The 72,089-nt window shown below is 43.4% G+C and overlaps 2 protein-coding genes across 2 annotated transcripts; both read left to right on the plus strand.

The window, feature by feature from the left end:
* Positions 1-25,757: 25,757 nt before the first annotated feature.
* LOC112234463 (claudin-10-like) lies at positions 25,758-32,412 on the plus strand. Its single transcript, XM_024402610.1, has 4 exons — positions 25,758-25,977; positions 31,877-32,038; positions 32,117-32,198; positions 32,304-32,412. Exons 1-4 carry the CDS (start codon positions 25,758-25,760, stop codon positions 32,410-32,412), a joined length of 573 nt encoding a protein of 190 aa, XP_024258378.1.
* A 10,595-nt stretch (positions 32,413-43,007) lies between these two features.
* On the plus strand, positions 43,008-44,711 carry LOC112234464 (claudin-10). Its single transcript, XM_024402612.2, has 5 exons — positions 43,008-43,346; positions 43,560-43,721; positions 43,813-43,894; positions 44,059-44,166; positions 44,280-44,711. Exons 1-5 carry the CDS (start codon positions 43,115-43,117, stop codon positions 44,479-44,481), a joined length of 786 nt encoding a protein of 261 aa, XP_024258380.1. The 5' UTR covers positions 43,008-43,114; the 3' UTR covers positions 44,482-44,711.
* The last annotated feature ends 27,378 nt before the right edge of the window (positions 44,712-72,089 follow it).

Here is a 72,089-nt window from a genome sequence, read left to right on the forward strand (position 1 = left end):
AAAAGTAAATAAAAACAATATGGGTATGACGGAGGCACACGTGAATGTAGCGCAAATAGAGGACCGAGGGAGAGGGGAAAAGGGGGGATTTGGGATTCAGCCAGTGACTGGCACAAGTATTTACACATTTCAACAAATGTGTATTTTATTTTATTTCAAACTGATATGAGACTATGGCTGTGTCCGAAATCTGGCTTCCCTAGTACTTATTTAAACGTGTGACTAATTGTACTGCATACTACAGTATTTAGAACCTACTGTTCTTTAAAAATTGAATGCAGTAAGCACAAATAGTTAGGCTCATCCTTCAGATACATTTGTTTTCAACCTTTATTTAACTAGTCAGTTAAGAACAAATTCTTATTTACAATGATGGCCTACCGGGGAACAGTGGGTTAACAGCCTCGTTCAGGGGCAGGACAACGGATTTTGACATTGTCAGCTCTGGGATTCAATCCAGCAACCTTTCGGTTACTGGCCCAACACCCTAACTAACCCCTAGGCTACCCTGCCACCCCAGAATGAGCCATCTAATGCACAAATGCGTTGATTCCGTCCATATAGCGTGTCTCTTCCTCTGATTATCATCTGTTGTCAGAAATACGTTGGTGTCAAAATACGATTCTCTTCCTCAATAGACGGGTTGGTTGTTCAGCAACAACACTGACTCCTGTGCAACTATGGTGCAAAACAGACAGGGTTGGTTTATATTTTTTGGAAAAAATATATAAATTTGCACAATGGGCACTTGTTGTCTCTCAAATACATTGTTACAGTTGTTGGTTAGCTAGCTAATTTGAGGCATAGCATTGTCAAATTGGCATCAGTCAAAACCCCTCAAAACAAGACATGGTATTAAGAACAAGATAAAACTAGCTGAAACGAGCCATCTACGATTTCCCAACATGGTAGTTTCTTGTCATTGTTGTTAGCTACAGTATGAGGCCATCCAGAAACACAGAAACTCACAGACTTCTGCCCCATTGCACACTTTTTACTGTGACGTTGCCAGCTACAGTGTGCAACGAATTCTGAAAAGGCGAAATATGTACGACATCGTAGCATTCAAAGCATACTAAAATGTTTACATTTTTACATACTTTAAAACTATAAAAAGACCCCAAATGCTTACTATTTAGAATGCAAGTATGGGTATTCGGACATGGCCATTATTTCAACTAACTTTTCTTTTGTGTTTCACCAGAGTGATAAGTCATGATGTACAGTAGCACGTAACACAGTCCTTTTCACATGTCTAGGATGGGACCAAACCGGCGTGGTTATGGTCTTGTGTAAAGAACATCTACTACTGGTCTACTGCTGCTGTTCCCAGTGGACACTACTGTCTAGTATGAATGTCTGACAGTAAGGTAATTTGAGGCAGAGGAAGGAGATATGAAGCAGGATCTATGAGAGAGATAGATAGAGAGATAGATAGAGAGAGAGAGAGAGAGAGAGAGAGAGAGAGAGAGAGAGAGAGAGAGAGAGAGAGACCCCTGCTTACTGCCTCTCCTTCTCCCCTGGGCAACACTGTTGCCAAGGCCCTAGCTGTTTGATCTCAGCCTGGTCTGCCTCTTATCACGTCATCATCAGAGAAATCTATGGCCCCCCCACCCAAACTACGCACAGATAAGCCTCGATAAGCACAGACCCACACCCTCCCCACCAAGCCCCTGTCCACATCCACATCACATAGCCACAAACCCATCCCCTTCCTCTGCCGGTCCGAGGCGAGCCATAGCCCGCTGCACATGAAAGTGGATAAAAGCTTTTGTATATAAACAGTTTAAATAAAGCATTACCTTTATTTGCTATTTAGCCAGTGAAAAAGCTACTGTAGGCATGCGATGCCATGCATCCCATTCAGGCCAACAGTCACACTGCTGGGCCCAAAGACCATTCACATCTATACTGACCACTCATTTCTTTATTTTGGAGGCGATACCATCAGGTCTTTGATGTCCAAATAAATGTCGAAAATTGAAGTTAATTGCTATATTTGTGCTGGGCACTGATAGTGACTGTTGCTCCACAGTGGAACATAAACACTTGCCGACAATTAAAAATCGCTCCAGACATGAGGATTACGCATGCTTCTTTAGAACACTTTTTCATCCTCCTGTAATTTAGGGACAGTGTGTAGGGTTTTTGAGAGAGAGAGAGAAGGCCGCTGGGGAAACAAACACAAACAAAAAGGGAAATAGAGGGAGAAAAATAGTTAACCACACCCTTTCCCTGACAGAGTAGGGTTAGTGTTTCCCTGACAGAGTAGGGTTAGGGTTTCCCTGACAGAGTAGGGTTAGGGTTTCCCTGACAGAGTAGGGTTAGGGTTTCCCTGACAGAGTAGGGTTAGGGTTTCCCTGACAGAGTAGGGTTAGGGTTTCCCTGACAGAGTAGTGTTTCCCTGACAGTGTAGGGTTAGTGTTTCCCTGACAGAGTAGGGTTAGGGTTTCCCTGACAGAGTAGTGTTTCCCTGACAGTGTAGGGTTAGTGTTTCCCTGACAGAGTAGGGTTAGTGTTTCCCTGACAGAGTAGGGTTAGTGTTTCCCTGACAGAGTAGGGTTTTCCTGACAGAGTAGGGTTAGGGTTTCCCTGACAGAGTAGTGTTTCCCTGACAGAATAGGGTTTCCCTGACAGAATAGGGTTTCCCTGACAGAGTAGTGTTTCCCTGACAGTGTAGGGTTAGTGTTTCCCTGACAGAGTAGGGTTAGTGTTTCCCTGACAGAGTAGGGTTAGTGTTTCCCTGACAGAGTAGGGTTTTCCTGACAGAGTAGGGTTAGGGTTTCCCTGACAGAGTAGTGTTTCCCTGACAGTGTAGGGTTAGTGTTTCCCTGACAGAGTAGGGTTAGTGTTTCCCTGACAGAGTAGGGTTAGTGTTTCCCTGACAGAGTAGGGTTTTCCTGACAGAGTAGGGTTAGGGTTTCCCTGACAGAGTAGTGTTTCCCTGACAGTGTAGGGTTAGTGTTTCCCTGACAGAGTAGGGTTAGTGTTTCCCTGACAGAGTAGGGTTAGTGTTTCCCTGACAGAGTAGGGTTAGTGTTTCCCTGACAGAGTAGGGTTAGTGTTTCCCTGACAGAGTAGGGTTAGTGTTTCCCTGACAGAGTAGGGTTAGTGTTTCCCTGACAGTGTAGGGTTAGTGTTTCCCTGACAGAGTAGGGTTAGTGTTTCCCTGACTGAGTAGGGTTAGTGTTTCCCTGACAGAGTAGTGTTTCCCTGACAGAGTAGGGTTTTCCTGACAGAGTAGGTTTAGGGTTTCCCTGACAGAGTAGTGTTTCCCTGACAGTGTAGGGTTAGTGTTTCCCTGACAGAATAGGGTTAGGGTTTCCCTGACAAAGTATGGATAGGGTTTCCCTGACAGAGTAGTGTATCCCTGACAGAATAGGGTTTCCCTGACAGAATAGGGTTTCCCTGACAGAATAGGGTTAGGGTTTCCCTGACAGAGTAGGGTTAAGGTTTCCCTGACAGAGTAGTATATCCCTGACAGAATAGAGTTTCCCTGACAGAATAGGGTTTCCCTGACAGAATAGGGTTAGGGTTTCCCTGACAGAATAGGGTTTCCCTGACAAAGTATGGTTAGGGTTTCCCTGACAGAATAGGGTTAGGGTTTCCCTGACAAAGTATGGTTAGGGTTTCCCTGACAGAATAGGGTTTCCCTGACATAATAGGGTTAGGGTTTCCCTGACAGTCTAGGGTTAAGGTTTCCCTGACAGAGTAGTGTATCCCTGACAGAATAGAGTTTCCCTGACAGAATAGGGTTTCCCTGACAGAATAGGGTTAGGGTTTCCCTGACAGAATAGGTTTTCCCTGACAGCGTAGGGTTAGGGTTTCCCTGACAGAGCAGGCACAATAACATGTAGGGGTCAGTGCTACTGAAACAAAGCAAGGCCGTTCCACTCGGGCACGTAGACAATAGGAGTGACCCAATTCATTCTGCCCTGCATTGGGCCTTTATTTTACCCCTAAAGGCCCAGATGCTGGGGCCTTTCTTTGGGAGGAATGACTGTGGACACCTCCTTTCTGGGCCATTTTCACTTCATAAAGCTGCAGTCAATGTGTTTTGTGTGTGGTGAAGGGGGCCTGACACATATTGTGGTGGTCTCGGTCACTGTCTACATTGGTGGCTCAAGTAGTCCCAGGATTAGGCCATTGTGTGCTGTGAAAAGTTAAGAGAAGTCACTTATTTGAGCTCAGTCAAGCTGCTGATTTCCACCCACATTTTGGAAATAAGAGAAAAGCTTTGAAGTGCTGTCTCTCTCTCTCTCGGTCTCTCTGTCTCTCTGTCTCTCTCTTCTATAAAACACTAGCATCCACCAAAAACCCATACACTCAGCCCCAAACTCTCTCTCTCTCTCTCTCTCTCTCTCTCTCCTACAAATCACCAGCATCCACCAAAAAGCTATACAATCACCCCTACTCTCTCTCTCCATCTCTCTCTCTCTCTCTCTCTCTCTCTCATCAATAAACCCATAAAATCCAACAGACAAGCATTTCCGTAGAAACAGGAAGCAAACCACAATGCAGGTCAATAACAAAATAGCAACTTCATAGTCAAAGCCATCATTTGTGTCATTCTCCTCCAGAGTTGTTGGAGCTGTCTCAGGGGAAAAGACTAGGGTGTGGGATCTGGGTTCTAAGGCTCATAGCAGTGGTTGGCTGAGGCAGGAGAGGTGCCAGACCGCAGTGCCATGGGCGCCCAGGCCACACAGACATTGTGGGATCTTTTCACAGGAAGCCAGTGCCTACCTGCCATCACATGACCACCAGTGGTACTGCTGGGTCGGATTTACAACCCCCCTACCCACGAGAGAGAGAGAGACACACATATATATATTTATATATATTTATGTTTATTTATTTTCCGTTTTGTACTTTAACTATTTGCATATCGCTACAAAATATGACATTTGAAATGTCTTTATTCTTTTGTAACTTCCCTGAGTGTAATGTTTACAATTCATTTGTATTGTTTATTTCACTTTTGTGTAATATCTATTTCACTTGCTTTGGCAATGTTAACATATGTTTCCCATGCGAATAAATCCCTTGAATTGAATTGAGATAGGGAGAGAGAGAGGGAGAGAGAGAGAGACATATAAACAATAAAAGTGGACTTTATGTAGTGCAACAACTAAATAAAAGACAAAAAAAGGTATCTCACTGAATGTTTTTGGCCTCATTCTTGTGTTTTTCCACCATGCGCAGCAAGACAATGGTCCTGTCAGATAACAATGTATATTTCCATAGTGGATCCTTCTCTAGTGTTTCTCTGCCTAACCTGGTGTGTGTTGTGCCTGGAACCATTCTTCCCCTCCTTTGTCATCCGGCTGGTAAAGGCACCAGCGAGAGCCGGTGAAATCCCATCCTACAGAGTACTCAAAGTTACGTCATATCCCACAAAGCCACAGAAGAGGCCCGGCACACAATGTGCCACAATATACAGTATCACACAGCGATCACCGGTCCACCCGCCAGTGTTTCAAAACAATGACCATCCACTGCCCTGTGTGTCTTCAGGGTGTTTGTGTTACACCCAGAAAGACTCTTCTCCTCCCTCCTCCAGACCAACGCTGCTGTAGTTTATGACATGGGGCTGCCTTGGTCTCTGTTTGTTACCCCACAGACGCTAGTGAGGCAAGGGTCAACCCCGCTCAAACTAATACTGGTGAGGCCAAGGTCAACCCCACTCAAACTAACACTGGTGAGGCCAAGGTCAAACCCACTCAAACTAACATTGGTGAGGCCAAGGTCAAACTCACTCAAACTAACACTGGTGAGGCCAAGGTCAACCCCACTCAAACTAACATTGGTGAGGCCAAGGTCAACCCCACTCAAACTAACACTGGTGAGGCCAAGGTCAACCCCACTCAAACTAACACTGGTGAGGCCAAGGTCAACCTCACTCAAACTAACACTGGTGAGGCCAAGGTCAACCCCACTCAAACTAACACTGGTGAGGCCAAGGTCAACCCCACTCAAACTAACACTGGTGAGGCCAAGGTCAACCCCACTCAAACTAACATTGGTGAGGCCAAGGTCAACCCCACTCAAACTAACATTGGTGAGGCCAAGGTCAACCCCACTCAAACTAACACTGGTGAGGCCAAGGTCAACCCCACTCAAACTAACACTGGTGAGGCCAGGGTAAAGCCAGGATGAGGCCAGGGTAAAGCCAGGATGAGGCCAGGGTAAAGCCAGGATGAGGCCAGGGTAAAGCCAGGATGCGACCAGGAACAGCCCCCCCCCAATTTAAAAAAAATAATAATAATTGGAAAATGTATTTGGACAAAATTCAAACATCGCAAAATTTAGGGATAGAATAACTACATACTAAATGCCCAATATCCCTCTGAAGTCACTTGAGGAATAGCCCTCCACCATGGTCCAAACAGACTTGGTCTCTTAGCAGGTTTCTGTTGACAAACTCAATTTTAACTGACGGCCAATGAATGTAGGGACCCTGCAATTAGTGGTAACTTGGTCAAGAGCCTTAACAAGGATGGGTCCATTCAGAGGCCCTGTATTGTCCTGGCCCTCACTCAAAGCACAGGCAACCCAGGGTTTGAAGGTCAAGTCCACACAAAAGCCAGCCGTCTCCACTGCCTGAGGTGTTTTAATTGACATTTCTGTCTTTGTCCCTCTAACATAAAGAGGGAAGAGAAAAGGGCACTTTTTTCACTATACTAAATTGAGCATAAATGAGACCTGTGAAAAAAATATAGCTTTGAGATGTAACTGGTTTCCCCAAGTTGAGGAGTCCCACTATTAGGGAGTGTATGGGGGAGTGTTGATGGTTGTGAAGTGCTCCGTCCACCATTAAGGACCCGGCTCTGATGCAAATCCCCACACAAAGGTGGCCTCTCCCGACAGAGGGAGATAAACCAGTTTGGTCATTGTTTATGGAGTTTACCTTTATGACCCCCTTACAACAATTTAAATAAATACATTTGATTTGAAACAACGACAGTGGGGAAATGTCCCTCTGAGAAGGAGCAACAATGGTGAGGATCAGCAGCTTATCGGTCCAGCTAATACCTTCATAAAAAAAGACTGAAAATCTTCTTTCCTGAAAGCATTAAAGAGTGAAACATAAAAGGCACCTGCAAACAAGGGCAGAAAGAGCTGGCAAACAAAAGCCCTTTGTCCAAATGATGCCATCTTTATCCCTCACACAATGAGTTTCCATTTTCTATCGCACCAAAAGACCACATTGTTTTTACATACAGCACCAGCACAGTATCTGCGCTGTGATCTTAGTTTTGACCAGCTAGTTCAAATCAACAAAAGCCTAGCTCTAACATGGGTTGCCTAGGCTACACAGATTTTCTCACAGCAAAAACAATGATGAACAAATTACAATAATTAAAAGATAATATATGTTATTTGCGTATTGTTAATTAAACTTCTGTTGTGTTTCTACAATAACAGATGGATAAACATTGAGATACAGCCTCTGTTCTGTCATGACCTAGACGAGCCTTCACCATTTTTTTATCAGTTGGTGCTAAAGGCTTTCCGCATAGTTCTTATTTTACTCTGCCCATTATCCACCTTGTTATTAAAATGGGGAAACTATGGTGGACAAAAAGCCTTTGTGCGTATGATCTTTTGTGCTTTCACCATTTAAGATGGCTTTTGTCTATTGTGAGATGGGAATCTGCCACAAACATCACTCGGGCATTGTGGAGGAGGGATTCGTTTTCAGTCCCGCTTTGTTGCCTTTCTTTGAACCAAGGAGCCACGTCTGTTGCCCAAAACTGGATTGTGTGGCGAACATTCCCTCCTTTGTGGTGCTAGGTGCATGAGCGGGCCCATCTTCACGGGCCTTTCTCTCCAGGGAGAGGATTGTTGCGCTGCTGTGTGATGGCGTTGGGTAACTTTACCTGGCTATGCATCAGGGTGGCTTGTGGTGGGTGGAGTAACTTTATTAGGCTATGCATCAGGGTGGCGTGTTGTGGGTTGTAGTAACTTTATTAGGCCATGCATCTGGGTGGCGTGTTGTGGGTTGTAGTAACTTTATTAGGCTATGCATCAGGGTGGCGTGTTGTGGGTTGTAGTATCTTTATTAGGCCATGCATTAGGGTGGACCTTGGCTACCAGGATTACAGGAGACTAGAAGGAGAAGGATGGTAGAGGATAGTCTCCTTTTTCTCTGTTTCAACTGATCTGTTCCAGTCCTCCTCTGCTGTTTCCTTCCAGCACCTCTGTCCATCCGTCCATCCAGCCACCCACCCACCCATCCATCCATCCATCCATCCATCCATCCATCCATCCATCCATCCATCCATCCATCCATCCGTCACATATTACATGGATGTTACTCACTCTCCCTCTGCCACTCCAGAGATCCTCCAACCTTCTCCTTCCTACCGCGTCAACATCTACCACATCTACCTGTTGCAGCCATTATTTCTTTCTTTCTTCCAATCACTCTGCTGGTGTTCTGACACGTTCCCTGGGCACATAGCAGTGAGAGGAAGGCAGTTCGAAGCCTCCCCATGCAGAGGCAGTGAGAGAAAAGCAGTAGGAACCTCCCCATGCAGTAGCAGTGAGAGGAAGGCAGTTCGAAGCCTCCCCATGCAGAGGCAGTGAGAGAAAAGCAGTAGGAACCTCCCCATGCAGTAGCAGTGAGAGGAAGGCAGTTGGAACCTCCCCATGCAGAGGCAGTGAGAGAAAAGCAGTAGGAACCTCCCCATGCAGTAGCAGTGAGAGGAAGGCAGTTTGAAGCCTCCCCATGCAGAGGCAGTGATAGAAAAGCAGTAGGAACCTCCCCATGCAGTAGCAGTGAGAGGAAGGCAGTTTGAAGCCTCCCCATGCAGAGGCAGTGATAGAAAAGCAGTAGGAACCTCCCCATGCAATAGCAGTGAGAGGAAGGCAGTAGGAACCTCCCCATGCGGTAGCAGTGAGAGGAAAGCAGTAGGAATTTCCCCATGCAGTAGCAGTGAGAGGAAGTCAGAAGTTAATTGATTGATTGAAGTCAGTAGGAAACTCCCCATACAGTAGTAGAGAGAGGAAAGCAGAAGTAGAGAGAGGAAGGCAGTAGGAACCTGGTGAGATGAGACTGAGCTGGATAAAGTTCACAAGGTGCAGGGCAGCAGAGTCCAGGTGACAGTTATCCTTAAAGTACCTATTGAGGATTCTTCCTATATCAAATCAAATCAAATTGTACTTGTCACATGCACCGAATACAAAAGGTGTAGACCTTACAGTGAAATGCTTACTTACAAACCCTAAACCAACAATGCAGTTTTAAGAAAAAATATATTTGGCTCGAAGGACTGCATAGCTGGGATTTCTTATAAGCGTCCGTGTTAGTCCCGCTCCTTGAAAGCAGTAGCTCTACCCTTTAGCTCAGTGCGGATGTTGCCTGTAATCCATGGCTTCTGGTTGGGGAATGTACGTAAGATTACGGTTACGGTGGGGGCGACGTCATCGATTCACTTATTGATGAAGCCAGCGACTGATGTGGTGTACTCCTCAATGCCATCAGAAGATGCCCAAAACATGTTTTAGTCTGTGCTAGCAAAACAGTCATTTAGCTTAGCATCTGGGTCCTCTGACCACTTCCTTATTGAGCGAGTCACTGGTATTTCCTGCTTTAGTTGAATGTTTCACAACAGGAGATGGAGCACGTAGGTTATAGATTAGGCATTCTGCACCATGTGTGTGCAGTAGTTTGTCGTTTCACTATGATATGTGAAGTTGTTTATTATTAGAGTTAAAAAACAAGAACGAAAATAAAATGGAAAAATGGTGTTTTGATTATTTGAGCATCCCGTCAGTTTAACATTATAAAGTTTGATTTGATCATGTCTAAAACTTTCAAGTCGGTATATTTACAGGGAGGAGTGCAAACACATGACTCATTTCGAACTTCTGTTGAAGCGCACCATTAGGTGAGCTTGTCGTACATTGGGAGGAACAAAACCGCATATCAAAAGAGCATAACATTTTTAATCCATGGGCTAATCTGTTCTCAGACTCTGCACACAATGTAAGACGTTACTCAAAAATGTTTTAGAATTTTTTTTCAACAGTCAGTTGCTGCTTTCATTTAAATTAATCTCTGCTAAAAAAGTGGTTGCTATAATGATAGCATGGTGTATTAAGAGGGAGATATCAGATGGACAAATAGAGAGGCCTATCTAAATCAAACAATGAATCATTATTTGGTCTGGGTTGCATAACGCCTGCCCTACTCTAGACTGAATACGTTGGGGACCCTTTTGTTTGGGAACAAAGGGTAACAGAACCTCTGTACCGGCCTTTCTGTCCGAACTGCCAGTGTCAATGACGTTGAGTAGAGTTGCGTCCAATCTGCTCAGGTGTTCATTATCCTGAAGTAGGAGGAAGACGGAGGGAGCAGGGCTCCCCAGCCTGATCCCCGAGCACATAAGATTACTCACACACCACACGCACGCACACACACACACCTTACTGCTGAGCCCAGTCATAGCCTATCCCAAAGCCACAGGCAGATAGGCTGGCTGGCTGGCTGGACAGACGGACATAGGCTGGCTGGCTGGCTGGACGGACGGACATAGGCTGGCTGGCTGGCTGGACGGACATAGGCTGGCTGGCTGGCAGCCAGCCAGCCAGCCAGCAAGCCAGCCAGCCAGCCAGCCAGCCAGCCAGCCCGCCTATGTCCGTCCGTCCAGCCAGCCAGACAGCCTTTCTCACCACCTCCTCTTTCTTCGTCTTTTTTATAATGCACACCATATGTCCATTGAAGTAATATTACAATTGTCATAATTATAATGCATGTATTATGTATTTATAACACTTGGATAATGAACTTCTTTCAATAAAGCATTTCACATTCTCCACTGGTTGAAATTGGTGAAATTGAAATTGAAATCTCCACTGGTATATGACTGGTATCTTATTGAAATATTACACCTATCCTGTGTCCTCAAATTAATGCAGATGAAGAGAGTTAGATATGCACAGGATGTTTAGTGTACTGTTTTTCTTCTATGTATATGAATTACAAATCAGCCTTTACTTAAATCATGTTTCTAGTTCATTGCATAGTTTCAATGTGTAATCATTGATGTCCCAGGAGCAGGAGTGGTAAACACTGTTGAAGTGTATAATTGTAATACATGTACGCTGAAACAGCATCATTCAAAGAATGGAGTTTGATATACCTGGTATTGGATATGACTTAAAAAGAATGTCTCACAGAGATTCATACCTGAACTGCACCTTTAAGGAAGAGTACATGATAAGCGAATATATTCAATGTACAGGCTACAATGTGGGGATCTCACACATGTTAATGCCTACAGTACATGTATATAAGACTTGCACCCTTGGCACAATAAAGTTATTCTATTCTACTCTATCCATAGGCTTCATTCACTTTTAAAGGAGGAAACACTGTAGGTGAGACTATAGGAAGGCAGGGAGGAAGCTAACTGAGATTATAGGACAGCAGAGAGAAAGATAGCTGAGACTATAGGAACTCAGGGAGGAAACTAGCGGATCCTACAGGAAGGTAGGGAGAAAGCTAGCTGAGACTATAGGAACTCAGGGAGGAAACTAGCGGATCCTACAGGAAGGTAGGGAGAAAGCTAGCTGAGACTATAGGAACTCAGGGAGGAAACTAGCGGATCCTACAGGAAGGTAGGGAGAAAGCTAGCTGAGACTATAGGAACTCAGGGAGGAAACTAGCGGATCCTACAGGAAGGTAGGGAGAAAGCTAGCTGAGACTATAGGAACTCAGGGAGAAAGCTAGCTGAGACTATAGGAACTCAGGGAGAAAGCTAGCTGAGACTATAGGAACTCAGGGAGGAAACTAGCGGATCCTACAGGAAGGCAGGGAGAAAGCTAGCTGACACTATAGGAAGGCAAGGAGGAAGCTATCTGAGACTATAGGAAGGCAGGGAGGAAGCTAGCTGAGAATGTATAAAGGCAGGGAGGAAGCTAGATGAGATTATAGGAAGGTAGGGAGGAAGTTAGCTGAGATTTAAGGAAGGCAGGAAAGAAGCTAGTTGAGACTACAGGAAGGAAGGGAGGAAGATAGCTGAGATTATAAGGTAGGGAGGAAGCTAGCTGAGATTATAAAAAGGTGGGGAGGAAGATAGCTGAGATTATAGGAAGGCAGGGAGGAAGCTAGCTGATACTATAGGAAGGTAGGGAGGAAGATAGCTGATACTATAGGAGGGTAGGAAGGATGGAGTGGAGGTTTGGCAGGATGTGGAGGTTGCTGACCTAAAAGTTGTCTCGGTGGCTCCCAGAGGGTCCCATGGTGGTGGGCCCTGTAATCACTTCTCTCCAAGGCCGTAAGCAGCTTACAGCTTCATCCAAAACCACCACTGCCAGTCCCTGCAATGTGCATGCAGGAGAGGGCTTTCCAAAGGAGTCATTGCATAAACTCAGCCGGAGCATTATTCCCCTTTACAAACCAGCAATGCTTCCAAATCAGCACTGATTCAAAGTCAAGTGGCGTAAACATGTTGTACACTGGGGCAGACTCATCTTATTCACAGTGTGAGTGTCCCATTAGAATGCAGCCTTCCTGAAGGGAGGCCTCTCCCCAAGAGGGGAATAACACCGGCTCACGGTTGCTATTTTCCTGTGTGGGTATAGTCTCTCAGGAGGGAGTGAGTTATTGTCAAACTGTGTTTGTGGAGGACCCTATAATTTGTCTTAACCATAGAGGACCTGTAATCCATGTGAATCAATACACAAAGCACACAGATAAAGGATACATTGCCCCAAGTTACATCACGCCGTGGATTCAAGGGGTTGGCACCAGAGAGCATCACAGAGGCATCAGCTGTTTAACTAGCAGCTCACATTACAGTTTCTACTGTAATCAGGGAAAATCCCTCCACAAACTATTAGGCAGGATCCATTACAGTAATGCGGTTACACAAAGACATTCAGGTCATGGAAATGTCTGTGAGTTAAGACAGGTCTGGGACAATGCCTTCAATCACCACTGGTTGCTGTCAACAATATTGCCTATTGTGTGGTAGAGGGGATAGACATTTCAAGAAATCAGTAGCATTAATAGAAAAACATTAATCATGGTGTTAGTCTCCGGGGGTGATTTGCTCCACTTTGTGGGAGCTGCCGAAATGTCAGGCCTTCCCAACCTGGTTGGAGGTGGCCCCTTGGGTGGTGACATTAGGTAGGCAGGGCTCTGCGATCAGACTTGAAGTAGAGGAACAGTGTGGTCTGGAGCTGGAGCAGGGGACTGTGACAAATCTCTGTTCCCTGTAAACATCTAGATAACATAGGCCCTGTTGCTGTTGGGCCAGCCTTTCACTGAGGCTGACTGCTGCTGTGGCTGGAGGATGCTGAGGTGGTGGGCTACTGGGCTACAGCTCACCTGCCCTCTCATAAAGACCCAGAGGCATGGGGCCAAGGCTGCCTCCCCACCCCACCACAGGCACCTTGCTGCCAATACTAATACATTCTAAATCCATTCTCTCCGTTCACACACCAGGGTCCTGCAATCTCCTGCACTTCCCTTTCATGCAATTAAATAGTGGAAGTGGTGAGCAAAGGGGAGCCCTATCAGCCCCACTGCACACACGGCACCATCTCCACATTCAATTTGCACACTCCGATATCTTGGTCCTCTCTGCGGTACTTTTACCACTTCTCTGCTACACTGATACTGAAGGTCCAAATATAGACATTAAAAAACATTCCCTCAATTAGATTGTTGTTACATATACATATATGTACATATACATATTGCCGTTTCTCTGAGTCAATAACAGACACTGACGCGGATGTGACCTACCTGGGCTGATATGTGAGGGCAGAGGTTAAAGATGGAGTGTGTGTGTGTGTGTGTGTGTGTGTGTGTGTGTGTGTGTGTGTGTGTGTGTGTGTGTGTGTGTGTGTGTGTGTGTGTGTGTGTGTGTGTGTGTGTGTGTGTCTGCCTGCACGTGTGCATTCATGTGTCTGTGTCTGTCTGTGTCTGCGTGTGTGTCTCTGTCTGTGTGTGTGTGCCTGCACATGTGTGTGATCACTGATACCCCACTATGCTACAGTGCTGATGAGCTGAGGCCCGGGCCTGCAGTCTCAGGGGGGATTAGCCCACTCAACGACACTAGCTAAATTACAGGGATCAACGTCAGCCGAACACATCCCCTGTTGTGTGTTGCTGCTCCCAATGGAACACAGTGATAAATCACAAAACATGTTGATAATTATCCTGTTGGTTGTTCCCATACAGTAGCATTTGTCCTATTTTACTCGTCATAACTGGACCAAACTCTATCTAAACTATAAATCTATGATTGTCAAACAAATTAATAACTCCTGCAGTACACAAAAAAAATCTCCCATCGAAGTCATTCAGCCAAACATACAGTATTACAGAGCTAGAGGACCTATCTACAAAATGATTAGTTCAATTGTTAGTAGAAACCTAGAGCATGACAGGGTGATATTTAACTCCCAGTACTACCGACCGTGTGGCAGCCAAGACCGTACCAAACACAGGGCCTGTTCAGCAGCAGCAGCCATATTCTCAAACAGCTCTCAAATATTTAAATAACAACGCATGCACATTTACAAGTGCATCACTCACACTTGTGTTGGCAACACAAGGGAATGTCACACAGAAATTTTGCTGAGAAAAAAAAAATGCCTCTGAGAAAGAAATAGAACAGAGATGCAGTACTAGCAGAGCTGGCAATGGCCCTAATGACAATACCTCTGTGTATCACCTGTTCTATTAAATCGAGGGGAGTACGCACTTCTTAGTTACAGCATGGGGAAAGAAAAGCATGATTCAGGAGACTACGTAACTACATAACATATGCTCCAGAGTGGTGCAGCGGTCTAAGGCACTGTGTCTCAGTGCAAGAGGCGTCACTATAGTACCTGGTTAGAATCCAGGCTGTACCACATCTGGCTGTGAATCCCATAGGGCGGCACACAATTGGCCAAGAGTTGTCGGGGTAGGCCGTCATTGTAAATAAGAATTTGTTCTTAACTGACTTGCCTAGTTATATAAAATGACAGAATGAGAAAAAAAACTTGGGAATCCCATTCAAAAGAGCATTAAGTTAGCCTAGTGGTTAGAGTGTTGGACTAGTAACCGGAAGGTTGCAAGATTGAATCCCTGAGCTGACAAGGTAAAAATCTGTCTGGCAGTTAACCCACTGTTCCTAGACCAACACTGAAAATAAGAATTTGTTCTTAACTGACTTGCTTAGTTAAATAAGGGTAAAATAAAAAATGCTTGTGAGTTTTGTGGTTTGGTTTGTTTGTAATGCCCTTTTTGAGGGGGGGGGGCAATACCACAGGTGAACCAAAGTTCTTAAACAACGTGACGTTGTTGTGTCTGAACTGAATCCAGTCAGCCATAGTGGAGTGTTTGGATTCTAGGGCCGAAGACGGAATTATTGGACCGTTATTACAATGGTTCCTGATACCAGCACAACAGCAATCAGATAGGGCGTCTGTTAAACCTCTCCTTTACTGCGCTATTAAACAGATGATTACATTATTCAAACTGTTTGTGCTCCTCCTATGTGTAGATTACCAGGGAGGTACGCGGCAAGATAAGCCGTAACGTAGACACACACAACCGAACGGCAGCAGTACAAACCAAACTCAAAGATTAAGACCCACATTGTTTGCTCCAAACACAACCTCCACGCTACACCCACTTCTAATGTCAGCAGAAACCACAAGCTACCGAAGAACACCCTCAAATCATACTTGTAGTTTTGTTACAAGTTTACTATGACTCATTATACTGATCCAAGTTTCCTTCATTGTGAACATTCCCAACCGTGCTGATTGTGCTGTACATGCATGTCACTACGGAGAGATTAGCCTGAGTAATTATGTACTGACAGGTGAACAAAGGCCTAGAAAAACACTAGTTATCAATGTGGCCCATTTGACATTTGACTTGGGTTATGAATGAAAAAGGACAATGACATCATATTAACTAAACATACATTTAGAAACAGATTTTACCACAGAAATGGCAACAATTGTTTTAAGAATTGTCCAATTTAATTGGGAAGAATTTATTTTCGTCTTCAAATTAAAAAAATAAATAAGTACATAGAAGTCAGTTGTTTAAATCACCTTAATATGGAGGTGTATTGTGAAGCAGCCTCGTAATAAAAACACAAGGGAAGTCTCCTTTAGAGCAGGTCATCTTTGTATTGTTTGTTCAGTTTTAAGGTCATGTCCATCTGCCCACTCCGCTCTGTTCAAAACAGATACAGTCTACAAAGCTAGTGAAATAATCAAAGATTTCTGATATAGTTCACAAGGCAAATCAACCTGTGTTTGGTCAGCTCTGTCGTTCAAATACCACACTACTCCAAGATCTAGAGCAAACGATATTCATTCAATACCATTGTTTGCTTTTTTTTGTTCAGCCTCACGGTTCAGAGATAACCCTCTTCTCACTCATTTCTAAAAGATGTTACACCTAAATATACAGTAGATTCATTTCACATGTTATTGACTTGGAGCTCTGACACTCACCGACGCTTGATGTTTATATGTTCATAAACATATTTTATTTCAGTTTATATGAAGCTTCTTTTCAACTAAATGGACTCTGCGATGTAGTGCTGTACCAAAAACCCCAAACAATACCCATCAAACTAGTAGCACATAACTCTATGACCTTTTCTGAACTGGGCTAAATCAAGGTCGCACAGAGTGTTTCTTGGTAGTCTTAAACACATCTACGTTGAAACAAAAGTATGCAGCTCACACACATGGTTATGGGCTTAAAAAAAGAAGACACCTGCTAGAATGACAGGAATATGTACCATGTCAGATATGGAGTTAAAATGTGTTATGTTTTGAGTTTGCATCCCAGGATTATACTTTATACATCACAGAAGAATGAAATATAACAAAACCGATTGAAATTGAAACACCGGATTTCTTGCAGGTTTGTTGAAATAACTAATGTTTATTAATTCTGAAATTATATTTAAAAAAAATCTGAATAACATTCCAGCCATGATGCCACTAGGTCATTTGATTGCAGGAGAGGGCTACAGTCCTAAATGAGCATTGAATATTCCTGTCATTCTAGCAGGTGTATTACTAGGTGAATGATTTATTTACACAAATAGGTAACAAATATTACTAAGACTAGTGCATGTATATTATATATTATAGAGAAATTATTGGAGTTTTAACAGATGCAAAACCATTGTCTAAAGGTGTATTTTGTTTACCTTGTTTACCTCAGCAGAGTGTAATTGTAAAGTGGGGACAGACATAAGTATGTATCTGGTCTACTGGATTGTTAATTCAACACTTATTTTCCCAGTAAATTGACTGAGAACACATTTTTTTTACAGGAGAGAAGAGGGGGAGATAAATGAGCCAATTGGAAGCTGGGGATGATTAGGTTGCCATGATGGTATGCGGGCCAGATTGGTAATATAGGATTGGTAATAATAGGCCAGATTGGTAATATAGGATTGGTAATAATAGGCCAGATTGGTAATAATAGGACACCGGGGTTAACAATACGTGCCATGGGATCTTTAGTGACCACAGAGAGTCAGGACCCCTGTTTAAATTGCCATCTGAAAGACAGCACCAAAATAAGGGCAATGTCCCCAATCATTACCCTGGGGCATTGGGTCCGCTTAGACCAAAAGAAAGAGAGCCTCCTACTGGCCCCCAAAACCACTTCCAGCAGCATCTGGTCTCCCATACAGGACCAACCCTGCTAGGCTTCAGAGGCAAGCCAGCAGTTGACTGCAGGGTGGTATGCTGCTGCCAAGGCAGAAGCTGGCATTTCCCAGGAATAGTCTGCACTCTAGTGGACAGAATGGTAATTTAAGATGAGGACTCCAAAATGTAAGCACACGTAAATGTTAAACTAAAAAAGTAATGATGCTATCTGGCCTTGAAACATTAACATTTTCTGATTATAGCAGATGTGGTTTGTGGTCATAACAGATCTGGTTTGTGGTTATAACAGATGTGGTTTGTGGTTACAACAGATGTGGTTTGTGGTTACAACAGATGTGGTTTGTGGTTACAACAGATGTGGTTTGTGGTCATAACAGATGTGGTTTGTATTTATAACAGATGTGGTTTGTGGTCATAACAGATGTGGTTTGTGGTTATAACAGATGTGGTTTGTGGTTACAACAGATGTGGCCTGGCCCCTTACCAATTGGATTGAAGTCAAAAAAGCGAACAGGGGTGTAGAGGATCGCGGTCAACATGCAGTTGTGGAGGCTGGACTGAGCTCACCAGGTTCTTGAAGAACACATAACTATGCAGGAAGGCAAATATGATGGTGGCACCTGTCAAGCCTACATACCAACAAAAAAGGTGAAATAAACACACCAGGAGAGTGCAGTAATACTTTTCCATCTTCCTGCTCCAGTTAGGTCAGCTGTAGACTTCACTGTACCATTGTTGGGCCTGAAAACTTAAAATGTGGCTAGATTCCACATCAATCTCTCCCTCAGTGATTCACTTTTTATTCTCAAAGGCTGAGCTGCCAATAGTTGACTATGGACTGTGAACACAGGTTGAGTGGGAAACTGAAGAGGTGAGTAGTCATGGGAAGACAATCACATCAGACCTGAGAGCAATCCAACACTAGAAGACAAGAAAAGCACTCCTATCTTTTCTAGCAGCTGAGGCCCTGTAAACACAGAGTATAGACACTGGGCCTTGAAGGCCTTGGGCTCCAGCCCAAAGCCCGGGGATGTGCTCAGTGAATGGCTGGGTTGTGCGGAGTCTCAATGGCAGACAAAGGAAGCTGCGTTCACTGTGACTCACCTGCGTAAACACCCAAGGAAAGGTCAAGGTCCAGCTGCAGAGTGGCACTGCTGTCATTGAGGATGGGCTCTGTCACATTGAGGCGCTCTTGTTCAGAGGCTCTGTCCGGCACAAAGGAATCAAACCCACAAGGACAAATAAACACCAATTCCATCAATAGAAAGCAGGAAGCTGGAGGTAGAGTACAAAGCAATATGTTCCTGATCCGGGATACAGGGTCAACCTGAATGACAACACATCATCAACGTAAAGAAATAACATTGATCTGTTGTATTTAAGAAAACAAATCATGACTTCTCACAAGGTTCCGACTTCAGACCAATTATTTCATTAATTTGTAAGCAAACATGTTATAATGTTCAGAAAGTCAATATTATTTTGTTCAGCAACTGAACATAGGTTTTCACTGATTCAAAACATTTCTCACCAGTAAGCCAGCCACCAGCCCTTGAGAATATATATTTGATATATATTTTATCTAGAAAATACACATGAAAATCACTTTCGCATTATAGTAGTTATAATAATTATTCTCTTACTTTAGACCATTTTTGAAAATGCTAAATATATAGCTACCCCAACTTAAAAAAATAACATTAAAATAGCCTGAATATGTTCTAGTGTCACATGTAATTGCAGAGCCATTGACAGGAGATTGAGGGGCCAGGAGAACCAGGATGTTAGCCCCTGCTAACGGGCTAAAATACACCCAATTGTCATGCAAATCATAGAGTTACTCTTTATATGTAGGCTGAGTGTGAATGTAGACAAACTGAGAATATATACTGCCCTCCAGTGGGAGCAAAAAGGAAGCAGCAGACAAAAGTTTTTACCTTGTAAAGAACACCGTGTTCAACTAACTTAACAGCTCTCATTAGTTTGATTACAGACCGTCTCTGTTCCAAATGGCACCATTTTCACCATTTAGTGCACTAATTTTGACCAGAGGTATTTCATATTTAGTGCACTACTTTTGACCAGATGTATTTCCTATTTAGTGCACTACTTTTGACCAGAGGAATTTCCTATTTAGTGCACTACTTTTGACCAGAGGTATTTCCTATTTAGTGCACTACTTTTGACCAGAGGTATTTCCTATTTAGTGCACTACTTTTGACCAGAGGTATTTCCTATTTAGTGCAATACTTTTGACCAGAGGTATTTCCTATTTAGTGCACTACTTTTGACCAGAGGTATTTCCTATTTAGTGCAATACTTTTGACCAGAGGTATTTCCTATTTAGTGCACTACTTTTGACCAGAGGTATTTCCTATTTAGTGCACTACTTTTGACCAGAGGTATTTCCTATTTAGTGCACTACTTTTGACCAGAGGTATTTCCTATTTAGTGCACTAATTTTGACCAGAGGTATTTCATATTTAGTGCACTACTTTTGACCAGATGTATTTCCTATTTAGTGCACTACTTTTGACCAGAGGAATTTCCTATTTAGTGCACTACTTTTGACCAGAGGTATTTTCTATTTAGTGCATTACTTTTGACCAGAGGTATTTCCTATTTAGTGCACTACTTTTGACCAGAGGTATTTCCTATTTAGTGCACTACTTTTGACCAGAGGTATTTCCTATTTAGTGCATACTTTTGACCAGAGGTATTTCCTATTTAGTGCACTACTTTTGACCAGAGGTATTTCCTATTTAGTGCAATACTTTTGACCAGAGGTATTTCCTATTTAGTGCACTACTTTTGACCAGAGGTATTTCCTATTTAGTGCACTACTTTTGACCAGAGGTATTTCCTATTTAGTGCACTACTTTTGACCAGAGGTATTTCCTATTTAGTGCAATACTTTTGACCAGAGCTCTATGGGCCTTGATCAGAAGTAAAGAAATAAAGGGAAAGGGTGCCATTTCAGGAAGCTACCGCTGAGATATAATCCTCTTTAATTATTCTGACAAACAAGACAGAACAGGAAGCTGTGTGCTCTCCCAGGGGATCAGACCGGACATGTGTGGGGGATGGTGTCTACAGTACACTGTCACCCACCTCTGGGTGGTCCACAAGTTTTCACACCCCTTGACTTTTTACACATTTTGTTACGCTACAGCTTGAATTCAAAATGGCCGACACATAATACCCCATAATGTCATAGTGGAATTTTTGACAAGTTTTTAAAAACTCTTTATTATGGCAATCCTAAAAAAAAAATCAGGAGTAAAAGTCACATAATAAGTTGCATGGACTCTCTGTGTGCAATAATAGTGTTTAACATGATTTTAATAGTGTTATAATAGTGTTTAACATCTCTGTACCCCACATACAATTAGGTCCCTCAGTCAAGCAATGAATTTGAAACACAGATTCAACCTCAAAGAGCAGGGAAGTTTTCCAATGACTGGTAGAAAAACTATTTGTGTAAAAAACAACAACATTGAATATCCCTTGGTGAAGTTATTAATTACACTTTGGATGTGTATCAATACACCCTGTCACTACAAAGATACCGGTAGGTGTCCTTCGTAACTTAGTTGCCGGAGAGGAAGGAAACCGCTCAGGGATTTCACCAGGCCAATGGTGACTTAAACAGTTATAGAGTTGAATGGTTGTGAGAAGAAAAAACTGAGGATGGATCAACAACATTGTAATTGACAGAGGGAAAAGAAGGAAGCCTGTACAGAATACAAATATTCCAAAACATGCATCCTGTTTGAAACAAGGCACTAAAGTAAAACTGCCAAAAATTTAGCAAAGAAATTTACTTTATGTCCTGAATACAAAGCATTATGTTTGGGCAAATCCAAAACAACACATAACTGAGTACCACTCTTCATAATTTCAAGCATGGTGGTGGATACATCATGCTATGGGTATGCTTGTCATCGGTAAGGACCAGGGAGATCTTTAGGATAAAAATAAACGGAATAGAGCTAAGCACAGGCAAAATCGTAGAGGTAAACCTGGTTCAGTTTGCTTTTCAACAGACACTAGGAGACAAATTCACCAAGGCCAAATATATGCCGGAGTTGCTTACCAAGATAACATTGAATGTTCCTGCGTGGCCTAGTTACAATTTTGAATTAAATCAGCTTGAAACGCGATGGCAAGACTTGAACATGGCTGTGATCAACCACTAACTTGACAGAGCTTGAAGAATTAAAAAAAGAGTACTGTGCAAATATTGTACAATCCAGGTGTGTAAAGCTCTTAGAGACTTAACCAGAAAGACACACAGCTGTAATCACTGGCAAATGTAATTCTAACATGTATTGTCTCAGGGGTGTGAATACTTATTTAAATTAGATAAATGTATTTCATTTTAAATGCATTTGCAAAAATGTCTAAATATGTGTTTTCACTTTGTCATTATAGGTTATTGTGTGTAGATGGGTGAAACATATTGAATCCATTTTGAATTCAGGCTGTAACACAACAAAACGTGGAATAAGTCAAGGTGTTAAGGTATGAACGCAGCTTTATTTTCCACAGGCTTGAACTTAACAATTAACAGGTGGATTAGCAGATCTCCTAACCCTGTCCCCCGCTCTAACCAGCTTCCCCTCCTAGCTAGTTGTAGCTTCAATACTGTACACATAGTGGCAAATAAAGAATCAATCAATCACATTTATTTATAAAGCCCTTTTTGCATGAGCCAATGTCACAAACTGCTATATAGAAGTTCAACCTAAAAGCCCAAACTGCAAACAATGCAGTTTTAGAAGCCCGGTGGCTAGGAAAAACTCCCTAGAAAGGCAGGAACCTAGGAAGAAACCTAGAGAGGAACCAGGCTCTGAGGGGTGGCCAGTCATCTTCTGTCTGTGCCAGGTGGAGATTATAACAGAACATGGCCAAGATTTTCAAACGTTCACAGATGACCAGCAGGGTCAAATAAAGTATCACTGCAGACATTCTCACTGCATTCGATAGTATTGCGGTGAAGCATTCAAGGTAAGATGAGTATAGGTTAAAGTTCAAATACATTGAGATACGGTCGAGTTCAGATGTCAGTACACAAAAAGGGAGATTACTCTTTGGGACAACTGCTGCGGTACGTGTCTACAGCTTCCTGTTTCCTGTTCCAGAACACATTTTTTGGGGGGGGATCTTTGTGTCACACATGTACATTGTACAATATTGAGTTTATAGCACATCCAAAGTTTCTCTAAGGTAAAATTTATTTGAATTTTTATCGTAAGTTGGCCAACTCTGTAAACAGGAATAGTTGAACTAGTAACTGAACTTTGTCACATTGCTGATTGTCTTATGGCTTACTGATTAGTCCTTTATTTCTTTAATGTTAATGTGACACTAGACCAAATCTGGTGAGCATAAAAGATACAAAAAAGGAAAACCTCTTCAAATGCTGCCTGAATAACTAACTGTCAGTTGACTTCATTTACTCTTTCACTCTGTCCATCCCTCTGCTCAGTAAATGGTGCGAGACTAGATGTCCTCAGTGTAAATCATCTCTGATGAACACATGTCCCTTGTGTAATTTGCTCGCCTGGGCATTTCATTTCTTCTCATTTTTTAATCTGCTGAAAGACTTTGAAAAAAAACTTTAAATTCACCCTTTTCCAAAATGTCAGGCATCCAGATCTTGGCTTTCCTGGGAGGCCTGGTTGGGCTTGGTGCCACCTTCTGCGCCACGTTGTCCAACGAATGGAGGACCACCAGCAGAGCCTCCTCTGTCATCACGGCCACATGGGTCCTCCAGGGACTGTGGAATAACTGTGCTGGAAACGCCATTGGAGCCCTGCACTGCAGACCACACCACACTATCTTCAAACTGGAAGGTAGGGTGAGGAGGGTCCCTCAATCCACATCACACAGAGATCATGTAAGGTGACAACCAACAAGGGACCGACCTGTGGCATTATTTTATGCAGGTTGACTAAATGAAAAACATCCTGGTTCACTAAATGAAAAACATCCTGGTTCACAGAATGAAAAAGATCCTGGTTCACGAGTATTCTTTGTTTCATGCTCTTGTCTTATCCGTATGATCATACTGTGCAAAAGTTGTTAAGTACATTAAATTGAATTTACTGACAATCATATGATACGTGCATACTATACATTTTATTCATTATTAAACTGCGCCTACAGGTGATGCGCTCTACAAAAAGAAGAAACTAAAATGAAACAGCAACATTTTGTAACACAAAACTGCAACATTCGTATATCCAATAGTCCTTGTCCATTTGTAGATATTTTCTTAAATATCATTTATTCACGCGTATGTTTTAATGCCACTGATTTTGTGAATGCAAATTGTCAGATAAAAATGCATTATCTTGTGGAAAATATTTTGGAGGGTATCAAATCATTCCATTTGGAGCATGTTGTTCTTCGTTGACAGAAAGTGTTTTGACAGTTGTTACAGTTTGTTATATTTGTTAAATATAGTTTACCACTAGTGGATTTGATCACATTGTGGAATTTTAAATATAATCTATAAGAACAATTCATGTTCTTACATATTCCTGTTCCAGGTGATGACACAGCATTTTGCCATGGCCAATGTGTAATCCTCAGGAAAGACTGAGAGAGCAGGCGGTATACGTACTGAATCACAGTGGCTCCTGTATGAGGCACGTGCCAGTGTACAGGACAACATGTAAAAATAGAGACATAGCTCTGCCAAATGCAGTGGCCATTATAGGCTTGGTTGAGAAGAACTAGTAATTGTAGTTATAACATTGCTGAGATATATTATTCAGCTGCGTTCAATCTCTTCTGAGGACATTGAAAAAGGAATTGACACCATGATATCTCTCTGTTGTCCCAAAGTACAGAGGCTATAAAGGATACATTCCCAGTGACACAGGCAATCATCATATGCCATGTTTCTGGATCATTACTTTGGAAACGTTGACTTAAGAAATGTAGCGCTTTTTGATACTGCCTTTTTTGGGCTGCATTCTGTGTATGTCAAGTGCACGTTGATCTCTCAAAACTCCCTCATGTGGTGGTGTTTGAAACTGTACGCATGTACAATAGTTTACCACTAGATGGGCCACTGACGTAACTGTAAAAAATAGTTAGGAAGAAAGTATTCCTTCTGTATCCCTATGTACTATAGGATCTATGACTATGTATAGCCATTTGTTTGCTTGTTTTGTTAACTAGTTCCTTCCTGTTATGTGAACTAGTTATTTCCTGTTTTGGTAACTAGTTCCTTCCTGTTATGTGAACTAGTTACTTCCTGTTATGTTAACTAGTCCTTCCTGTTTTGTTAACTAGTTCCTTCATGTTATTTTAAATAGTTCTTTCCTGTTATGTTAACTAGTTCCTTCCTGTTTTGTTAACTAGTACATTACTGTTATGTGTAACTAGTTCCTTCCTGTTTTGTTAACTAGTTCCTTCCCATTGTTTGTCAAATCAGATGTGATGATACTTCATTTTTAACTACCATGTCATTGAATGACATCTCTCTCTATGTCTCTTTCTCTCTCTCTCTGAAGCATCAGTCCATGGTGCAGGTTAATGAGTGATCAGTATTATTCTACTTTTAACCTTCGGTCACATTTTCTTGTTATTTAATACTTAATAACTCCCCTATGAGCAGGTTGTTACGACAACAGAGTCGAAAGTGTCTGTATCATGTCCCCCATGCTAAATGTGATGATCCCCTTTGAGATGTGCAGGCTGGTTGTGCTACGTCATCTAAGTTCTAGGCCTAGAAGTTCAAAATCTTCTGAAACACGTATATTTATCCTCTTGTTATGTGAGGCATCATATATGAAGTCATCATGACACATTTTGACACATCATGACAGTGCATCCTCCACCTTTGACCTTTCTGTACAGTTAACCCCCATCAACTCTATCACAGTGAGTGATGTGTGTGAAGTGAGGGGGTGGAGGAAGCTAGATACCATTGGTCAGTCATTGACAATTAGGGCTAAACCCCTCCTTGATGAATAGGAAACATTCCAGAACATATTAACCATCATTCCCACCATGGCCATTTAACCTGAGTTACTGCTCATTTCTCACCAACTTCAGTAGTAAGCGCTGGTGTACTGTACACGATGAGTGACATGGTGACAGAGATTTTGGCCTTTATTCTGAGCACATCTGGCTGGGTCCTGATCTCCTCTACCATACCCACGGATTACTGGAAGGTGTCCTCTCTGGACGGCACGGTCATCACCACAGCTACCTACTGGTCCAACCTGTGGAAGGCCTGTGTCACTGATTCAACAGGAGTCTCCAACTGCAAGGACTTTCCATCTATGTTGGCACTGGACGGTCTGCTCAAAGTACCTTTTTTGTCATTGTGTGTTATAGTTTCTGTTTAGCAACATTGGCCTACTGGTTTACTTGTCTAATGTCCTACTGGCCTACTGGTCTATTGGCAGTGGTGTAGAGTACTTAAGTAAAAATACTTTAGTATTACTTAAGTTGTTTTTTGGGTATCTGTACTTTACTATTCATATTTTTGACAACTTTCTACTTCACTACATTCCTAAAGTACTACATTCCTAAAGTACATTATGTACTTTTTACTGTAATATATTCTCCATGACACCCTAAAGTACTCGTTCATTTTAATGCTAATGCTAATGCTAATGCTAAGCTGGACAGGAAAATGTTCTAATTCACACACTTATCAAGAGAACATCCCTGGTCATCCCTAATGTATTTAACCCTCCTGTTGTGTTCCTTCATGTTAATTTATTCTGTGTTCCCAGTCCAAAATGACCGCCCCATTATAGCTGATTGTAAATCCATAATAATATATATATTATCACCTAATGTTGTCTTAGATATTTTTTAAATCAATTTAGGTTCTTGTGAACATTACAAGTTTTGAACTTCTATTTGCTATTTATGGCCTGTAGGCCTCATTGAACTGAGCTCATACAACTTGTTTTTGAGTAAAAAAAAGCATAATATATTATTTTGACTATAACAAATACTCAGATGAAACATATTGTGCTATTTATCACAGACTACTTTGTGTCAAAGTTTAACAAGGACATTTGTTTTGAAACCATTTAATATGTTTAAATAGTGGCACAAAATAACATCTGTTGTGTTCCTGGTCAAAACAGACCTGTACGATTTTATTTGTAAAGAAACGACATAGGCACAAAACTACACATGAAAACTTTACCATATTACAAAATTAATGTCTGAACACATTAAAGAACAACAGTAGAAATAACAGTATTATTAACAATAACAAAAACAATAAAATCTTCACAATCTGTCAATCAACGATGGTTACATTTTATGTGTTCTCATGCACATGTTGTGCAATACGTGGTGGTTGTTGAATGTGCCTTGCAAATATATGTACTACATTTATGGAACATAATGCTAGTTTTGACATCTCTTGGTGCACACAGATCTCACCCCTTCCTTCTGTATCTTCTGTTTCTGGCGGCCGTAGATCTTGCTTCTGGCCCTTGTATATCGCTTCAGCTGAAGATGCTGTTGGAGGAAGGTGTTGGCATCTTTGAATGAGGGGTGCCACCATGGCTTTCTCCAACTCTTCTAGGGATAGTCTCCTCTTGAAGAATCCCTGCTTCCAGGTGGATTCACCTCCATCCACACCACAAACGCCTTGTAGGCCGACACATCTAGGATGTTGAAGAACATCACCATGGGCCAACGTGTCATCATTCTCTTACAAGAGTACGTGCCAGTAACCTGCAAAAGCGCAACTATCACTTAATAAAATAATGAGTACGTACAAGTAATACTTCATGTCTTGCATAGTAACTTGAAAAATTACATCAACGTGCTGTTTTACTTTATCACATCTAAAACATATTTACATATTCAAATGAATAGAACTGACTCCATATTGTTCACAAATTCAATGAGCATTTCACCAAACAACAACATGTCTTATTTTTATGGTGCAGATAAAACTAATCTGGTAATAGAACAAAAAGTACATGAGATAAAAAGTAACAATCACGGTTGTCAACTCCCCTTTTGTACCTGTTGTAATCCAGGACAGCGTTGGGCTTCCCGTCCTCCCTGGTACTCACAGCGGCATCCCTGTGCAGAGTTGTCATCAGGAGCACATTCGGGCACTAGGACACAAGAGTGTGTGTATCGGTGAAGGCAATGAGGAAAAACTATCCCTGTCCTTGGTAGTGAGTAAGGCAGGAGGCCACACAGGCTTGTTCCTTCTGACCGTCCCCACTATGATATTTTTTTTGGAGCAGCTCCTGACAAAGACCATATGAGGTGAAGAAATTGTCACGTCATGTTGTTCCCCTGGAGACCTGCAGTCATTTCCAGGACCACCCGCTTCCCCTGGTTCCCTTCGGGAACACCGTCAGCAGGTTTCCTGGTGTAAACCTGCATATTTCAGGCGTAACGTGTCCTGGAATAACATGCTTCCCATATCTTTATTCCATATTTAGAAGGTTTGCTTGGCATGTACTGTTAGAATGGGCAGCCTCCACTAAAAGAGACCAGACAGTCATCCACTGTGATGTCTGGGCTTGGGTTATAGATGAGTGGCAAGTGCTCCACCAACTGGGCCAAACCTCTCTGATTGCTGCCAGCTTGTCTTGTTGTCAGCGGGACAACACGTGAAATGTCTGGAGTGACACAGTGGCACGAAAAAATGCCCGACCAGACTATGTATCCCATAAACTGGTGGCAGATTCGTTTCTGGATCTGTACACACATGACCTTGGGCGGCTGGGTAGCCTTGTGGTTAGAGCGTTGGACTAGTAACTGGAATGTTGCAAGTTCAAACCCCAGAGGTGACAAGGTACAAATCTGTCGTTCTGCCCCTGAACAGGCAGTTAACCCACTGTTCCTAGGCTGTCATTGAAAATAAGAAAATGTTCTTAACTGACTTGCCTAGTTAAATAAAAGTAAAATAAATAAAACACACCAGTCAAAATCAAGAAACCCACATATGCTTGGACGTGTGTCTGGTCTACCTCCTTCCAGTTGTCTTTGTGACTGTGTCTCCCCTCCAAGTTGGTCATGTTTATCACTATAATTTTGATTGACTCTGTTAGCACAGAGCACAGTTCGAAGCAGGATGTTATGTCATCAACCCGGGATATGGCGTATCTCGTTGCCCTGGGGACACCCTGATAACATTTTCAGCCGACAGCCGACCTCTCCTCTCAGATGGGGATGAAGACCACGACAAATTCCCGTTCTTTGACCAGAATGTAACAACAATCTCAGCAGGGTGCTCTTCCTCATCAATGGATGGTTCCACATCGGTTGTCTCTTGGTCTGGATCATATTCTGTGTTGTCTTCAACTTCTGACACTTCCTCCTCTAATGCATCTTCACTGTCAGTTTCCTGACCTCTCTCCTCCTCACCAGTGTCATGATCAAAGATATGATCAAGAGCCTCACATACAGTATATCATTTGGTCATTGTGCTGCCACAGAATGAATTGTGAGCAAGGCCTCAAAAAAGCTTTATATACCAGAGCTGAGAGAAGAGTTCTATATATTATTGAAACATTGTTGCGATTGTTTGTGAGAATGCCAACAGGTGTGGTTCCCATGGGTGAAAGAGTCCCGTGGGGGTTGCCATGGAAGCCAAGAAGAGGAGGCAGGTGTGTGTGTGTGCTCAAACACACATGCATGTGGGGGTCTGGGAGAGGAAGTGTGTCCATCTGATGAATGGGCATGTGCCTGAACTCAATTTGATACACTAATTGTAGTCTCATCCATTCATTTCTAATGACCTGTAATTTTTGACCGGGAACACCACAGGTGTACAAAAGTGAAATAAAACAACCCAAATTTAATGAAGATCATCAAAATGTATTTTGTGTGTTCAGATGCCCTGTGTGGACAAAGTCATGGAACCTTATGACAATCAGATTAAATTAACTACATTTTTCAGAGAGAAACCTTGTAAATTGGTCCAATTCGATCGGAACACAAGAGGAGGGTTAAGAGACAACAAGTGCTCTTTCACGGATCCCTCCGGGACTTTCATTACACACGCCTGTCTCCCGAATCATTGATACCAGCTTGACAGATTAATGGACCATTAAGGGAGACAACGGGAATGGTCCGTCCGACACCACTACTACTAGTCCGTCCGACACTGCCACAACTTCGGCGGGTGGTTGGTACTGTCACTGATCCCTCAGGAACTTTCATTATGCACGCTTGTCTCCCGAATCATTGAAACCAGCGTGACATGCTCATTGTGCAAATTTACTTATGCTTTCAATAAACATTGGAGAATAAATATAGCTTACACGCTGTCAACATTCTAAGCCAACCCGATTCAGTTTTGCCTTAACCAAACAGAAAATGATTGTGATTCTAACGCCCTCATTGTGTAAATATATACTTTTTGATCCAGTAGATCAAGCAATGACATCTCAATGCATTCAGTAGGCATGGGACTAGCTGTACACATGTGTTACATGGATTGTATTAGATTTCATAGACATTAACAAAAGTATCTGCAGACTAGCAGTGTTTCATCGTCGGTCTCAGATGAGGGTCAGTGGATCTGCCACCTCACTGTAACTGCGGCACCAATTTCTCATTACTTGGAAAGATATAGTGCTCGGAGCTTGACAGTGCTAATAGATTTGTGGGGAAGTCACATTGCAAGTGTTCTCCCAGGGATAACTCATCTACCTTCAGAGATGTCAATGTTTAGCCTAACATCATGGGAGGCTATAAATTAGATTTACTGGGAGCCTGGGGCTGATTTTCCATGGTTGGCTAGTTTCAGGGGTTAACCACCAAGCTAATATGTGCCTGTAAATCACGTCTCAAAGGCAGCTCCAATGCCAAGACTTTGAGAACCTTAGCATAACAAATGATTGTTTTCTCATACTGAACCAATTAGTTGCTTGCACAGTTAGCCAAGCCAATTAAGGTCTTGTGATCCTGTATGGTTTGTGAGTGGAACGAGATGTGGAGGGCATTGGAGGAAATGGCTGGGAGACATTTAGCTAATGCTTAGAACCATAGACTTTGCTGACTATAGGTCGACATAAAATCAAGAAGCATTGCCTAAAGGCAGCGCAGGTCCTGGCCATTCTGCCACCCTAGGCGAGACCAACAATTGCCTCCTCTACTAGAATATTCCAGTAAGCAAAATTAACTTGAAAAGATGTCTAAAATACTTATTTTTCCAGACTTTGAAAATACACATTTTCCGACGTTCTGAATGAAAGTTGAAAACACATTTTATAGACATGTATGTTTGGGCCAAATCAAGGCTGGTCCAGACCGGACAAAATCTGAACTAAACACAGACATCTGCACAAAAAAAAGATGGACGGTTTGGACAGGACCAAAATGAATCGTATAAAAGAAGTCAGCGTCTGTCCATGCTTACTGGGGTGTAGCCTACCATGTCGGCTCGCAATGGAATTTTAGAAATGCCCATCCATGTGGTAGGCCCATCGTTTGTAAAACAGTTTGTTGCATTGGCTTTATTGGTCCTAATTCCTGTGCTATTGAAGCTCTGAATATCAGCCACCCAACTTAATCAGGAGGAGTTATCCTGAACCCATTTGCAATGTGTTCACACAGTTGGAAATGCAGAAGTATTGTAGCCTGATTGTCCATTCCGTATTGTCAATTTTAATCTGACCTGTCCTGTTATTAGGATATGTTTGTTTTAACACGTGAGCACATGTTTTATTTGATTGGGTACCATTTAGATCAGGCTATTTGATCGGAGAAACCCGGACGATGTAAAAACGTTTCTGTCTCATTACAATGTTATACATTTTATCTCCAGCCTGTAGGCTACAGAAAAGGCCATATACTATTTCTACCATATGCTATATCTGCTACAGTACATGATTTATGTTAGATCATTTTTTGGGATGGAATGTTGGTGGAGCGCTGCAGCGATGCGTCTCTTCAACAGCACCCTGGAGAGGCGTTCTGCCTTCAACAAGTTGGGCACTGCTTATCACAGGGCGGAATCAGCGCTGACTTAAAAAGCTCATATGCCACTGGTTGAGAGAGACATTGTAATTGTTTGGTGCAGAATTATGTGAGGTTTAATGTGTTGTTGCAGGTGCTTCTTGGTCAGTTTAGATCAGAAAATGCAGCCCTCTTCAATCTGCCGCCATAGGCGGATGCCTAGCTGCCTAATGAGCGGGCCGGCCCTGTCTAAAGGTGTGTAACATATATCTCACATGGTATGTGCTCTTTATTCCAGGTTATATTCAGGCCTGCAGGGGTCTGATGATCGCTGCTGTCTGCCTGGGCTTCTTTGGTGCCGTCTTTGCCCTGGTCGGAATGAAGTGCACCAAGATTGGGGGATCAGACCAAAGCAAAGCCAGAATGGCTTGCTTCGCCGGGGTCAATTTCATACTCAGCGGTAACTTGACATGTCACAGCCGTTGATGTACAATAATGGCATAGTATGCAGAACTGAACGTTATTTTCCTCTCTGCAGGTCTCTGCTCGTTGTCCGCATGCTCCCTGTACGCACACAGAATAACATCTGAGTTTTTTGACCCCATGTTTGTTGCTCAGAAGTGAGTAACCCATTTGACGTATAGGACCAGACATACATTGGAGTGACTCACATGATCCTGGATGAAGTAATGTTGCTGTTCATTAACCAGTCTCCTGTTTTCCAGGTATGAACTGGGAGTTGCCTTGTTCATTGGTTGGGCAGGATCTATCCTGTGTGTTCTGGGAGGGGGGATATTCTGCTTCTCCGTAGTAGATACTTCCACTAGAAGGTGAGTCACACATCAATGATGATGTGCATACATGTAATTGACATTTGGTAAATTACATGATCAGTTTACTTCACTAAGTCCCTCTCTCTTTCTCTCTCACAGCTCCAGTCGCACAGGCTATGCCTACGGAGGACCTGCCTCCACCTCCCATGTCTCTTCCCACCCTAGAGGGCATGCACAGCCCATGAGCCAGCGGCCTCCACCCAAATACAGCAGCTCCTCCAGAGCACAGCACTTTGATAAGAATGCCTATGTGTAAGGGATGATAGGGAAAATGCAGATCTTGAACAGAGGAAGACTCATCGCCACTCCAGTTAAAAGGGGGGAAAGAATGTGCTACGTGACTGGCTGGCCCATTGTGTCACAAATCACGATTGCCCAGAGAGAAATCACTGGATATTGGAGTGGATCCTGCTGTCCACCTATTTATAAGGGAATTAATTTCCATTCAGAGTCTAATGGAAATCATAGCCTTTTGTTAGTTCACAAGAGATAAGCTGATATTTTTTCTCGTGACAGAAGTTAAAGGAGCAATCTGCAGTTGCTCCATCCATTTTTGGACTTATAAATGAATGATACGTCTTGAAGAAAATAACTTCTGAGTGCCTCATGTGCTTAGTTCAGCTGTCATTACCCCATCAGAACCCAGCCTCAAAACATGGTAAAAAACTATCATCTTGTTATCATTAAAGATCAGTCATCCATAGCTCTGTCTATGAATTTGGGAGTGGTTACATTTCTCCAACCCTTAGCTTTTTTTCATGCAAGAAATGAAATATATTATTAATTTGACAAATACAACATGTGAGAGCACACATTACAATAGAGCATCAACATGAAGCACTTTGTATACACTTGAATATATTTTGTTTTTGACATTAAAGTGTATATGAGTTGCTATTTCTCTTGAACGTCTCTTTAATTTTAAGACACTCCTTAAAATGCTGTTAATCAATAATGACAAAACATTTAAACGATTTCTGGACACGTCATGTTTTTGACCTACCATAACCTTTAAACTACAGTACAGTACAGTATGTACAGTACAGTATGTGTAAAAGTGCTATCCATTTACAGTAACTCATATATTTTGTTAACACATTATTTACAGTCCTATGACAGTCTTAAAATAAATCATTTAAAAAATCAACTGGTGCCTATTTCAGAGAATCATTTAGTTTTTTATTTAGCCTATTACAAAATCATGTGTTTTTTTGCTTGTTTGAATGAATCCTCTCCCCGTAAAAAGAAAAGGTAACAATAATAATAATCATTATTATTATTATTGTTATTACTATTATTATTATTGTTATTATTATTATTATAATTATTGTTATTGTTATTATTATTAATATTGTTATTATTATTATTATTGTTATTATTGTTATTGTTATTATTATTATTATTGTTATTATTAATAATATTGTTATCGTTATTATTATTGTTATTATTAATATTGTTATTATTATTATTATTATTGTTATTGTTTGGTGATGAAAGAGAGTCGGACCAAACTGCAGCGTGTCGATTGCGATCCATGTTTAATATAACAAAGAACCACGAACTTACAAAAAAACAATAAACGAAACCGAAACAGCCTATCTGGTGCAAACTAACAACGAGTACACATAGGACACTAAGGACAATCACCCACGACACCCTCAAAGAATATGGCTGCCTAAATATGGTTCCCAATCAGAGACAACGATAAGCATCTGCCTCTGATTGAGAACCACTCCAGACAGCCATAGACTTTGCTAGACAACCCACTAAGCTACAATCCCAATACCACCACCAAAACCCCAAGACAAACACACCACAATTACAAAAACCCCATGCCACACCCTGGCCTGACCAAATACATAAAGATGAACACAAAATACTTTGACCAGGGCGTGACAGAACCCCCCCCCTAAGGTGCGGACTCCCGAACGCACCTCAAAACAATAGGGAGGGTCCGGGTGGGCGTCTGTCCATGGTGGCGGCTCGGGCGCGGGACATGGACCCCACTCATTTAATGTCTTAGTCCCCTCTCCCTTCGTCCCTGGATAGTCCACCCTCGCCGCCGACCATGGCCTAGTAGTCCTCACCCAGAACCCCACTGGACTGAGGAGCAGATCGGGACTGAAGGACAGCTCGGGACTGAGGCAGCTCGGGACTGAGGGGAAGCTCGGGAGTGAGAGAAAGCTCAGGAGTGAGAGGAAGCTCAGGAGTGAGAGGAAGCTCAGGAGTGAGAGGAAGCTCAGGAGTGAGAGGAAGCTCAGGAGTGAGGGAGTGAAGCTCAGGCAGGTTGATGGATCTACCAGATCCTGGCTGGCTGGTGGTTCCGGCAGATCCTGGCTGACTGGCACTTCTGGCGGATCCTGGCTGACTGGTGGGTCCTGGGAGACTGGCGGATCCTGGCTGACTGGCGGATCCTGGCTGACTGGCGGATCCTGGCAGACTGGCGGATCCTGGCAGACTGGCGGATCCTGGCAGACTGGCGGATCCTGGCAGACTGGCGGATCCTGGCAGACTGGCGGATCTAACTGATCCTGGCAGACTGGCGGATCCTGGCCGACTGGCAGATCCTGGCCTGGCAGATCTGGCAGATCCTGGCCGACTGGCAGATCCTGGCCGACTGGCAGATCCTGGCCGACTGGCAGATCCTGGCTGACTGGCAGATCCTGGCCGACTGGCAGATCCTGGCCGACTGGCAGTTCTGGCGGATCCTGGCAGACTGGCGGATCCTGGCAGACTGGCGGATCCTGGCAGACTAGCGGATCCTGGCTGACTGGCGGATCCTGGTTGACTGGCACTTCTGGCGGATCCTGAAAGACTGGCGGATCCTGGCTGACTGGCGGATCATGGACTGGCGGATCCTGGCTGACTGGCGGATCCTGGCTGACTGGCGGATCCTGGCTGACTGGCGGATCCTGGCAGACTGGCGGATCCTGGCTGAATGGCGGATCTAACTGATCCTGGCAGACTGGCGGATCCTGGCCGACTGGCAGATCCTGGCCGACTGGCCGACTGGCAGATCCTGGCTGACTGGCAGATCCTGGCCGACTGGCAGATCCTGGCCGACTGGCAGTTCTGGCGGATCCTGGCAGACTGGCGGATCCTGGCAGACTGGCAGTTCTGGCGGATCCTGGCAGACTGGCGGATCCTGGCAGACTGGCGGATCCTGGCAGACTAGCGGATCCTGGCTGACTGGCAGATCCTGGCCGACTGGCAGATCCTGGCCGACTGGCAGTTCTGGCGGATCCTGGCAGACTGGCGGATCCTGGCAGACTGGCAGTTCTGGCGGATCCTGGCAGACTGGCGGATCCTGGCAGACTGGCGGATCCTGGCAGACTAGCGGATCCTGGCTGACTGGCGGATCCTGGTTGACTGGCACTTCTGGCGGATCCTGAAAGACTGGCGGATCCTGGCTGACTGGCGGATCATGGACTGGCGGATCCTGGCTGACTGGCGGATCCTGGCTGACTGGCGGATCCTGGCCGACTGGCAGTTCTGGCAGATCCCGGCTGACTGGCGGATCTGGAAGAGTCTGGTTGACTGGCAGATCTGGAAGAGTCTGGTTGACTGGCAGATCTGGAAGAGTCTGGTTGACTGGCAGATCTGGAAGGGTCTGGTTGACTGGCAGATCTGGAAGAGTCTGGCTGACTGGCAGATCTGGAAGAGTCTGGCTGACTGGCAGATCTGGAAGAGACTGGCTGACTGGCAGATCTGGAAGAGTCTGGCTGACTGGCAGATCTGGAAGAGTCTGGTTGACTGGCAGATCTGGAAGAGTCTGGTTGACTGGCAGATCTGGAAGAGTCTGGCTGACTGGCAGATCTGGAAGAGACTGGCTGACTGGCAGATCTGGAAGAGTCTGGCTGACTGGCAGATCTGGCGGCGCTGGGCAGCCTGGCGGCGCTGGGCAGACTGGCGACGCTGGGCAGACTGGCAGTGCTGGGCAGCCTGGCGATGCTGGGCAGACTGGCGATGCTGGGCAGACTGGTGGCGCTGGGCAGACTGGCGACGCTGGGCAGTGGCGATGCTGGGCAGACTGGCGGCGCTGGGCAGACTGGTGATGCTGGGCAGACTGGCGGTGCTGGGCAGACTGGCGATGCTGGGCAGACTGGCGATGCTGGGCAGACTGGCGATGCTGGGCAGACTGGCGATGCTGGGCAGACTGATGGCGCTGGGCAGACTGGCGATGCTGGGCAGACGGGGGCACTGGCGGCGCTGGGCAGACTGGCGGCACTAGCTGCTCCATATAGGCTGACAGCTCTGGCGGCTTCTTACAGACTGACCGCTCTGGCGGCTCCGTGCTGACTGGCAGCTCCTTGCAGACTGGCAGCTCCTTGCAGACTGGCAGCTCCTTACAGACTGACAGCTCCGTGCAGACTGACAGCTCCGTGCAGACTGACAGCTCCGTGCAGACTGGCTGCTCCATGCAGACTGGCTGCTCCATGCAGACTGACAGCTCTGGCTGCTTCATGCAGACTGACAGCTCTGGCTGCTGGCTGCTTCATGCAGACTGGCAGCTCTGGCTGCTCCATGTAGACTGGCTGCTTCATGCAGACTGGCAGCTCGGGCTGCTTCATGTAGACTGACAGCTCTGGCTGCTCCATGCGGACTGACAGCTCTGGCTGCTCCATGTAGACTGACTGCTTCATGCAGACTGGCAGCTCGGGCTGCTTCATGTAGACTGACAGCTCTGGCTCCTCCATGCAGACTGACAGCTCTGACTGCTCCATGCAGACTGACAGCTCTGGCTGCTTCATGCAGACTGGCAGCTCTGGCTGCTCTATGTAGACTGGCTGCTTCATGCAGACTGGCAGCTCGGGCTGCTTCATGTAGACTGACAGCTCTGGCTGCTCCATGCGGACTGACAGCTCTGGCTGCTCCATGCAGACTGACAGCTCTGGCTGCTCCATGCGACTGACAGCTCTGGCTGCTCCATGCGGACTGACAGCTCTGGCTGCTCCATGTAGACTGGCTGCTTCATGCAGACTGGCGGCTCGGGCTGCTTCATGTAGACTGACAGCTCTGGCTGCTCCATGTAGACTGGCTGCTTCATGCAGACTGGCAGCTCGGGCTGCTTCATGTAGACTGACAGCTCTGGCTGCTCCATGCAGACTGACAGCTCTGACTGCTCCATGCAGACTGACAGCTCTGACTGCTCCATGCAGACTGACAGCTCTGACTGCTCCATGCAGACTGACAGCTCTGGCTGCTTCATGCAGACTGGCAGCTCTGGCTGCGCTGAACAGGCGGGAGACTCCTGCAGCGCTGTGTCGGAGGAAGGCTCTGGCTGCGCTAAACAGGCGGAAGACTCCGGCAGCGCTGTAGAGGAGGAAGGCTCTGGCTGCGCTGAACAGGCGGGAGGCTCCGGCAGCGCTGTAGAGGAGAAAGGCTCTGGCTGCGCTGAACAGGCGGGAGGCTCCGGCAGCGCTGTAGAGGAGGAAAGCTCTGGCTGCGTTAAACAGGCGGGAGACTCCAGCAGCGCAGGAGAGGAGAAAAGCGCTGGCTGCGCTGAACAGGCGAGGCACACTGTAGGCCTGATGCGTGGTGCTGGCACTGGTATGCCGTGCATGCTATGCCAAGCCCACCTTTCTCTCTACTCTGTCCAATACATCCTCCACACTCTCAGACTCAGCACTCTGCTTCGCCGACAGCTCCAATTCCATCCATGGCTCTGCCCAGGGTCCTTGTCCGTCAAGGATCTCCTCCCAAGTCCATTTATCCAAAGAGTGCAGCCTCTCCCAATGCTGCTGCTGCCTCTGTTGCTTCTCCTGCTGCTGCCTCTGCTCCTGCTGCTGCCTTTGCTGCTGCTGCTGTTGCTCCTGCTGCACCTGTCGCTTCTCCTGCTGCTGCTGTTGCTGCTGCCTCTGTTTACCACGCCGCTTGGTCCTTGGTTGGTGGGTGATTCTGTAACGGTTTTCTAGTGGTGATGAAAGAGAGTCGGACCAAACTGCAGCGTGTCGATTGCGATCCATGTTTAATATAACAAAGAACCACGAACTTACAAAAAAACAATAAACGAAACCGAAACAGCCTATCTGGTGCAAACTAACAACGAGTACACATAGGACACTAAGGACAATCATCCACGACACCCTCAAAGAATATGGCTGCCTAAATATGGTTCCCAATCAGAGACAACGATAAGCATCTGCCTCTGATTGAGAACCACTCCAGACAGCCATAGACTTTGCTAGACAACCCACTAAGCTACAATCCCAATACCACCACCAAAACCCCAAGACAAACACACCACAATTACAAAAACCCCATGCCACACCCTGGCCTGACCAAATACATAAAGATGAACACAAAATACTTATAGTTGTTTCGGAATGTTATATAATTAAATAAACTGATTAAACAGGCACGACTCAAAGATGTCAGTGTTGTTGGAGCCATGCTCATTACAGTTTACAGTAAACAGATTCCACCATGGTTTCAACACAGAGCCCATATTGACACTCTCCTCTATACACATCATGTCATCCAGTCCAGGGAGACCTGATATCACAACAAGCATAGACATCCTGCAGCAGTGTCCTGAGCTCATATAGGAGCAGTGTGGTGGGTTAGCACACTAGTGGTGCGTGGGTGATCTGTTTGTTCACCCGAACCCGCCTGCAATTATTAATAACTCAGCTGCAACCTCCCCAGATATATATGAAAGGCCCGCACCCGACCCTATACCGCAAACATAGAAAATGTGCTGCAGGTTACAGTCAGAGATGGCCAAATCATTTTTTGAAGAGGGTTCAGGGTTTTTAGTTTTTTGCCTAATTTAGATGTTTCTACTGAGAATTTCCTACATTTTGGTAGTCTATTTGTTTGTCAACTTGTCTGTAATTAGATACATGCAGCTTCTCTTCAGTCATTATATGTTGCCCTAGAGGACTAAATAAACCCTTGCTCGGCAGAATAATTGAATGAATCGCTAGAATGAAATAAATGCTTCAATCTATATGACATCGCTAAAGTTCCTTGTCATCTCTGCTTCTTTCGCAGAGCAAAGACTTTTGGGGACCAGGGAATTTGTACTTATTTTTTTAACACTTCTTCAAGCTAGGGCCTATTTTTCTACACTTCCTGTCTGACTGACATGCCCAAAGTAAACTGCCTGTTACTCAGGCCCAGAAGCCAGGATATGCATATAATTGGTACAGTTGGATAGAAAACACTTTGAAGTTTGTAGAAATTTTAAAATAATGTATGAGACTATAACACAATTGATATGGTAGGAGAAAATCCAAAGAAAAACTAACCGGAATTGGGTTTTTTTGAGAGCCCATGCTCTTTCAATGGAAAGCTATGGGTCCTATGCAATTCCAGCTCCAGATTGCAATTCCTATGGCTTCCATTAGATGTCAACAGTCTATGTTCGAGGTTTCAGGCAGGTTTCTTCCCAAATGAGGAAGGATTTTGAGTTTTGGTACTGGGAGTCAGAGTTGGAAAACAACTACCCATAACCCATAGTGGGAAAACAGGCTGCCTATGTATGGTTCTCAATCAGAGACAATGATCGACAGCTGCCTCTGATTGGGAACCATACCAGGCCAAACACAGAAATACAAAACCTAGAATACACAACATAGAATGCCCACCCCAATTCACGCCCCTGACCAAACTAAAACAGAGACACAAAAAAGGAACTAAGGTCAGGACGTGACACGAAGAGGACGCCCACTTGCTAATTTTACTTTTCCATTTAACATACTTCTTTCTGTATGATATATTATAGTTGAATTACATTTTAGAGTACCTGAGGATTAAATAGAAACGTATTTAGACTTGTTTTAACAAAGTTTAGCGGTAGCTTTTCGGATTCCTTTCTCTGCATATTGAACGAGTGGATTACTCAAATCGATGGCACCAACAAAACTGACTTTTTGGGATATAAAGAAGGATTTTATCTAAAAAAACGACCATGCATGTTGTAGCTGGGACCCTTGGGATTGCAAATCAGAGGAAGATTTTCAAAAAGTAAGTGAATATTTAATTGCTATTTGTCATTTTACGAAGCCTGTGCTGGTTGAAAAATATTTTGATGTGGGGTGCCGTCCTCAAACAATCGCATGGCATGCTTTCGCTGTAAAGCCTATTGTAAAACGGACAATGCAGTTAGATTAACAATAATTTAAGCTTTTAACCGATATAAGACACTTCTATATACCTAGATGTTTGATATCCATAATTTCTATGATTATTTATTTGAATTCCGCGCCCTCCAATTTCACCGGAAGTTGTCGACAGGTGTCCCACTGGCGCCTATCCCAGAGTTAAAGAAAGATTTTCTCTTCAAAATATCCAAATGACATGAGTTTAACCGGTTTTAAGGAAATAGAAAATGACCCAAAATGTTTCTGATAAGATAACAGTGTGGCTTGGATGCATATTTTATGCGGTTGAAATACTATCAGATTGTATGATGCTGATAAAGATAACACCTCTACAGACGGTCCTTATCTGCAACAAATACATTTGGTGTATCATTTTACTGCAAGAAATGCTTAATTCAGCAGGAGTTAATATTAAGGATATGTGAGAGGTTATAGACCTACATTCAGATTCCAGATTGCAGTTTCCATTCAACCCATCTGAACAGTAGGCTACAGTTGCCTTGAAGTGTCATAGTCCTATTTGATATGCCAGTCCTGAATTTGTATAGAGCCTCACACTTCACAATCATCACACATAGTATTCACTGCTATCATCCTCTTTTACCACTTCAATAAATCTTTCTTAAACACTGTTTTCCTGGCCATTCCTTATCTTTATTTTCAACTCTGCATTTCACAGCTTTTCTCTTATTGAATTAAACTTAAACATTGTCCTTAATTTTTCCTCCCATTCGCAAAAGCATTTGGTGACTGGCGTGGAAGCTATTTTCCGTGCATTGAGATAGACACTAAAGCTTAGGGTTACACAGTAATACCAGTGTAAACATTTTTACCAGCATGTCCCATGTGCAACCAGAGGAAAAAAAACTCTAGACCAGCTTTACTCCACACACAGAGATGCATAAAAAGCTCTCCCTCGCCCTCCATTTGGCAAATCTGACCATAATTCTATACTCCTGATTCCAGCTTACAAGCAAAACTAAAGCAGGGAGGACCAGTGACTCACTCAATACGGAAGTGGTCAGATGATGCGGATGCTATGCTACAGGACTGTTTCGCTAGCACAAATATGTTCCGGGGTTCATCCAATGGCATTGAGGAGAATATCACCTTATTTTTTGAGCAGTGTAGAATGTGACTGAAAACCGTTGATAGATGTAGCTGGTAAATTTGCTCTGGCTATCTACTCCAATTTCAGAGCACTCTCGTCTGAGTGTGACAGAGCGCAGAATAACTGACACATTTACGAACGCTCAACACCCATTGAACATGGCTGGTGTCAGTAAACGTTGGCAAAAAACATAAATTGTTGCCAGAAGCACAGTTGCAGTCACCAACGCTCTGGATAACAGCTTAACCAGCCCCACTAGGGCGAGTAAAATGGTCAGTGAGCTGTGTTTGGAAATAGCTAGCAGTTAGCTGGGGTGCTTGACTGCTGTTGTTAGTACAGAACGCTCGGATCAACCCTTAAAGAGATGGGTGGGGCTAAAGCTTAAGAAAGTGTGAACGATGCTGAATGGGTGAAGACAAAGAAGGGCTCTCCAGTAGGTAGCACAACATTCAAAGGCCATTTTCCATGTTTATCAACTTTCAAAGCAGAATTAATTTCCCATTATTCCTCAAATGTAGTGTATGACATACCATTTTGTAGCTCTATGTCTCTGCTTTTATCCAATGTACAAAAACATAATTTCAAATTTAGCTAATAAGACCAAATAAAGGCAGTCGTTCACATACATACCATTGGAGTGAAGTCTATTATGGAAAATTATGAACATAGTTTTTTTTCCAGGTACATACTTTGATATTGTCTTTTCAGTTCAATGTATATTGCTTTGACGTCTGAGTTTTCCTTTACAAACTTCCCACATACTGTTTTCTGTCTGTATGGTTGATGCACCCAGAAAATAATGAGTTTCTATGCATGCAAGACATAAGAAGGGGATCCCGAGTGGCGCAGCTGTCCAAGGCACTGTATTTCAGTGCTAGATGTTTCACTACAGACCCTGGTTCGATCCCAGGCTGTATCACACCCAACGTGAATGGGAGTCCCATAGGGCAGCATTGTAAATAAGAATTTGTTCGTAACTGACTTGATTAGTTAAGGTTGAAAAAACGGTGATCTTTGTATGTAGTGTTTGAAATTGTATATGTTTTTGATAAATTCATGTAAATAAACCTTTCCATATGCAATAGCAAGAATGGAGTCATTATTGCAGAGATTGCGGTCACCTTACTATTTTGTAAAACATACAGTACAGGCTCTTGAAACCTCTATGGAAAATCATGACGATAACATGAACACAACCTGTGTTTTGAGGCATAAACGAAACTAACTTTATGGTGGTAGGATCCTGGATATTATACCAATAACAAACAAGGCATGGGTCAGCAAACACCATCTTCTTCCATCAGTGTGGAGCAAGTAGGTGTGATGATATACACAAAGACAGAAGGGGCGGGGGTTGGTGGAGGTAGAATGTGTCTTTCTCCACACTAGCTCACATTCCTCCCTCGTTTGGGTTCTGACAGGAGCAGCTCTACTGCCGTCGTTCCTCCCTCCTGTCTGTTGTCTTTGCACACACAGAGGCAGCCATGAATTACAGGACAGTAGTAATGTACATGGAGATTGGCTGCTTTGTGGTCTGTGTGAGTGGATGGATCCTGGTCTGCTCTACAATGCCCACTGAGATATGGACCTGGTCTGAGGTGGAAAGCATCGTTCTGACCAGTTCAAACTACTTCTCCAACCTCTGGAAGGATTGCGTTTCTGATTCAACTGGAGTATCCGATTGCAAGGGTATCCCATCGATGTTCGGACTCAACTGTAAGTGAAGAATTCAAGTGGGTGAAGGAGTCTTTTAAAAATTTATAACAGCATGTCAAAATAATAAAAAACCTGCAGTAGGTTCTTCGAGAGACAAGAGGAAACGGTACCGAGGTACCATAAGGCTGTGGAACAATGGATGAGGTATTGTGCAGAAGTGAATTTAAACTATCATGACCAAACCATGACCTCCTTCCTCCTCCTCCTGGACAGGGGATATCCATATGTGCCGGGCTCTGATCATCATCTCTATTATTTTGGGATTCTTCGGGGCCATTCTGGTCCTAGTCGGAATGAAGTGCACTAAGATAGGAGGATCTGAGGTTGCAAACGCAAGAGTGACTTTTGCTGGAGGGATGAACTATCTTGTGTCTGGTAAACATTTGTCTTTTTCTTGATGTTCATGTGGTTATTCTGATTGTTGGATTCCTGGGTGAAGTCTAACAGTTGAGTTGTCTTGTTCCAGGGTTGTGTTCCATGATTGCATTCTCTTATTATGGAAACAAAATAAGAGCGGAATTTCAGGATCCCAATTTCAGGGCACAAAAGTGAGTAACATTTATCAATTCTAATGTAGATAAAATGCTTAAAAAGGGGTTTAGATTTTGTATTCAGTAATATATGAAAATATTTCACAATTATTATGGTATAAGGGGTGGTAAGGTGTTTACAGTGAAAATGCATGGGACAACTTCATGTCTCATTTTGACAGATTTGAAATCGGAGTAGCTGTGTACATTGGCTGGGGAGGCTCCACCCTACTGGTCATTGGAGGGCTCATTTGCAGTGTCTTTGCTGGGAAGGAAGCATGTCAATCAAGGTGTGTTTTTTTCTATGCATTTCATATAAGAAATCACATGCTCTAGATTTCAATTAATGTACATAATAAATGGAATCTAATGATGATTCGATCTCCAATCCAACCTTTCACAGCTCAAAGAATAAACAGATGCCTGTCTACAAGCTCCCTGATGCCGACGTGGCACCTCCAGCTAAACAGACGTACAGACCGGTGTCAACAGCACTCACAGAGGGGGGAGAGAGCAGGGAGTCCAAGACCAGCAGAGTCAGCAGTGAGACTAGGAGAAGTGGGAGCAGTAGCAAGACACTCTCCAGTTTGAACGTGTATGTGTGACCTGCTCAAGTAGCCTACAGTTTGACATAATAAGCTATTCTGTATTCACTCCATATTGCTGTGTAAAGCCTTAAACTGTGAGGGACTGTGAATGAATGGTTAGTGAAGTTGCAATTTAATAATAGCTCCATAGCTTATAAGTTTGACAATTGTGTACTTACATTTTTTTTATCCATTGTTTGCTTTGTATTGTCCTGCATTTTATTTGTGAATAAAAGATCACAAACAAATGATCATGTTTTTAGTCATGAAACCCTACCTAACCTAAATACTACCTAACCTCATACTTGATTTCCATTGCACCCCCATATCAATCGATTAACTTTAATCAATCATCATCAGTTTAGGGTACAGCAGAGGCAAATATTGAATTTGTGATATAGACTTTAATTCACAATGAAATAGAACTGTGACTGAGCTACAGTTGTGCACTTTGCACAGCCTCTGGCCCTCATTGAATGACACGCAGCTGCTGCTTACTTTTTCTGCTGCCATGACTCGACTCTTGGGGGGGGATTCAACAAATGGTCCAATCAGAGTGACCCACAACTGGTGTGCCAAATATATATATATTTTTTAAACTATTTGTGGATTGGTCAATGACGTGAATGGGCAAAAGCTGTGAAGGAGGATCGTCCTTCTCAAATTGAACAGTAATCTGTGCCGCTTGGTCATATAGTCAACAAGGAAGCATGGTGCATCGTCCATAAAATATACAGTACCAGTCATAAGTTGGGCCACACCTACTCATTCAAGGGCTTTTTCTTTAATAGTGAAGAATAATAGAAAGGATCAAATCCAAACTATGAAATAACACATATGGAATCATGTAGCAACCAAAAATGTGTGAAACAAATCAAAATATATCTTAAATTTGAGATTCTTCAAAGTAGCCACATTTTGCCTTGATGACAGCTTTGCACACTCTTGGCATTCTCTCAACAGACTTAATGAGGTAGTCACCTGGAAGGCTTTTCCAACAGTCTTGAAGGATTTCCCACATATGCTTAGCACTTGCTGGCTGCTTTTCCTTCACACTGTGGTACAACTTATCCCAAACCATCTCAATTGGGTTGAGGTCAGGTGATTGTGGAGGCCAGGTAATCTGATGCAACACTCAATCATTCTCATTCTTGGTCAAATAGCCCTTACACAACCTGGAGGTGTGTTTGGGGTCATTGTCCTGTTGAGAAATAAATTATAGTCCCCCTAAGCACAAACCAGATGGGATGGTGTATTGCTGCAGAATGCTGTTGAAGCCATGCTGGTCAAGTGTGCCTTGAATTCTAAATACATTACAGACAGTGTCACCAGCAAAGCACTGCCACACCATCACACCTCCTCCTCCATGCTTCATGGTGGGAACCACACATGCGGAGATCCATTCACCTACTCTGCATCTCACAAAGACCAAAGGACAGATTTCCACCGGTCTAATGTCCATTGCTCGTGTTTCTTGGCCCAAGCAAGTATCTCCTTCTTATTGGTGTCCTTTAGTAGTTGTTTCTTTGCGGCAATTCGACCATGAATGCCTAATTCACGTAGTTTCCCCTGAACAGGAAGTAACCCAGGAAGTACTCGTGCTAAGGTCTATTCAACGACCAATTGGAATCCGTGCTTCAAGATTGTTTTGTTTTTACCTCAGTAAGGCAATCAAACAGGTAAAACGTCAGTACAGAGACTAAGTGGAGTCGCAATTCAATGGCTCAGACACGAGATGTATGTGGCAGGGTATATAGACAATCACGGATTACAAAGGGAAAACCAGTCACGTCGCGGACACCAACGTCTTGCTCCCGGACAAGCTAAACAACTTCTTTGCCCGCCTTGAGGATACCACAGTGCCATCGATGCAGCCAACTACCAAGGAATGTGGGCTCTCGTTCTCCGTGGCCAAAGTGAGTAATACAAGGTTTCGGGCCCAGAGGAGCGTCCTCAGAGCATGCACAGACCAGCTGGCTGGAATGTTTACAGACATATTAAATCTCTCCCTATCCCAGTCTGCTATCCCCACTTGCTTCAAAATGTCCACCATTGTTCCTGTTCCCAAGAAAGCAAAGGTAACTGAACTAAATGACTATCGCCCCATAGCACTCACTTCTGTCATCATGAAGTGCTTTGAGAGGCTAGTTAAGGATCATATCAACTCAACTCTACCTTACCTGACACCCTCGAACCACTTCAATTTGCTTACAGCCCGAATAGATCCACAGACGATACAATTGTCATCACACTGCACATTGCCCTATCCCATCTGGACAAGAGGAATACCTATGTAAGAATGCTGTTCATTGTCTATAGCTCAGCATTCAACACCATATTACCATCCAAGCTCCTCATCAAGCTTGGGGCCCTGGGTCTGAACCCCGCCCTGTCCAACTGGGTCCTGGACTTCCTGATGGGCAGCCCCCAGGCGGTGAAGGTAGAAAACAACACCTCTACTTCAGAGATCCTCAACACAAGGGCCACACAATGTGTGTTCTCAGCCCTCTCCTGTACTCCCTGTTCACCCATGACCGAGTGACCATGCACACCTCCAATACAATCATCAAGTTTGAGGATGACACTACAATGGTAGGCTTGATTATCAACAATGACGAGATAGCCTACAGGAAGGAGGTGAGGAACCTGGTGGAGTGGTGAAAAACAGCTTCTATCTCAAAGCCATCAGACTGTTAAACAGCCATCACTTGCCGGCTACCAACCCGTAACTCAACTCTGCACATTAGAGCCTGCTGCCCTATATACAGTTGAAGTCGGAAGTTTTTCACAATTCCTGACATTTAATGCTATTAAACATTCCCTGTCTTAGGATCACCACTTTATTTTAAGAATGTGAAATGCCAGCATAATAGTAGAGAGAATGATTTATTTCAGATTTTATTTATTTCATCACATTCCCAATGGGTCAGAAGTTTACATACACTCAATTAGTATTTGGTAGCATTGCCTTTAAATTGTTTAACTTGGGTCAAACATTTCGGGTAGCCTTCCACAAGCTTCCCACAATACGTTGGGTGAATTTTGGCCCAATTGTTCTGACAGAGCTGATGTAACTGAATCAGGTTTTTAGGCCTTCATGCTCGCACACGCTTTTTCAGTTCTGCCCACACATGTTCTATAAGATTGAGGTCAGGGCATTGTGATGGCCACTCCAATACTTTGATTTTGCCACAACTTTGGAAGTATGCTTGGGGTCATTGTCCATTTGGAAGACCCAAGATGTCAGATGTCTTGAGACGTTGCTTCAATATATCCACATAATCCTCCTCCCTCATGATACCATCTATTTTGTGAAGTGCACCAGTCTCTCCTGCAGCAAAGCACCCCCACAACATGATGCTGCCACCCCCATGCTTCATGGTTGGGATGGTGTTCTTCGTCTTGCAAGCCTCCCCCTTTTTCCTCCAAACATAACGATGGTCATTATGGCCAAAGTTCTATTATTGTTTCATCAGACCAGAGTACATTTCTCTAAAAAGTACGATCTTTGTCCCCATGTGCAGTTGCAAACCGTAGTCTGGCAATTTTATGGCGGTTTTGGAGCAGTGTCTTCTTCCTTGCTGATTGGCCTTTCAGGTTATGTCGATATAGGACTCGTTTTCCTGTGGATATAGATACTTTTGTACCTGTTTCCAACAGCATCTTCACAAGGTCCTTTGCTGTTGTTCTGGGATTGATTTGCGCTTTTCTCACCAAAGTACATTAATCTCTAGGAGACAGAACACGTCTCCTTCCTGAGTGGTATGACTGCTGCGTGGTCCCATGGTGTTTATACTTGCGTTCTATTGTTTGTACAGACGAATGTGGTACCTTCAGGCGTTTGGAAATTGCTCCCAAGGATGAACCAGACTAGTGGAGGTCTACAATTTTTTGGCTGATTTCTTTTGATTTTCCCATGATGTCAAGCAAAGAGGCACTGAGTTTGAAGGTCGGCCTTGAAATACATCCACAGGTACCCCCACAGGTACCCCTCCAATTGACTCAAATTATGTCAGAAGCTTCTAAAGCCATGACATCATTTTCTGGAATTTTCCAAGCTGTTTTTAAAGGCACAGTCAACTTAGTGTATGTCAACTTCTGACCCACTGGAATTGTGATGCAGTAAATTATAAGTGAAATACTCTGTCTGCAAATAATTTTTGGAAAAGTTACTTGAGTCATGCACAAAGTAGATGTCCTAACCTACTTGCCAAAACTATAGTTTGTTAACATGAAATTTGTGGAGTGGTTGAAAATCAAGTTTTAATGACTCCAACCTAAGTGTTTGTAAACTGCCAACTTCAACTTTACATGGACATGGAATCACCAGTCACTTTAATAATGGAACACTAGTCACTTTAATAATGGAACACTGGTCACTTTAATAATGGAACACTAGTCACTTTAATAATGGAACACTAGTCACTTTAATAATGGAACACTAGTCACTTTAATAATGGAACACTAGTCACTTTAATAATGGAACACTAGTCACTTTAATAATGGAACACTAGTCACTTTAATAATGGAACACTAGTCACTTTAATAATGGAACACTAGTCACTTTAATAATGTTTACATACTACTTTACAAATTTCATATGTATATACTGTATTCTATTCTACTGTATTTTAGTCAACACCGACATTGCTCGTCCTAATATTTTATATTTCTTTATTCCATTATTATACTTTTAGATTTGTGTGTGTTGCACTGTTGGAGCTAGGAACACAAATATGTTGCTACACCCGCAATAACATCAGCTAAGTATGTGTATGGACCAATCACATCAGCTAAATATGTGTATGGACCAATCACATCAGCTAAATATGTGTATGGACCAATCACATCAGCTAAATATGTGTATGTGACCAATGACATCTGACTTGATTTGATTTGATGTTGAGATTTGTCTGTTGAACTCTGTGAAGCATTTTTTTGGGCTGCAATCTGAGGTGCAGTTTATTGATGATTTCTGAGACTGGTAACTCTAATGAACGTATCCTCTGCAGCAGAGGTAACTCTGGATCTTCTTTTCTTGTGGCGGTCCTCATGAGGAACAATTTCATCATAGCGCTTGATGAATTTTGCAACTGCACTTGAAGAAACTTTCAAAGTTCTTGAAATGTTCCGCATTGACTGACCTTCATGTCTTAAAGTAATGATGGAATGTCATTTCTCTTTGCTTATTTGAGATGTTCTTACCATAATACGGACTCGGTCTTCTTCTGTATACCAACCCTACCTTGTCACAACAAGTCTGATTGGCTCAAATGCATTATTAAGAAGGAAAGAAATTCCACAAATGTACTTTTAACAAGGCACACCTGTTAATTGTAATGCATTCCAGATGACTACCTCATGAGCTGGTTGAGATAATGCCAAGATGTGAGCAAGACAAAGGAGCTGATCTTGGACTACAGGAAAAGGCTGGGCCGAACTGGCCCCATTAACATTGACGGGGCTGTAGTGGAGCGGGTCGAGAGTTTTAAGTTCAAACTATCATGGTCCAAACACACCAAGACAGTGCTGAATAGGGCATGCCACACATTTTCCCCCTCGGGAGACTGAAAAGATTTGGCATGGGTCCCAAGATCCTCAAAAAGTTAATTGAGAGCATCCTGACCAGTTGCATCACAGCCTGGTATGGCAACTGCTTGGCATCTGACCTGACCTGTACGGCGCTACAGAGGGCAGTGCGTACAGCTCAGTGCATCACTGGGGCCAAGCTTCCTGCCATCCAGGGCCTATATAATAGGCGTTGTCAGAGGAAAGCCCCCAAAAATTGTCAGTCACCCAAGTCATAGAGTATTTTCTCTGCTACCGCATGGCAAGCGCCAGGTCTAGGACCAAAAGGCTCCTTAACAGCTTTCACCCCCAAGCCATAAGACTGCTGAACAATTCATTAAATGGCCACCCAACTATTTACATTGACCCCCCCCCGCTTCATTTGTTTTGTACACTGCTGCTACTCGCTATTTATTATGTATGTCATTTCACCCCTACCTACATGCACAAATAACCTCGACTAACCTGTACCCCCGCACATTGACTCGGTACCGGTACCCCCTGTATATAGCCTCGTTATTGTTACTTAATTGTGTTACTTTTTATTACTTTTTAATATTTTCTTAACTCTTCTTGAACTGTTGGTTAAAGGCTTGTAAAGAAGATTTTCACAGTAAGGTCTACACTTGTTGTATTAGGCGCATGTGACAAATAAAGTTTGATTTGATTTGATTTGAGTGTGCAAAGCTGTCCTCAATGCAAAGAGTGGCTACTTCGAAGAATCACTTCATTTCTCAGAACAAGAATAGACTAATGAGTTTCAGACAGAAGTTCTTTGTTTCTGGCCATTTTGAGCCTGTAATGGAACCCACAAATGTTGATGCTCCAGATACTCAACTAGTCTAAAGAAGGACAGTTTTATTGCTTCTTAAATCAGAACGAAAAGCTGTGCTAACATAATTGCAAAAGGGTTTTCTAATGATCAATTAGCCTTTTAAAATGATAAACTTGGATTAGTTAACTTGCCATTGGAACACAAGAGTGATGGTTGCTGATAATGGGCCTGTGTACACCTATGTAGATATTCCATAAAAAATCTGCAGTTTCCAGCTACAATAGTAATTTACAACAATTAACAATGTCTACACGGTATTTCTGATCGATATGATGTTATTTTAAAGGACAAAAAATGAGCTTTTCTTTCAAAAACAAGGAGATTTCTAAGTGACCCCAAACTCTTTAACGGTACTGTACATCTAGCTGGTTTTTCTATGCATCGGCAAGACAGAACCGCAGCGTCAGGTAGCTCAAGGGGGAGGTTTGTGTCTCTTTGTTAACAGCAGCTGGTGCACAATCTCTAATATTAAGGTGGTCTTGAGGTTCTGCTTGCATCAGTTAGAATACCTCATGATAAGCTTTAGACAATACTATTTACCAAGAGTTTTCATCTATATTTTTTCGTAGCTGTCTATTTACCAACACAAAATTATGCTGGCACTAAGACCACACTCAATGAGCTGTACAGGGCCATAAATAAACAAGCAAACGCTCACCCAGAGGCGACACTCCTAGTGGACAGTGATTTTAATGCAGGGAAAGTGAAATCCATCTTCAGTCATTTCTACCAGCTTGTCACCTGTGCAAGTCACCTGAGGGGAAAAAACGTTACATCACCCTTACTCCACACACAGAAACAGATACAGAGTTATCTTTCAACATCCATTTGCCAAATCTAAGTGTAACTCTATCCTCCTGATTCATGCTTATAAGCAGAAACTCAAACATGAAGTACCAGTGACATGCTCAATACAGAAGTGGTCCAACGAAGTGGTCAGATGGCGTGGTTATGAGGCTGGTTGGGCGTACTATCAAATTCTCTAAAACGATGTTGGAGTCAGTTTATGGTAGAGAAATTAACATTAAATTCTCTGGCAATATCTCTGGTGGACATTCCTGCAGTCAGAAAGCCAATTACAAACTCCCTCAAAACTTGAGACATCTATGGCATTGTGTTGTGTGACAAAACTGCACATTTTAGATTGGCCTTTTATTGTCCCCACTACAAGGTGCACCTGTGTAATGATGTTTAATGTGTAATGATCAGCTTCTTATATGCCACACCTGTTAGGTGGATGGATTATCTTGGTAAATGAGAAATGCTCACTAACAGGGATGCAAACACATTTGTGCACCATATATGAGAGATATAAGCTTTTTGTGCATATGGAACATTTCTGGGATCTTTTATTTCAGCTCATGAAACATGGGACCAACACTATACATGCATTTAAATGCATTTTTATACATGCAACACTATACATGCATTTATATTTTTGTTCAGCATATTTCTTGTTTTGTTTTGCCATTGCTTGTGTTAGATCATCCTCAGATGGAGACCCAAAGAACTACATGGCCTGAGCAATGTCATTGAACTCAAACTTCACTTCATATCGGTGAGTCCATCGTAAAGTAATTCAGACTCCGGTGAGTGCACCACATACTTATAGAAACAACAAACTACTGTTCAAAAATGACTGTTAATAATTACATGTTATATTTATTTAACCTTTATTTAACTAGGCAAGTCAGTTAAGAACAAATTATTATTTATAATGACCGCCTACCCTGGCCAAAACCTAACCTGGACGATGCTGGGCCAATTGTGCGCTGCCCTAAACTAGAGTTAATAAACAACTGTTAATGAAATACTGTTAATAAATTAATGTCTGTGTAGAGTAGAAAAAAAACACTTATCTCACCTCTCAGTCATCTCACTCTTCCAACAAGTCAGACTTCGGAAAGGGAATGTACTCCTGAAGCAGGGGAGAATAGATGAAGCAGAGAGCGGTTTTATTAAAGTGGTCAGTAATGTCAATATAAATTAACACTCTCTGGAAGTGACTTGTTCAATAGAAAAATGAAGGAGCAGCAGCAGCCAGGAGATGTCAGTATTGTCCAGTGGACACGGCTCAGTCTATAGTACAGTACATCCCATGGGAAATTATTGGAGCACATGGACCTAATGCATTTGCACTGCCATGGCTACAGTAGAAGCAGAGATCTCAGTGACAAAAGAGCAAAGGGGGTTTAAAGGGTGTGTGTGTGTGTGTGTGTGTGTGTGTGTGTGTGTGTGTGTGTGTGTGTGTGTGTGTGTGTGTGTGTGTGTGTGTGTGTGTGTGTGTGTGTGTGTGTGTGTGTGTGTGAAGTGAAGTGAAATCCCCCAAAACCTTGTTTCAAAAAATGTGAATTAATAAAAAACAGAAAAGTGGTGCAGGCCTATCTATTCACCCCCTATGCGATGAAGCCCCTAAATAATATCTGGTGCAACCAATTACCTTCAGAAGTCACATAATTAGTTAAAAAAGTCCACCTGTGTGCAATCTAAGTGTCACATGATATGTCACATCTCAGTATATATATATACACCAGTTCTGAAAGGTCCCAGAGTCTGCAACACCACTAAGCAAGGGGCACCACCAAGCAAGCGGCACCATGAAGACCAAGGAGCTCTCAAAACAGGTCAGGGACAAAGTTGTGGAGAAGTACAGATCAGGGTTGGGTTATACAAAATATATGAAACATTGAACATCCCATGAAGCACCATTAAATCCATTATTAAAAAATGGAAAGAATATGGCACCACAACAAACCTACCAAGAGAGGGCCGCCCACCAAAACTCACGGACCAGGCAAGGAGGGCATTAATCAGAGAGGCAACAAAGAGACCAAAGATAACCCTGAAGAAGCTGCCAAGTTCCACAGCAGAGATTGGATGGAGTATCTGTCCATAGGACCACTTTAATCCGTACACTCCACAGAGCTGGGCTTTACGGAAGAATGGCCAGAAAAAAGCCAAATAAGCAAACACATTTGGTGTTTGCCAAAAGGCATGTGGGAGACTCCCCAAACATATGGAAGATTGTACATTGGTCAGATGAGACTAAAATTGAGCTTTTTGGCCATCAAGGAAAATGCTATGTCTGGCGCAACCGAGCACCTCTCATCACACCAGGAATACTGTGTTTTACATCGGCAGGGACTGGGAAACTGGTCAGAATTGAAGGAGTGATGGATGGCTCTAAATACATGGAAATTCTTGAGGGAAACCTGTTTCAGTCTTCCAGAGATTTGAGACTGGGACGAAGGATCACCTTCCAGCAGGACAATGACCCTAAGCATGCTGCTAGAGCAACACTCGAGTGGTTTAAGGGGACACACTTAAAAGTCTTGGAATGGCCTAAACCTCAATCCAATTGAGAATCTATGGTATGACTTAAATATTGTTGTACACCAGCAGAACCCGTCCAACTTGAAGGAGCTGGAGCAGTTTTGCCTTGAAGAATGGGAAAAAATCCCAGTGGCTAGATGTGCCAAGCTTATAGAGACATACCCCAAATACTTGCAGCTGTAATTGCTGCGAAAGGTGGCTCAACAAATTATTGACTTTGGGGGGGGGGTGAATAGTTATGCACGCTCAAGTTTTCTGTTTTTTTGTCTTATTTCTGGTTTGTTTCACAATAATATTTTGTATCTTCAAAGTGGTAGGCATGTTGTGTAAATCAAATTATACGAACCCCTATAAAATCTATTTTAATTCCAGGTTGTAAGGCAACAAAATGGGAAAAATGCCAATTGGGGTGAATACTTTCGCAAGCCACTGTAGATGTTTCCTTTATTTTGGCAGTTACATGTACAACCCAAGCTAAATTAGATGGCTAGTTAGCTCACCTTCTGCCCAGCAGGGACAGTTTTCAGGTGCCCATTAAGGATAAAGAGTGAAAATCACTGACAGATTTTCCATTAGTATTACCATTCTGCCCGAAGCCTCATAACATTGCCAGAAGAGATAAATGCAATTGCAGTTCTACATTTATTTATTTGAATCCAGGCTGAGTATTCTCAGGTAGTAGGTCTGCATCGGTGGCTTGTAGGCTATGTGTGGTAGCCCGTAAATGCTAAACATGTTTATTTTAATTAATGGTCAATTACGGTGACAGCAGCAGTTATTTGCTTGCCAATCACCGGCTAACAAAATGTCATGACTGCCACAGCCCTAGCTACATTATTTATATTGCATGCACTACTCTGGGAATAGCGTATACCCAAGGCAGAAAACATTTATATAGTCATTTCTCTTACAGTAAAGTTTGACTGTCAGTTGTGTCAGCTCAGGTACTGCAGCCCCCTTGGTCATGTTTAGCAGGGTTTCTCATGGGCCATGTTTATCAGGTTCGGTCCTGGGCCTTGTTTAACAGGGTCTCTCTTGGCCTGTGCCATGTCAAGCAGGGTCTCTCCTGGCCATGTTTAGCAGGGTCTCTCCTGGCCTGGGCCATGTTAAGCAGGTTCTTTCCTGGCCTAGGCCATGTTTAGCAGGGTCTCTCCTGGCCATGTTTAGCAGGGTCTCAACTGGCCTGGGCAATGTTTAGTAGAGTTTTTTCTAGGCATGTTTAGCAGGGTCTCTCCTGGATTGGGCCATGTTTAGCAGGTTCTTTCCTGGCCTGGGCCATGTTTAGCAGGGTGTCTCCATTTACACATTCCTCTTCAGATACATCCAGGGGAAGCAATAAGTAGCACTAGGCAAAATCATGTCCTTTATTAGAATAGAAATGATGGAGATAGTCAGTGATTTTTTATGTCTGGCTTTAAATAGAATATTCAGAGAGACTTTCCAGGTGGCTAAGCAGGTACAAATGGGGGACTACTGTAATGCCTCTGTAATGCTGTGGTACTACTGCTGTAGTGCTGCTTTTTAAAATACTAGTAAATAGTAGTTAAACAGACTGTTTAAGGTGTTGAAAGTTTCATAATTTAAGTCAATGTTCATGTTTCAACTGTTGGGGGGCACTGGGCCATAGTCCCAGTTAGAGCTGGGCCATAGTCCCAGTTAGAGCTGGGCCATAGTCACAGTTAGAGCTGGGCCATAGTCACAGTTAGAGCTGGGCCATAGTCACAGTTAGAGCTGGGCCATAGTCACAGTCAGAGCTGGGCTCCCAGGGCCATAGTCACAGTCAGAGCTGGGCCATAGTCCCAGATAGAGCTGGGCCATAGTCCCAGTTAGAGCTGGGCCATAGTCACAGTTAGAGCTGGGCCATAGTCCCAGTGGGCCATAGATAGCTGGGCCATAGTCACAGATAGAGCTGGGCCATAGTCCCAGTTAGAGCTGAACTGGGCCTGGGCCATAGTCACAGTTAGAGCTGGGCCATAGAGCTGGGCCATAGTCCCAGTTAGAGCTGGGCCATAGTCACAGATAGAGCTGGGCCATAGTCCCAGTTAGAGCTGGGCCATAGTCACAGTTAGAGCTGGGCCATAGTCACAGTTAGAGCTGGGCCATAGTCCCAGTTAGAGCAGGGCCATAGTCACAGTCAGAGCCGGGAAATATGCATTTAGACCGGTACAGTTTTATTTGTACCATATTTTTGCCAGTATGATGTCGACGGCTCTGGCTAGAGGTGCATGCTGTCCTGCAGGCTCAGCAGTCTATTACACAGGCATGGTTTATTGCATCACTGTGATTAATCACTCACCTCCCAGGGCTGAGCTAGCAGGAAATCCTAATAGGATAGCCAACTCTATTTGTAAAGTATGTCACATGAACTAAGATTGCTATCATGGAGATGTTGACCATTAGGATGGAGATAATCATTGGGAAAGGGTTCAGGGATCAAAACTGAGTAAGGAGAGGAATCATAGGTAAAGCTTTTAAGAGTTAAAGTTATTGGAAGTGTATTTGCAATAGAGCGTTCATCCTTTGAAGGAATGTGTTACTGTCTTTCAAGTACATAGGTTGTATACTAAACAAAAATATATACACATCATGCAACAATTTCAACGATTTTACCGAGTTACAGTTTCATATAAGGAAATCATTCAATTACAATATATTAATTAGGCCCTAATCAATGGATTTCACATGATTGGGCAGAGGCGCAGCCATGGGTGGGCTTGGGAGGGCATAGGCCTACCCACAGGAGCCAGCCCCTGCCAATCAGAATGAGATTTTCCACACAAAAGGGCTTTATTACAGACAGAAATACTCTTCAGTTTCATCAGCTGTCCGGGTGGCTGGTCCCGCAGGTGAAGAAGCCAGATGTTGAGGTCCTGGGCTGGCGTGGTTACACGTTGTCTGCGGTTGTGAGGCCGGTTGGGCGTACTACCAAATTCTCTAAAAACGATGTTGGAGGCGGCTTATGGAAGAGGAATTAACATAACATTTTCTGGCAACACCTCTGGTGGACATTCCTGCAGTCAGCAGGCCAATTGCAGGCTCCCTCAAAATTTGAGACATCGGCGGCATTGTGTTGTGTGACAAAACTGCACATTTTTCTTTATTGTCCCCAGTACAAGGTGTACCTGTGTAATGACCATGCTGTTTAAGCAGTTTATTGATATGCCACACCTGATTGATTATCTTGGCAAAGGAAAAATGCTCACTGACAGATGTAAACAAATTTGAACAAAATTTGAGAAAAACACACTTTTTGTGCATATGGAACATTTCTGGGATCTTTTATATTTCAGTTCATGAAACATGGGACCAACACTTTATATGTTGTGTTGCTATTTTTGTTCAGAATACACATGAGGAAGGTATTCAGACCCCTTCATTTTTTTCCATATTTTGTTACGTTACAGCCTGCGTTACCACATAATGACAAAGCGTAGAAACAGATTTTTTTTAAATGTATTTAAAAAAACAGAAATAGCCTATTTACATAAGTATTCACCCCCTTTGAAATGAGACTTAAATTATCTCAGGTGCATCATGTTTCCATTGATCATCCTTGATCATCCTTGAGATGTTTCTGCAACTTGATTGAAGTCCACCTGTGGTAAATTCAATTGATTGGACATGAAGAAAAAGAAACGCACACCTATTAAGACGAGGTGCTGGCTAGCGGAGTAAAAAACTTAAATAAAAGAGAGCCGCACACTCTAGGAGCTCAGATGCAACAATCTAATTACCAACGTTTCGACAACCACACTCTAGGAGCTCAGATGCAACAATCTAATTACCAACGTTTCGACAACCACACTCTAGGAGCTCAGATGCAACAATCTAATTACCAACGTTTCGACAACCACACTCTAGGAGCTCAGATGCAACAATCTAATTACCAACGTTTCGACAACCACACTCTAGGAGCTCAGATGCAACAATCTAATTACCAACGTTTCGACAACCACACTCTAGGAGCTCAGATGCAACAATCTAATTACCAACGTTTCGACAACCACACTCTAGGAGCTCAGATGCAACAATCTAATTACCAACGTTTCGACAACCAAGCTGTCTTCATCAGTGTAGCTGAAGACGAGCTTGGCTGTCGAAACGTTGGAAATTCAATTTTTGCATCGGAGCTCCTAGAGTGTGCGGCTCTCTTTTATTTTCAAATTCATTTGATTGGACATGATTTAGAAAGGAACACACCTGTGTATATAAAGTCCCACAGTTGTCAGTGCATGTCAGAGCAAAAACCAAGACATGAGGTTGAAGGAATTGTCCGTAGAGCTCAGAGACAGGATGTGTCGAGGCACAGATCTGGGGAAGGGTACCAAAAAATCTGTGGTGGAAAAAGTACTCAATTGTCATACTTGAGTAAAAGTATAGATACCCTAATAGAAAGTTACTCAAGTAAAAGTCACCCAGTAAAATACTACTTCAGTAAAACTCAAAGTATTTGGTTCTAAATATATCTAAGTATCAAAACTGAATGTAATTGCTCAAATATACTTAAGTATCAAAAGTAAAAGTATAAATCATTTTAAATTCCTTCTATTAAGCAAAGCAGGTGGCACCATTTTCTTGTTTTTAAAATGTATGGATAGCCCTGGGCACACAATATTTACAAAATATGCATTTGTGTTTAGTGAGACTGCCAGATCAGAGGGAGAAGGGATGACCCTGTGTTGTCTTGATAAGTGCATGAATATGACCATGTTCCTGTCCTGCTAAGCATTCAAAATGTAATGATAACTTTTGGATGTCAGGTAAAATGTATGGAGTAAAAAGTACATTATTTTCCTTAGGAATGAGGTGAAGTAACAGTAAAAGTTAAAAAAATATATAAATAGTAAAGGAGAGTGCAGATACCCCCAAAAAACTACTTAAGTAGTACATTAAAGTATTTTTACTTGCTGTGAGTACTTTACACAACTGCAAAAAACCACTGCTACATTGAAGGTCCCCAAAAACACAGTGGCCTCCATCATTCTTAAATGGAAGAAGTTTAGAATCACCAAGACTCTTCCAAGAGCTGGCCGCCCGGCCAAGCTGAGCAATCGGAGGAGAAGGGCCTTGGAGGTGAACAAGAACCCGAAGGTCACTCTGACAGAGCTCCAGAGTTCCTCTGTGGAGATGGGAGAACTTTCTAGAAGGACAAGCATCTCTGCAACACTCCACCAATCAGGTTGTTATGGTAGAGTGGCCAGACAGAAGCCACTCCTCAGTAAAAGGCACCTGACAGCCCGCTTGGAGTTTGCCAAAAGGCACCTAAAGGACTCAGACCATGAGAAACAAGATTATCCGGTCTGATGAAACCAAGGTTGAACTCTTTGGCCTGAATGCCAAGGGTCACGTCTGGAGGAAACCTGGCACCATCCCTACGGTTAAGCATGGTGGTGGCCACATCATGCTGTGGGGATGTTTTTCAGCGGCAGCAACTGGGATACTAGTCAGGATCGAGTGAAAGATGAACTGAGCAAAGAACAGAGAGATCCTTGATGAAAACCTGCTCCAGAGTACTCGGGAACTCAGACTGGGGCGAAGGTTCACCTTCCAACAGGACAACGAGCCTAAGCACACAGCCAAGGCAACGCAGGATTGGCTTCGGGACAAGTCTCAATGTCACTGAGTGGCCCAGCCAGAGTCCAGACTTGAACCCGATCGAACATCTCTGGAGAGGCCTGAAAATACCTAACTTGACAGAGCTTGAGAGGATCTACAGAAAAAGTGTGCCAAGCTTCTAGTGTTGTCAGATGTGTGCGTACTGGTAGCAAAGTCAGGTGCAGGAAAGCAGAGATTTGTGAACAGGCGCACACTTTATTTAGGAAAAAGTGCAAAATGGGCAAAACAGTCACAAGAATTATGTTTAACAATAAACATCTCAGTGAAAAAAATAACACGGAAAAAACAAGCCAGTCTGGCGCGTCAACAAAACACACATAACACAAACAATCTTACCTGTAGATTGATTGGGGAATGAAAACCAGGTGTGCAGGGAACAAGACAAAACAAATGGATAAATGAAAAATGGAGCGGAGATGGCTAGAAAGCTGGTGACGTCGACCGCCCGAACAAGGAGAGGAGCCGACTCCGGCGGAAGTCGTGACATGTGTCATACCCAAAAAGACTCAAGGCTATAATTGCTGCCAAAGGTGCTTCAACAAATTACTGAGTAAAGGGTCTGAATACTTATGTAAATGTGACATTTCCAGTGTTTTAAAATGCGCAACATTTTCAAAAAAACACTTTTTGCTTTGTCATTATGGCTTATTGTGTGTAGATTGACAAGGGGAATGCACTGTATAGCTGTGGGTGTAGTGATGTCATCGGTGTACATTGTATAAGAGTGCAATTCTGTTGACAAGATGTCACTAAAACATCTGTTTTTACCCCAAACCCACGTGTAGGTACGGAGATGCAACACTGAAGACAGAGCCATATGTGCCCCAGTACTCACACCACGCACCTTCCCCTGTCTGGCCTGCCTGTCACCTTCAACCGTGTCACACCAACTAGCGCACCTTCCACTGTCTGGCCTGCCCGTCACCTTCAACCATGTCACACCAAGGAGCACACCTTCCACTTTCTGGCCTGCCCGTCACCTTCAACCATGTCACACCAAGGAGCGCACCTTCCACTGTCTGGCCTACCTGTCACCTTCAACCAACTCTTCAAGTCACGAAAATCCCAGCTAATGTAGATTTGACAGGACAATAAAGCTTTCGAAATATAATTATTGTTGAACACCAATTGTTATAAGGTGGAACCTAGACATTTGTGCATTTTGACTGAGTTTGGGTGGCAAGATGAGAGCAGAGCCATCACAGTGTGCAGTCCGGTACTTCAGTCTGACCCTCAGAATGTGAACGTGTTGATGGTTACCTCCTGGATGAACAGTACGGGGAAGGTGAGATCTAATGAATATTTCATAATTTAATGGATTTATATAGTACTTTGCATTGCTTAATAAAGCACTTTTACATAGTAAGAGAGGAACTCAACTCTTCTGTAATGGCATCTGACCTTTTCCTGTCTTAGTTGAGGCTTGTCCATTCAACATGCCCAACAATGGAATCTTGTCAGGTGTGCTGTTCGCCATTGTCTTGGCAGTAGCTTTTCTTGATTGTTGTCTAGGGTTTGTAGACAGATGCGTTATTGTGTAGGATGACAGTAGAGGGCACTATTTTCCCATTAAGAGAAACAGAGAAAGAATGTGTAGTCCGTCCATATCGGATTAAATGATCCGTGAAACACTGATTGCTATCAAATTAAATGATCTGTGAAACACTGATTTGCTTATACAATAAAAATTAAAATGTTCTCCTAACTAGTTTTCTTTCTGTTAAAAACACAGCAATATCATTATAAATGCAGAGGTTGCATTTCCCCTCTAGTCTGGACCCCAGTAAGCAGGAAGTCCAACCTGGTGTGATACATAACTGTTCTGCCTCCCCGGTTGAAGTTAAGCACAGCCACACGCTAATCAAGCCGCTAGCATTTCAATGGTGGCAGTGTCAAGTGCCAACACACACACACACGTGCGCGCGCACACACACACACACACACACACACACACACACACACACACACACACACACACACACACACACACACACACACACACACACACACACACACACACACACACACACACACACACACACACACACACTGTAGCTATCTGCTCCAGGCCATATTTTGACAACTTGATAGCTGACATACAAAATATTTTGGGACTATATCAACAACGGACTAATGAAACAAATACCAAAAGATGGGTGGAATTGTCGTTGTGTAGAACACAAGTCAATATTAGCTTACCGGTGGTCTCTGGAATAGCTACAGTGTAGCTGTGTACTTTCAAATCCATGATATGTACTCTACTGCTATGTTAGACAAACAATTCTCACTACAAAATGCTCACTACAAATCATTGAAAGACTATCAAGGATGTAGAATTAAATAGTAACCAAGGCAACAGTAAACATGCCATCCCCCACGAATGATGCAGTACCCCCCCACTTGGGCCAATTGAGATATCCCATGTGACTAACATTTCAGTTATCGTGTGTGATCACAGATGATCCATTATTTTGAGCAGATACTCAAGATCCATCCACACCAAGGACGATAACTAGAATGATAACTATAGCGATCAATTACACATAATTATAAAAGCTGGCAGACAGTTTATCATTCTGCAGGAGGCTACACCTGTCAATCAATCAACTTATTAATGCATCCTACAACACTGTAGGCCTATTAATAAGGTGGTAACAGGACCATTCAGTGCAACTGTAGTCGTCTTCCTCTTCTGAGGAGGAGTAGGAAATATCGGTCCAATATGCAGCGTGGTAAGTGTTCGTCATATTTATTTCACAGAACACAAAAAAACAAATGAACAAGCGAATAAAGGAAAACTGAAACAGTCCCGTATGGTGAAAACACTGAAACGGACAATGACCACCCACAAACAAGAGTGGGAAAACAGGCTACCTAAGTATGGTTCTCAATCAGAGACAACGATAGACAGCTGCCTCTGATTGGGAACCATACCAGGCCAAAAGCAGAAACACAAAGCTTAGAAGAAAAACATCAAATGCCCACCCAAACTCACACCCTGACCAACCTAAAACAGGGACATAAAAAAGGAACTAAGGTCAGGACGTGACACTCAGGGTGTGTTCATTGTCATAGTGAAAACTGAAAATAATACTTCAATGGACATGTAATGAGAAATAATATAAAACTCGTATTTAAATGTAGCAATTCAACTACAAACGCTGTTTAGCCTGAGCACCTTTTACATCGAGTCATTGCTTGCCTCGTTGCTCAAGTGGTTTGCAAGTGATTTCCATTTTTCAAACGACTGTCAATTAGTTTGGATCTTCCATTTCACTGTGCTCATCTCTCTGCCTTCCCTGTGCGACCACTTGCAACAATGTTATATTTAGTATTTAGTTTTATATTATTTGACTGGTACTGTAGTTAGACGTGTATGCAACCCATTTTAGGCCTAATACTGCAGTGACAATAGCCTATTCCCAATTAATTATTCTCAAGGTGAAACATAAAACATTTTAAAATGAGATTAGGAAATTACAGGTAACCTAGGACAGTGTGCTTCCCAGGCTGCACTCCAGGTCCCACAGGGAATACAGCTCCAAAATCTGGAACAGGAAAAGGATTACACATAGGCTATAATAACACAATGCAACAATGCATTAGATATTTTCTTCTATTGAGTAAATAATTCTAGTCTAGAGTGGTGTAGGATACGGTAGGGTGTGGTCGGGTAGGATGCTATGCTGTGGTGAGGTAGGGAAGGGTGGGGTGAATTGGGGTAGTATAGGGAAGGCTGTGGTAGGGTAAGGGCAAAGTTAGGTGGAGTAATTTTGGGTGAGGTAGAATAGGGTAGTATGTGGTGGGGTAGGGTTAGATGGGGTAGGGTAGGGTGGGGTGAGGTGGGGTAGGCTGTGGTGAGGTATGGTGGGGTAGGGTTAGGTGGGTAGGGTAGGGTAGGGTTAGGTGGGTAAATCAAATCAAATTTATTTATATAGCCCTTCGTACATCAGCTGATATCTCAAAGTGCTGTACAGAAACCCAGCCTAAAACCCCAAACAGCAAGCAATGCAGGTGTAGAAGCACCTCCCTAGAAAGGCCAAAACCTAGGAAGAAACCTAGAGAGGAACCAGGCTATGTGGGGTGGCCAGTCCTCTTCTGGCTGTGCCGGGTGGAGATTATAACAGAACATGGCCAAGATGTTCAAATGTTCATAAATGACCAGCATGGTCCAATAATAATAAGGCAGAACAGTTGAAACTGGAGCAGCAGCACGGCCAGGTGGACTGGGGACAGCAAGGAGTCATCATGTCAGGTAGTCCTGAGGCATGGTCCAAGGGCTCAGGTCCTCCGAGAGAGAGAAAGAAAGAGAGAAAGAGAGAATTAGAGAGAGCACACTTAAATTCACACAGGACACCGAATAGGACAGGAGAAGTACTCCAGATATAACAAACTGACCCTAGCCCCCCGACACATAAACTACTGCAGCATAAATACTGGAGGCTGAGACAGGAGGGGTCAGGAGACACTGTGGCCCCATCCGAGGACAGCCCCGGACAGGGCCAAACAGGAAGGATATAACCCCACCCACTTTGCCAAAGCACAGCCCCCACACCACTAGAGGGATATCTTCAACCACCAACTTACCATCCTGAGACAAGGCTGAGTATAGCCCACAAAGATCTCCGCCACGGCACAACCCAAGGGGGGGTGCCAACCAACACAGGATGATCACATCAGTGACTCAACCCACTCAGGTGACGCACCCCTCCCAGGGACGATATGAGAGAGCCCCAGTAAGCCAGTGACTCAGCCACTGTAATAGGGTTAGAGGCAGAGAATCCCAGTGGAAAGAGGGAACCAGTCAGGCAGAGACAGCAAGGGGTGGGTAGGTGGGGTAGGATGAGGTGAGGTGGGGTAGGGTAAGATGAGGTGGGTAGGGTGGATAAAGGTGTGGTGGGGTAGGCTGTGGTGAGGTGGGGTGGGGTAAGGTGAGGTGGGGTAGGGTAGGATTAAGGTGGGGTGTGGTGGGGTGGGGTAGGGTAAGGTTTGGTGGCGTAGGATGTGATGGGGTAGGGTGTGGTGGGGTAGCGTAGGGTAAGGTGGGGTGAGGTGGGGTAGGATAGGGTAGGCTATGGTGGGGTAGGTTGGGGTGGGTTGAGGTGGATAGGGTAGCGTAAGCTGTGGTGAGGTAGTGTGGGTAGGGTGGGGTGTGGTGGGGTAGGGTATGGTAGGGTAGGGTTAAGGTGGGTTGTGGTGGGGTAGGGTGTGGAAGGGTAGGGTTAAGGTGGCGTGGGGTAATGTGATGGGGTAGGGTGTGGTGGGGTAGGGTGGATAAGGGTGTGGTAGGGTAGGGTTAAGGTGGGGTGGGGTGTCGTGGGGTAGGATGGGGTAGGGTGTGGTAGGGTAGGGTGGATAAGGGTGTGGTGGGGTAGGTTAAGGTGGGGTAGGGTAGGGTTTGGTGGGATAGGATGTGATGGGGTACAGTGTGGTGGGGTAGGGTACGATGTGGTGGGGTAGAGTGTGGTAGGGTTGGGTTGGGTTGGATAGGTTTGGTTAGGGTGGGGTGGCCTGCTCTGCTTGTCATAGACCAGGTATTCCCAAACTGTGGTATGCGTAATGCCGTCGGGGGTACGCCAAATAAAAAATACAAATATTATTTTTAAACATCATTGTACAATTTTTTTTCACAATTTCAAACAGTCCATTTGTATTTTCCAACGGGGCTATACATGATGAGTGAGTTTTTTCTCTCTTCTGAGTAGCCTCATTTGACTGCCAAAAATAAAATGAAACCATCTAGTGTTCAGCGAAATAGCAACACAATGTCAAATACAGGTAGCCTCATCAAATAATTAACATCCAATCACATTAACAATTATTCTCTCGTGGGAATTCCATTAGTATGTTGCCAAACGTAGCTGCTGCTCATGTTGGTATCTGTACTGATGGCACAAAAGTCAGACAGGGAGAGGAGTGGTAACGCGCGTGCAAGTAGTTGCTCCCGACGCCACTAGGGTGCACTGTAGCATCCACCGAGAGGCTCTTGATGCCAAGGAATGCCTGACAGCTTTAAAGATGTTTTGGACACTACAGTGAAAATGGTTAACTTTGTTACTCTCGTGTATTTTCTGCTCTATGCAATGATATGGGCAGCGACCATGTAACACTTTTACAACATACAGAAGTGCGCTAGTTTTCAAGGGACAAAGTATTGACACTTTGTTTTTTAATTCAGAGCCTCTTGGATCTATCCATCCCAGATCCAGGAGAATTGTCATCAACTGACACTAAGTAGCATAACGTAACGGACAAAAAATATTACTAGAAAATATTCATATTCATGAAATCACAAGTGAAATATATTGAAACATAGCTTAGCCTTTTGTTAATCACCCTGTCATCTCAGATTTTAAAATGATGGTTTACAGCCAAAGCAAGACAAGCATTTGTGTAAGTGTATCGATAGCCTAGCATAGCATTATGCCTAGCTAGCAGCAGGCAATCTGGTCACGAAAATCAGAAAAGCAATCAAATTAAATTGTTTACCTTTGATGAGCTTCGGATGTTTTCACTCACGAGACTCCCAGTTAGATAGCAAATGTTCCTTTTTTCCAGAAAAAATATTTTGTAGCCAAAAATAGCTCCATTAGTTCTTCACGTTTGCTGAGAAAACGATCGGTTCACGACAACGCCGAAAAATATTTCAAATTATCTCCGTAATATGGACAGAAACATGGAAAACGTTGTTTATAATCAATCCTCAAGGTGTTTTTCAAATATCTAATCGATAATATATCAACCGGGACAGGTGGCTTCTTAGTAGGAAAGAGAGAAACAATGGCCACATCTTTGTCTTCTACGCACAAAACACTCTGAGAGCCTCCAGCTGACCACTGACGCAATGTTGACGTTCAGGCTCATTTTTCAAAATAAAGCCTGAAATTATGTATTGTGACACATTAGGGAAGCCATAGAAAAAGGAATCTGGTTGATATCCCATTCACTGCTCAATAGGAACGCATAGGAACACAGAGCTTTCTAAATAAGAGTCCCTTCCTGATTGGATTTTTCTCAGGCTTTCTCCTGCAATATCGGTTCTGTTATACTCACAGACAATATTTTTACAGTTTTGGAAACTTTACAGTGTTTTCTATCCTAAGTTGTCAATGATATGCATATTCTAGCATCTTGTCCTGACAAAATAGCCCGTTTACTTTGGGAACGTTATTTTTCCAACACGATATCTGAACAAGAGAGCCTCATCGAAATTGCAACAAGCGTTTCTGTGAAAATTGTATTTAGATTTCTGCATTGGGTTGCGCTCATAGTATCCTGCCTTGGCAAATCACGATGTTAAGACACTGATGCCCTTTGTAACCACGTACATTATGTGAGAGTGGATTCTCGGCCCTCACTAGCATGAAAACTAAATACCGGCACAGACTGTGTGGAGAGAATGATTTAAGACTGAGTCTCTCCAATACAAACCATCATTACAGAGTTATGTGCATCCTTTCAAGCACAGCCTTCACCTGTGTTGAGTTATTCACAATTTTGAATGAAGAAATAAGGTTTAATATGTAACATGGTTACATAAAGAGCAAAATGATTGTTTATTATTATATTATTATTTGTGGCCTCTTTGAGCTTTTTGTCACTTCCCGGTTGTGACAAACATTCATCCTCATTCTTATGTTTAATAAATGTATCGTATAGTGTGTGTGTGGCAGGCTTACAATGATGGCAAAAAACAACATTTGAGAGTGCACTGACCCTGGTGCTAGAGGCAATACAGGGGCTGGAGGTTGAATGTTTGAAGGGGTACGGGACTATAAAAAGTTTGGGAACCACTGTATAGACCATGTAGAATACTGTGTAGCAGAATGTAATTGTATTACCTCTGTTGGACCCTGTCACAGGAGTACTCAGAAGAAGGAGATCATAAAGGCCTACAAGGAAATGGTGCAGCAGTGGCAGTCCGACAACTTCCATGACTCTGAAGAGAAGAAGTTAATTGTCATTGCTCAGGACAAGGTAGTGCTCACTGATCCAGGTAAATGTCATATGGGCCAGGGTTACTCCCCATTGGCAGCTGTTACGCCTGTTCCAGTGATTATCTGATATACCACAGGTCATCATTCACAACTCTGTACAGGTTTAAGGGTTCAGTACGTATTGGAATATGTGTACCGTTACACCCTTACTTAGTTCTCTATAGTGCATTTTCAAAGCAGCAGAAATATTAATACTTCATCTACAAGCCAATACGTCATGAGATTCCAATTTCCCTTTTAGCTCTACTTCTACTTCTAGTGCTTCTTTCTGCATATTGTATAATCCTCTTAACCACCACTTTTCTTTCACTTCCTGCTGGATGGTCAAACCTCAATGGTTATTCCATTTGTGCTTTAGAATTGTATTGATTTAGCAATACCCTTGTATCATGCTATTGGTAAGGACTCAAGGCTGTCTACCTACCCTTTCAATTAATATCATATAAACGGTCTAGACTCTTGTCTAGGCAGCTTAACTGCTCTCGACCTCTGTGTTTTGAACTAGACTTTCACAGTTTTAAAACGCTGAATATTTCCACTCAGTCCATTGATGCTCTCTGGTGTGCGGCATAAAGATAGACACTATGAACTGCTATATCCATTTTTGGATATAATATAATCCATCTATTATACGGTGTATATCCACTGATTCTTGAAGAATATAACTTATAAATGCCTTTGAGGTTTGATCAACTGTCACACCTCATGAGAAACAATAGTATAAGCTTGTTTTACTTGTAAATGTAATCAAACACGGTATAGCCTCAAAAAAAAGATATAATTTGCTATAATAAGCTATAATTTGGTCTATGAATTGATAGAGTTGTCTAGGAATTGGTTACATTTCTCCAGGCCAAATCATAACATTTTTCCAAAAAAGAGGCTGAGTGACAGCTCTGTTATTGTTTCAATTAAGGATTCTAGCTTTAACATGGTTGTTGTGTCTGTCTGTGTGCCTGTGCAGAGATGAGGCAGACGTTTGACCATGGCGAGGACGCCATGGACACAGAGAGCCAGCAGGCAGGTCCCCACCACCATCAGAACTTCCACAGCGGTTTCCAGGGCTTTAAACCCCCTTCAACTCCGGACACTTCAACTTCAATTACCAGTGAGCCCTAAGAGAGAGGCTTCATCTTCAACTTCAACTACCAGTGAGCCCTAAGAGAGAGGCTTCATCTTCAACTTCAACTACCAGTGAGCCCTAAGAGAGAGGCTTCATCTTCAACTTCAACTACCAGTGAGCCCTAAGAGAGAGGCTTCATCTTCAACTTCAACTACCAGTGAGCCCTAAGAGAGATGCTTCAATCTTCATCCATCATGGCTGGAGAGTTGCCTTTCACTTTCAGGGTGAGCACAAGAACAAGAGGGGACTAAGCACGCACCCCTGAGGGGCCCCTGTGTTGAGGATCAGCGTGGCAGATGTGTTGTTGCCTATCCTTACCACCTGTGGGCCACACGTCAGGAAGTCCAAGATCCAGTTGCAGAGGTAGGCGTTTAGTCCCAGGGTCCTTAGCTTAGTGATGAGCTTCGTGGGCACTATGGTGTTGAACGCTGAGTTGGAGTCAATGAACAGCATTCTCACATAGGTGTTCCTTTTGTCCAGGTGGGAAAGGGCAATGTGGAGTGTGATTGATATTGTGTCACCTGTGGATCTGTTGGGGTGGTATGCGAATTGGAGTGTGTCTAGGGTATCCGGGATGATGGTGTAGATATCAGTTATGACCAGCCTTTCAAAGTACTTCATGGCTACCGACGTGAGTGCTACAGGGCGGTAGTCTTTTAGGCAGGTTACCTTCGCTTTCTTGGGCACAGCGGTCTGCTTGAAACATGTAGGTATTACAGACTCGGTCAGGGAGAGGTTGAAAATGTCAATGAAGGCACTTGCCAGTTGGTCCGTGCATGCTCTGAGTACACGTCCTGGTAATCCATCTGGCACCACTTTCTTGTGAATGTTGACCTGTTTAAAGGTCTTGCTGACATCAGCTAAAAAAAGTAAGTGATCACACAGTTGTCCGGAACAGCTGGTGCTCTCATGCAGTGTTCCTTGCCTCGAAGCGAGCATAAAAGGCATTTAGCTCGTTTGGTCGGCTCGCATCACTGGGCAGCTCGCGGCTGAGTTTCCCTTTGTAGTCCGTAATAGTTTGCAAGCCCTGCAACATCCGACGAGTGTCAGAGCCGGTGTAATAGGATTCATCCTAGTCCTTTTTGACATTTGGTTAGTCTGAGGGCATAGCGGGATTTCTTATACAAGTCTGGATTGGTGTCCCGCTCCTTGAAAGGGGCAGCTCTAGCCTTTAGCTTTGTGCGAATGTTGCCTGTAAATCCATGGCTTCTGGTTGGGATATGTACATACAGTCACTGTGGCAATGTCGATGCACTTATTGATGAAGCCGGTGACTGAGGTGGTATACTCCTCAATGCCATTGGATGAATCCCAGAACATATTCCAGTATATGCAAGCAAAACAGTCCTGTAGCGTAGCACTTCCATATTGAGCGAGTCACTGGTACTTCCTGCTTTAGTTTTTTTTTAAAGTAGGAATCAGGAGTATAGAATTATGGTCAGATTTGACAAATGGAGGGTAGAGGAGAGCTTTCTATGCATCTCTGTGTGTGGAGTAAGGGTGGTCTAGAGTGTTTTCTCTCTGGTTGCACATTGGACATGCTGGTAGAAATGAGGTCAAACGGATTTAAGTTTCCCTGCATTAATGTCCCTGGCCACCAGGAGCGCTGCTTCCAGAAGAGCATTTTCTTGTTTGCTTATGGCCTTATACAACTCGTTGAGTGCGGTCTTAGTGCCAGCATCAGTTTGTGGTGGTAAGTACACAGCTACAAATAATATAGATGAAAACTCTCTTGGTAGTTAGTGTGGTCTACAGCTTATCATGAGGTACTCTACCTCAGACGAGCAATACTTTGAGATTTCTTTAATATTAGACATCGCACACCAGCTGTTACTGACAAATAGACACACACCCCCACCACTTGTCTTACCAGATGTAGCTGCTCTGTTCTGCCGATGCACGGAAACCCCACCCAGCTTTATATTATCCGTGTCGTTGTTCAGCCACGACCTTTTAATGTCCCGTTGGTAGGATAGTATTGATCGTAGATCATCCAGTTTATTTCCAGTGGCCAATAGTACGGATGGTAGAGGCGGTTTACCCACTCGCCAACAAATTCTCGCAAGGCACCCCGACCTACGTCACACGAATGACAGGGATTTGGGCCTGGTCTCGGGGAAGCAGTATATCCTTTGCCTCGGACTCATTAAAGAAAAACATCTTCGTCCAGTTTGAGGTGAGTAATCGCTGTTCTGATGTCCAGAAGCTATTTTCGGTCATAAGAAAAGAAAAAAAATAGTTTGTCCCCATGCAGCTGTTCAGCCTGCTGGAATAAAACATTTCATGATTTGCTGTAGGCCTTTTATTCCAGCTATCTTCCCACTCAGTGGACTCTTGCTCTGGCCCTGACCTTGTGGATAGAGCAACTAGCTGGGGAGCGTCATCTGTTCAGCCAGTACCAGCTGCATTTGGCGTGGAGATTGAATGAATCGAGGTGTGTCGGAGGTGTGTCTACAGATACGCCGTATTCTGACCTTGACTTAATTCCCTCATAATTCCACCGCTTTTACGCAAAAGAACCATGAATAAGGTCTTGAGAACCTGCCGGTTCCAAGTGGAAAAAGCTAGAAATAGCACCCTTCTCCATGTACTGTAATTCATAAATAGATAAGAGTTATTGATAAGACGAGCTGTAGGTAAATTAGTAATTTGTTCGGAAATTGCAAATTTAAATGACCCTTGTTTAAGATCTATTTGACCTTATAATCGCTGGAGACAAATGTGAAAAAGTCATATGCAGCAAACTGAAGCATATCAACATACTTTCCCACAGTAAAGTTTATGAAAGGTGCTGCCATTATACAGAATTTAATTAAGATGTACAGCCTTTTAACTTGCAGGGATGGGCACTCTCGAATGTCTTAATTAGAGGCTACCCCGACTTTCTCTGTCTCCTATTTCTATCCAATTAAATAATAGCCACTATCAGTACCGACCATCAGTAGGCCTAATAATCGCACATATTCAACTGCCAATTTACTGTTAGTTCCCTTCAGTTGGTATAGCCTGCATTATCATTCTATATAATTACCCTTCAGTTGGTATAGTCTGCATTATCATTCTATATAATTACCCTTCAGTTGGTATAGTCTGCATTATCATTCTATATAATTACCCTTCAGTTGGTATAGTCTGCATTATCATTCTATATAAT

This window comes from Oncorhynchus tshawytscha, linkage group LG26 (assembly GCF_018296145.1).
Source record: "Oncorhynchus tshawytscha isolate Ot180627B linkage group LG26, Otsh_v2.0, whole genome shotgun sequence".
Taxonomy (NCBI): domain Eukaryota; kingdom Metazoa; phylum Chordata; class Actinopteri; order Salmoniformes; family Salmonidae; genus Oncorhynchus; species Oncorhynchus tshawytscha.

What these genes read in the sequence shown, in the direction of transcription:
- LOC112234464 (XM_024402612.2), top strand. Translation starts at nt 43,115, where the DNA reads ATGAATTACAGGACAGTAGTAATGTACATGGAGATTGGCTGCTTTGTG. An exon ending in ATCGATGTTCGGACTCAACT is followed by an intron (nt 43,347 to 43,559) that starts GTAAGTGAAGAA and finishes CCTCCTGGACAG; the next exon opens with GGGATATCCATATGTGCCGG. An exon ending in AAGGAAGCATGTCAATCAAG is followed by an intron (nt 44,167 to 44,279) that starts GTGTGTTTTTTT and finishes AACCTTTCACAG; the next exon opens with CTCAAAGAATAAACAGATGC.
- LOC112234463 (XM_024402610.1), top strand. Translation starts at nt 25,758, where the DNA reads ATGAGTGACATGGTGACAGAGATTTTGGCCTTTATTCTGAGCACATCT. An exon ending in ATCTATGTTGGCACTGGACG is followed by an intron (nt 25,978 to 31,876) that starts GTCTGCTCAAAG and finishes TCTTTATTCCAG; the next exon opens with GTTATATTCAGGCCTGCAGG. An exon ending in GGTCAATTTCATACTCAGCG is followed by an intron (nt 32,039 to 32,116) that starts GTAACTTGACAT and finishes TCCTCTCTGCAG; the next exon opens with GTCTCTGCTCGTTGTCCGCA.